The sequence below is a fragment of the Mesocricetus auratus genome, unplaced genomic scaffold, assembly GCF_017639785.1.
Source record: "Mesocricetus auratus isolate SY011 unplaced genomic scaffold, BCM_Maur_2.0 Super-Scaffold_100066, whole genome shotgun sequence".
NCBI classification, from domain to species: Eukaryota; Metazoa; Chordata; class Mammalia; order Rodentia; family Cricetidae; genus Mesocricetus; species Mesocricetus auratus.
In genome coordinates this window covers 1,062,457-1,127,918 of record NW_024429235.1, presented here as the reverse complement: position 1 = coordinate 1,127,918, position 65,462 = coordinate 1,062,457, and the positions used below count along the sequence as shown (strand labels likewise).

The window sequence follows — 65,462 nt, the reverse complement described above, 5'->3', positions numbered from 1 at the left end:
CATCATGACCACACAGGCCCACAATTTATTCATGTAAGTTCTGAGGAAATTAGTACAAGCCTACAAGAATGATCATTTCTTCATAATAACTATGGTAATTTGTGTTGCATTATTATATAATAACTGCAATAAATATTTGAGCCTATGCACTTGAATTTTCTGTTCTTAGTGTGATGGTAGTCCACAGTTCTCATGGACTTATCCCCAGTGACTCTTTCCCATACCCCTATAACCAATGGGAGCAGAAAATATGTCCAACTATGTTATTACATAATCAATGTAAAGTACTGTGGCCATGCTGGTAAGGGTGATTCAGTAAGTATACATTTGGAGAAAGATATGATGTGTGTATGACTATTGTCTTCCCTGTGTAGAAGATCTGAGCTCTAAATTTTAAGGCTCTTATTTCATCTGAATAAATTTTCCAAATTCCAAAATTATAATCCTTCTCTAAAATTTTTACGTATAGAATGTATAGAATCTGCTGTGTGAATTGTGGGTTATATAATCAAGGCGCATTTGGAGCAGTTTGAAAATATTGAAACATCAATTCAACTCAGGTTTTTCTAGTTTCCTAGATCCATATTTGTCCTCACCCTTTGAAGTGCCTGATTTAGAGATCTATTCAGACTACTTTGTATTTTCAGTTATTTATGTTTTTGTCAGCATCCTCCATAACTCTGAGGCTCAGCCATTATATTTTCAATGAGAAAATGAAGTCAGGTCCCCGTAATATCTGCAGTTTGGAAACATGAGCACTTAAAAAGATTTGTGTTGCTAAGACCTTTGTATGTCTCCTTAAAACTGTATGATTAATAATCCATGAAAATATACATATATCAATGAATGGACACAGAATCTATGAATGTGAAGTAGAGTGGAATGAGCTATATAGGGGGTTAGACAAGGTGAAATGAGCAGAAGAAATGTTACTACATTATTATTAGAAATATAAAATTAATCAAATATAAAGTAAAACCAAACTAAACCAAAACACTTCAGAAACAAAGAATGACACAGTTGTTTTGAATTATTTTTCTCTACTATTTATGTGATTGGGACATGTTATTATTAATTCTGAGACACATTAACTATCATATAACCAAGTTTTAACTAAATTTTTGTAGTTTACTCCTTATATGTGATTTCTTTGTATATTGATATCTCTTATTACCACTAACTTTCAGTTTTAGTCTAATAGGATCAAAAGAATAATTGTCACAGATGTGAAATGATCAATACATATTTTAAAGATTAATTTGCCCATTTGTCCCCTCAAAACACTGACTTTTGTGTATTTGGTTGCCTGTTAAGGAATGTGACCTAGAAATGGATCCAGATAATGTTTTTGGTGTTTGATTTCATGCCACTGACTGGGTCATCTGTGGTATTTAAGAGCTGTATTATCATAATATCCAAAAGTAATTGTACATATTCTCACCTGAATATAAAAGAATGTAGAGGCATAAAAAGAAATGCAAATTTCTTGTGTGAAGACTCACATCAGGGTTTCACATAATTCTATTGTCCAGAGTCCATTGGAAATACTTCCCAATGATCTCATTTTCTATAGTTACAGGATTTAAAATTTAGACAAATAAATACGATGCAAATTTTTTTAATTTTGCAAATGGAGACTAGTTGTTATCCTTGGTTTGTATGAGCATGTGTCAATGGAAAAAACATAAATGTTCTCTCAATTCACTGATTCCAAGTCACAGCCACTGTCTTCACTATTGAATACGAACAGAAATATATTCTACGTATGAGTGCATCTCATATTACAGTATATTGAAAGAAGTATACATAGATAGATTTCACAATTTTTGATGGCATATATTATGAGGATGTCTTTAATGGGATTCTCAGTTTTCAGGTTTTCCTACATAAATATGGAACTTAAAAACTAATGCTTGTCTATCCATGAGTCAGTGATCCAGCTAATCCCTGTGCAGATGATATGGGAAGTTCACAGACAGACTTAGGACCGCACTGCAATTCAGTAAATTCATTTTAGGGACAGCATGTGTTGTAGTACATACTAGTGAATGACTATCAAGAATTCATTAGGTTAATTTAAAATTGTTCTTTACATGTATTTCAATAGGTATTTATATAGAAATATCACTGGAAAAATATGCTCCCTGAATTCCTATTAGCCATTGAGAGAGATGAAGTAGACAATAAAATCATGGAGAACCACTACGAAGACAAAGTTCATCACCATAATTCAAATTTCTGCAATGTATTGCATCTGACATACATAATATAAAATGCTTATTAATAAGTCATGATGAGTTTCTGTTATTAGTATCATTATGTAGATAATATTATTTGAATGCATTCTAAATGTCAGAAAGTATTGTAAGCCAGTGGATACTATCCCAGGCTGAATTCATGATAATCCTCTGTTTCCAATGTACATATTCTAATTAAACTTTCTAATGAAGATCAAGATCTTATTTATCTTTTTCCACTTTATAAATTTTATTTTAGAAACAATCTTATTTTACATATCAATCCTCCCATTCCTTCACCCTTCCATCCTCCCTTGCCCCCCCAAGAGAGCCACCCAACCCAACCTTACCCAATTCCAAAGACTAGTGAAATACACACGGGGGGCCATGGAAGTCTATTATATCATTTGTGGGAGGTCCTATGCCCCCTTTCATGTCTGGACTTATATTGTATGCCTCCATAGGGAATGAACTTTTCCTTTTACATAAAAAAAAATCTCCATTTGCCCATATTTTTGCATCTCTAATATTATTTGCATTTTAAATATTTACAATTTAAGCAATTCAATGTGCTCTCACATAGAAGTAAATCTGAAATTTCCTCTGAAGCTAAAGTAAGAACATTGGCATTCATACAACAGGCCTGTCTCTCAAGTAAATCACTTTACTATTTTAGGAGGAAGAGAATGAAACTAGGCCCCAGGTCAGCTGGTTGCACTTCAGAAAATCAATAACATTTTCATCATATGAAAATCATGTTTTTATTATTATTTTTTATTTTTAAATTTAAATTTAAATTAGAAACAAGGTTGCTTCACATGTCAATGCCAGGTCCTTCTCCCTTTCCCTCCCCTCCTCCCACGTTCTCCCACCAATGGCCCCAATAAAATTTCATTTCCCCAGGGAGGATGAGGCCCTCCATGGGATGCCCATAATCTGTCATTTCATCCAGGGCAGGGCCTAGACCCTCCCCGAAGTGTCCAGGGTTACAGTGCATCTCTAATTGTGGGATGGGCATCCAAAGTACATTTGTATGCCAGGGATAAACACTGATCTACTACCCAAGGCCCAATTGATTGTCTAGGCCCACATTCAGGGGTTCTTGATAAGTCCCATGGAGGATTCCCAGTCATCAGTCTGGGTGGGATTCCAGAGCTAATTCTTGTCAGGTCAGCTGTTTCTGGGGGTTAAAGCAGCCCAGTCTTAACCACTTGGCTCATCAGTCCTCCCTCTTTGTCAATGGGTTCCTTGAGTTCAGCTCAGTGTTTAGCTGTGGCAGTATGCCTCAGTTTCCATCAGCCATTAAAAGAAGGTTTTGTTTCCCAGATTCTCTGGCCATGGGATTGTAGGCTGGCATTCTCCAGATCTATGTCTAAAATCCATATATGAGAGAGTACATGCCATGTTTCTCTTTTTGTGACTGGGTTACCTCACTCAGGATGTTTTCTTCTAGTGCCATCCATTAGCCTGCAAATTTTAGGATTTCATTGTTTTTTTCTGCTGAATATTACTCCATTGTGTAAATGTACCACATTTTCTCTATCCACTCTTCTGTTGAGGGGCATCTAGGTTGTTTCCAAGTTCTGGCTTTTACGAATAATGCTGCTATGAGCATAGTTCAACAGACATCCTTATTGTATGAATGTGCGTCTTTTGGATATGTGCCAAATAGTGGAATTGCTGAATCTTTGGTAGGCTTATTCCCATTTATCTGAGGAATCTCCATACTGATTTCCAAAGTGGCTGTATGAGTTGGCACTCCCAATAGCAGTGGAGGAATATTTGCCTTTCTCCACAACCTCTCCATCATAAACTGCCATTGGAGTTTTCGATTTTATCCATTCTGGAAGGAGTAACATGGTATCTCAGAGTTGTTTTGATTTGCGTTTCCCTGATGTCTACGGATGATGAGCAATTTTTTCAGTGCCTCTCAGCCATTTTAGACTCACCTATTGAGAATTCTCTATGTAGTTCTGTAACCCACTTTATAATTGGATCCTTTGGAGCAAGAGCCTTGCTTCTTGATTTTGTTGTAAATTTTGGAGATAAGCCCTCGGTCAGATGTGGGGTTAGTGAATACCATTTCCCTTTCTGTGGGCTGCCTTTTTGTCTTGCTGACTGTGTTTTTGTACCTGTTGAGGTTTGATATGTTCCCAAGTATGTGGTCGATTTTTAAGAAGGTTCCATGTGGTGCTGAGAAAAAGGTATATTCTTTTTTATTTGGACAAAATATTCTATAGATGTCTGTTAATCCCAATTGCGTCATAACTTTTATAGCCCCATTAGTTCTTTTATAAGTTTCTGTCTGGTATTACTGTCTAGTGGTGAGAGTGGGGTTTAGACGTCTCCCACTATAAATGTGTGGGGCTTTAAATGTGATTTGAGTTTTAGTAATGTTTCTTCTACAAACGTAAATGCCTTTGTATTTGGGGCACGGATACTCAGAATTGAAATTTCATCTTGGTGGATTTCTCATGTGATGGTATATCTTGTTTGATTGATTTTATTTGAAAGTCTATACTGTTAGATATTAGGATTGCTACACCCATTTGGTTGGGTGCCTTTCATTGGAAAATATTTTCCCAACTTGAAACTTTGAGGTAATTTCTGTCTTTGAGGCTCAGGTATGTTTCTTGTATGTAGCAGAAAGATGGGTTCTGTCTTTGAGTCCATTCTGTTAGCCTGTGTGTTTTTATGGGAGAGTGATGACCATTAATATTGAGGGATATTAATATCCATTGATTGCTCATTCTCTTTGAATTGGAATGGTTGTTATTGGTGGAATTATGTGTGGAATTACACCCCTTTTTTCTTTTGGCTGTTAGTAAGTTGAAATTATCTAATGCCTATGTTTTTCTGGTTGTAGTTAACTTTCTTGGCTTGGAGTTTTCCTTCCAGAACTTTCTGTAGGCCTGGGTTAGTGGATATGTATTGCTTGAGTCTAGTTTTGTCATGGAATATCTTGTTTTCTCCATCTATAGTGATTGAAAGATTTGCTGGGTATAGTAGTCTGGGGTGGCATCCGTGGACTCTTCGTGTTGGTAGAATACCTATCCAGGACTTTCTGGATTTCAGAGTTTCCCTGGAGAAGTCAGGTGTAATTCTGATAGGTTTACCTGTATATGGTACTTGGTCTTTTTCCTTAGCTGCTCTTAATATTCTTTGTTTATTCTGTGTATTTGTGGTCTTAATTGCTATTTGGCAAGGGGACTTTTTTGTGGTCCACTATTTTTGGTGTTCTGTAAACTTTCTTTTACTTTCATTGGCATGTATTTCTTTAGGTTGTGAAAGTTTTCTTCTATGACTTTGTTGAATATATTTTCTGCCCCCCTTTTTATCTTTTTTTAAATTTTATTATTTATTTTTAAATTTAAATTAGAAACAAGTTTTCCTCACAAGTCAGTTCTGGGTCCCTTTCTTCTCCTTTTATGTGGTTTTCTTCACCTTCTTCTATACCTATTATTCTTAGGTTTCATCTTTTCATGGTGTCCCAAGTTTACTGGATGTTTTGTGTTATGGATTTGTTGGACTTAAGATTTTCTTTGGTCAATGAATCAATTTCTCCCAGTGTATCTTCAACACCTGAGATTCTCTCTTCCATCTTTTGTATTCTGTTGGTTATGCTTGCATCTATAGTACCTGCCTGTTTGCCCAGATTTTCTATTTCCAGCCTTCCTTCAGATTATGTATTTTATTGTCTGTATTTCAGTTTTCCACCATTGCACTATTTGAATTTTTCTTGCAATTTTTGCTTTGTCTTTTCTTCCATTTGTTGCACTTTAAAAATTATTGGTTTGCTTTTTCTTCCATTTCTTTCAGGGATTTTCCTATATCCTCCTTTAGGCCTCTATCATTTTCATGAAGTTGTTTATATGGTCATTCTCTTCTGCTTCCTTTGCATTGGAATTTTGGAGTCTTACTGTTGTGTAGTATCTAGAATATGGCAGTGTCATACTTGTTTTTGTTGTTGTTGTTGTTTTTGCTGAGTTTTTGAATTGTCTCTTTCCCATCTCTTCTTCTGGTGTGTGCAGAAAGAGCCCCTTACTGGCCTTCTGGCTAGGGAACTAGAGGTCCCTTTCCATGGGTGCAAGCAAGTCCAATACTCTGATAGTTCTCCTCTTCCTGGTCCCTAGCCCTGGTCCCATGTGTGGAGAAGAATACTGGGAATCTGCGGTTGGTAGGCTCCCACTGGTGGTCTGCAGGCACTGGTACCCTGGTCCTGTTAGTATAACAGAAGCCCAGGAATCTGTGATGTGTGGCTCCTGTTGGGAGGAGAGGCTCTGTATCAGTCCCCTGGCAGTCCCCATGCACTGGAAGGTAGGCCTGTTTACAGGGCCTGGTTTAAATGGTTCTGTTTGTGGAAAAGGAAACCAGGAATCTGGGGTGCTTGGCTCCTGGTCCCCTGGTACCGTTAGTGGAAGAGAAGGCCAGGCATCTGGTATGCATGGATCCCACTGGGAAGGGAGGCTCTGTAGCAGCCCCCAGGCACTGGAAGTCAGTCTTTTTATACCAGATATTTTACTGATATTATTGGAATTGATCTCCACAAATTAGCTTTGGTGCATAAAATTTCCACCCTATTTATTGGTATTTCATTATGTTTCACATCACTGGACAACACAACAGATGTGGACAGAAATATTTTGTAAGGATGTCAATTTAACTAAAATCTATTTAGAAAATTTGAATTACACTAAAATAAGTAAGGAATATATAAACAAATGGTTTTAAAATTATAAGTAATAATTAACAAAAATTAAATTCCCCACAATGAAGAATTCTTTTTTCATTCGAAGAATAAAAAGAAACTATAGAAGATACTGTAGTCTGAAAAAAATTTTCTTTGTAGGAGTCATAAATTGTTATTTAGAGACTTGGACTTCACACTGTGAGATATATTTCAAGACAAATAAATTTGCTCCATGTTACTACAATAAGAAAAATCATACTTAAATGCTTCAAGTTTTCATTTTATTTGATTAGCAGTTTATGTGAAGTGAAACTTCTACAAAATACCTATTTTGTTTTAAAGGTATTTGATTTATTTTACTATGACTACAGGACAGCTGATTCCAGTAACTCTAGCCTCATTTTCTAGATTAATGCATTAAACATGGATCTCATAAGAGGTAACACTTGGGAAGAGAACAAAATATGGAGCAAGTATTAATGATGACAAAATAAACTTGAGAAAATCATATATTTTTGTACTTACATGATTCAAATTCTAAAGAGGTCTACATGCATTCTGTTATCATTGTTAACAACATTCTTGGTTTTCCCTCAAAAGGTGTTCAAGAAATAAAAGCCTGCAAAATGCAACAACTATACCAGAATTCCATTTCATTCAACTCTCAGAGGATCCAGATATACAGACTGTTCTCTTTGGCCTATTCTTGTCCATGTACATCTTGGCCCTGTTTGGAAATCTGCTCTTCATCTTGACGGTAATCTCTGACTGCCATCTCCACACACCCATGTACTGCTTCCTCTCCAACCTGTCCATGGTTGATATTGGTTTCATCTCCACTACTGTTCCAAGAGTGATTGTGGACATCCAAACTAACTGCCCGGCCATCTCCTATGTGGGCTGCCTGACACAGATGTCATTGTTTGTAATTTTTGGATGTATGGATGACATGCTTCTGGCTGTGATGACATATGACAGGTTTGTGGCCATCTGCCACCCTTTGTATTATCAGGTCATTATGAATATCAGTCACTGCAGTGTCTTACTTCTAGGGTCTTTTATCCTTAGCCTGGTGGAATTACTGTTGCACTATGTGGCAGTAATAACATTTTCCAACTGTGAGGATTATAATGAAATTTCTAACTTCTTCTGTGGTTCTTCTGAAGTCCTCAAACTTGCCTGTTTTGATACTGTCATCAGTAACATAGTCAGATACTGTATAGGTACCATCTTTGGGTTACTTCCTATATTAGGAATCATTTTCTCTTACTTTAAAATAGTTTCCTCCATCATGAGGTCATCATCATCAAGTGGGAATCACAAAATCTTTTCCACCTGTGGATCTCATTTGTCCATTGTTTGTATGTTTTATGGAACCGCACTAGGAGTATACTTCAGCTCTTCTCTATCACTTTCCCCAAGAAGTAATGCAGTGGCCTCAGTGATGTACACTGTGGTCACACCTATGTTGAATCCCTTCATCTACAGCCTCAGGAACAAGCATGTTAAAACTGCCTTAAGGAAGTTTCTTAGCAGAGCATTCTAATCATTGACAATCTTTATAAATTCACATTTTATGTCTGTTTATTAAATATACAGGTAAATCCCAGTTAATGTCTCAAGACATTATCATGAGATGATATTTCACAATTTTGGATGATGAAGTGATGTTTATTGAGGTTGCACATATGGTGATGGGGAGTTTAGAAATGCACAAATATTTGTAGTTGGAGAGATGAAACTTCTTGGGACGATAGATGCACATTGCTGAACAACCCCTTACAATATGAGTGTAATCAACATCTTAAATGTATCACAGGAGCCAATTTCAAGGAGCAGTTCTTCTGAACTCTGTTTTAGAAATGGCTGAATCCCTGACTTGTCACCCAGACTATCTGAACAGGATTTGCACAAGGAACACGTGAATAGACATGCTAATGTGGAAGGGGAAAGCTTAGTAGGTCTCATCCTTAGACAAAGATGGATTTTAGCCTATAAAGAATTTTTGTTGATTTAATAAGTTGTAATATGTTATATTTGCTGTGTAGTTTCTTCAGATGAATCAATTTCTTAAATTTATTTTTTTTAATTTAACTTTTGCATTCCAACCAAAGTTCTCATTCCTAACTCTCCTCCTCCTCTTTCCTTTCTACAAGCCTGCCCCAGATCCATTCCCAACAGATAAGGGCTCCTATGTGGAGTCATAAAAGATGGACACATTATGTTGGAGCAGGACCACCCCCTCAACACTGTGTTAAGGCTAAGTGTGACATACCCTCACAGGTAACAGGCTTCAACAAGCTATTCATGCACCAGGGATAGATCCTCATCCTACTGCCAGGGGTGCCTGAGATGGACCAAGCTACGCAATTGTCTCCAACACAAGAAAGTCCTAGTTTAATTCAAGAGATACTCCACTGCTGTCTGTCTAGAGTTTATGCATTTCCATGAGATTAGTTCAGCTGTCTCTGTAGATTTCTCCGTAGTGATCTTGACATCCCTGTATTCTTTTCATGTATTCCTGAAAGAGATACTGTGATAGAGAGAAAGCTACTATATGTTTAGGGAGAAACCCGATGCTAGGTAAATCCCAAAGAATCCACAAGGATGGCTCTAGTTAAGATTCATAGCACAAGTGGTGAAGGGCCTCAAACTTGCCTTCCCTGTAATAAGATTGGTGAATACCCGATGGAACCAGATGCATAAATCCTCAACCAACCACCAGGCTGAACTCTGGGAATCCAATCAAGTAAGGAATTTTGAAAGCAGGAGAAATATCATTAGTTAGAGAAAAAGGCAATGAATCCAAAGAGAGCAAGGGTGGGTACATAGGAATTAGCAAAAGAGGGAGGTGAGAGGTGCTGGATGTAAAGCATAATCTCATTTTAAAAATATTAAGCAAAATCAATTAAATTTTTAACAATACCCATAGAAGGGTGGCACGTATCACCTCCAGATAATATGTGGGATACATGGGTTTGCTTATGATATACTTAAGAATCTTACTTGATTATTTTTTTATAAATTAAGTTTTGATGTGAGCTGTCAAAGTAATTAGCCAGGTATCTGGAGTGAGAGAATTAAAGTAAATGGATAAGATTTGATATTAATTAAAATCCACTAATGATGCATGAGATTGCTGGAGTTCAAAATGGTCTTGTCCTTAGTTCTTTTGTTTACAGTGTCCACGAAACTGCAACAAGTTACAGTAGAATATGGATCAAAAGAAGAATATAAGATTGATTCCATGTGACATATTTAAGGGGAATTGATAAAACTGTAACATTAACATAAACTTTAACAAGTCAAAATTATTTTTTAATAATTTAATATTTTATATTTCTAGAAGATTCATCATTCCATAATGGCAGATTTGTGTTTAATGGTCCCAATTACTATGTAAGTTTTAATAAATATTTTTAATAAAAGCACATTTTTCATATCCTCTGCCAGTTTTGAATTGTATACAAAAAGAAATCTTCAATAACATACACACAATTTAAGATAATATTGTTTAAAACACAAACATAGACTCTCAAAAAACATGACTTACCTATAATAGGAAAGCTATTTTGGAAAATGGAACACAATGACTTTGTCATCATGAACTTTTAATTTTAATGGAACATTTAGACAATAATTTCCCTTGATATCTTATGGGGTTTTAGTTAGTCTAAGCAGAGGGGAACTGTATTATATCCTAGCAAAATAGTAGGGGAAACATAGATGCTTCCTACTTTTCTTTGACTAAAAGTAATGTTTCTTCAATGGGGAAGAATTTATTTTGAGTGGTTTTTTGAGTGGTTGTATTTCACCATGATCCTGGTCTCCTTTTACATAATGTGATTTTCTTTTAAATACTGTGACACTGAATGTCAATAACTAGGTTTGCCTAGAAACTTAAGAAATTAAACAGCAAAGAGACACTCTGCTCCTACCTGCAGTGCAACAGGAAGATAGATAGGCCTCTTATAGGCTCCCTCAGGACCACATCCATTTGTCTCAGCTTCAGTCTCCAAAAACATTTCCTGGAAATTCACTAGCTACACATTGGAGGGAATAAACTGGGTATCTTCACTCCTACCATTGTCCTTCATTTACAATATACCATCCCATTTCCCAACCCAGACTACATGTTGTGGCCTCTGTTCCCAGTGGGCCTACATTGCTAAGGATCTAGGGTGATCCTTTTGGCATACCCTGCTTTCTTACTATCTACTTGTGGACCACTGCAAATTCCCCCTTATGCCCTACAAGTAATACTAATTTTCAGCCCCCAATACCTAATATCACATTGTACCCAGTACCCCCAGTGGCCACATATGCATCTCAGAAGCATTTCCTGCCAGGCAGCCCATAACCACCACAATCTACAAAGAATCACTGACAGAAAATAAAACCAAGGAACAAATCACTCACCAACAAAGATAAGACCAAATATTAACATCCATAAAACAACATACCTATACACTAGTCTAAATACATAATCAATGACAGCCAGAAAATATACCCTCTCTATTACATAGCAAAGCAAGACAATAGACCCTGAGTAATGCAATAAAGCTGAAGCACAATACAATTACTTCAAAATAGCATTTATATACTCTTGAGGTGCTTAAAGATCATACCAATAAATGCATTTATGGTGTATAAAAATTAAACAGTGAAATAAAATAAACAGTTCAGGACATGAAAATGGAAAAATATTGATAAAGAAAACCTAAACTTGGGTCATATATGAAATGAAAATATTGGGAACTAGAAAGAACTGCAGGCATAAAGTTCACCAAATAATACAAGAGATGGAAGAGAAAATGTCAGACATTGAAGACATGATAGGAAAAAAGGGATGCCCCAGGCGAATAAATTGTTAAATAAAAAAGACAAGAAAAACATACAGGAAATCTGGGACACTGTGAAAATACCTAATGTAGGAATAATAGAAAGAGAGAAAAGATAAGAAACCCAGGTCAAGGGCATAGAAAAGATTTTCAACAAAACCATAGGAAAACATGTTCCAAACAAAAAGGAGGTTGTAGGGTCTCTGAATTGTTTGTCAGGTGATATCCACAGGTGCATCCTGTTTTCTTGTCCTGGCTTACTGCCCCTGCATGCCCCACTGACATCAACATCTAGCATGAGTAAAATATGCTCTCTTACACCTGGGGTTTTTCAACTGTGCTGTAAGCCTATATATAAGACTGTTCCCTCCTACAAGAGAAAGACCTCTTAGCACTTGCAATAAAGACACACACACATACACTCTCTCCAGGCAATAAAGGCAACACATGCATTCTCTTAATACAAACAGCTGGACGTCTTGTCTTTCTTTTCCTGATACCTTCGACTTGCTTGTAGAGATGCGTCGCACCTGCTGTGCGGCCTGCATCCGAGAATGTAGCGAGGTGGTCGGGATAGATGACACAGAGACCGGTCGGTTGCTTTAAGAAAACTTTATGCTTCCCAAGTCAGCTTAGGAGGAGACCCCAGTCTGCTTAGGAGAGCTCTCAGGAGAAGACTCAGGAGAAGTCTCAGGAGAAGTCTCTCTAAGAAAAAGGAGCTTCCCTTTTTAAGGACTTCTGCCATTCATCTACATACCATTCTTTCCTCCTGGCTGGTGGTCTAATCTCCGGCCCCAGAATCGGGGAGACACCACAGGGAAACAGGAAGAGGCATCTAGCCATAGGAGGTGTTAAAGGCATGGTATTTCAGTGAGCCAGCCCTTATCTGAGCCCTATCAAGCTTTAAAGCACTGAATTGTTTTCAGTAAACATTACATAGATGCCTGCTCCCAGGCCGAAGGGGAAGTGGGTTTCTGCTCAAGGTCTGGTGTCCCCACAATTCACCCCTTTTTATTTTTAAATGAGACACTCCTGTCTTAGGTCAAGTAGGGTCACCCTCCCTGGCCCGTCTTTGGGGGACCTTGAACCCCTGTTAGGTGGGAGTGGGTCTTCCCCACAGGTTGTCCGTCTTTGAAGTAGCCCCACCCTTAAAATCATTTGTAATAAGGCTTTATGGCTATCGGGATTGCCAAGGGCTAAGGCACTTTGAACTCAGCATGAAGCCAGAATGCCTACTGCCACTGTTACCATTCCTAGGACCCCCACTGACATAGCGTCTCTCTGTCACCTGCCCAGTCCCCGATCTGGGCCTTAGCATTCTACCACCAGCCTTTCTTTGCTACAAGGGTGATTTATAGTTACAATTTGACGGTCAAAACAGTGATAAAGTTTACAATCATTTTAAGATCTACTTAGGAAAGCATTAGAGAGTGCACTTGCACAGATACATTAGGTACAATCATTGATGTTACACATGTAGCATTATAAAAAATATGAACAAGAGGCTTGTTGCACTATTTACAGAGTACCAATTTGTTCCTGTGGTGATGTAGTCTGTCGATTTAATGTCAGTAGTATCAGCCGAACATGCAACCCGAGTCAAAGTCTTTTTGTCGCACCAGGACAAACCATATTTCTCCAGAAAAACACACTGTGATTCCAGAAACAGGAACTACCAAGTCTGATATTTCAAGTTACCATGTCCTGTTCAAATACTGAAAAAAGGCTTTTGCCACTCATCACAGTCCATACCAATGTCTAAATGTTTTAAATGGGTCCTTTTTCCCCCAAAGGGAAAAGCTGGCAAAATGAATTCTGTTGTTTTAAGGTGTATCAAAGGCTAGCTGCTAATCTTCCAGTTTTGTTGGCTTTGGGATGAAAACTCACGGGTCCAGGAGTTTGATGTAGCAAGCCTGATGAGAAACTGGAAATCTCGAACTGACTGTTTTATTTCTTTCTCGGGCTGTAGATTTGATGACATCAAGGGTCAGGAACACTGATTTAGGAGATCTCGAACTGGCTTGAGCAGGCTCCCACGGTCTCAGGTCCAGTTTTCTCTGCTCCATGCATCTCACCAGATGTTGTGACCGCTACTGAAGCTTTATTCTTTTCCTGTAAGAAAACACAAACATGCCCTCGACCCCAAATTAGGGTCTTCTCTACTGTCTAGTGTATGGATGTTTCCTTTTGGCCTGAGTAATAGTTATTTAACTTTCATTATGTCAGAATCTGTCTGAAGCAGATTCCTCACTGGCATTTATATTTTATAAATATTTAAATGAGGAGTGGATTATTTAATGAATCATGTGGAGACTGGGGACATTACTCCCTTTTATTTTTAAATTTTGTTTGAACTGTTGAAGTTGGACCATAACAGTAGAAGGATTTGTCTACCCTCCTTAGTCAACTATCTAGGTGAGTTGGGATCACTATTTAAAGTATTAGTAGATGTCCTTTAAAAGGGACATAACCATTAAGTACCTTTGAGAATCATTTAAAGATTGTAAACTATACTATGTCCCAAATAGTGTCCTTTTTTTTTTAACCTGTAGCTCTCACTAGCTGACAAGGCCTCATTTGCATCTGAGCTGACAAGGCCTAATTTGCATCTACACAGACACCTTTGGGGGTGGGGGCCTGCCAAGGCGGCAGGACAGTTCCCTGAAAAAAACCTCTCTTTCTCTCTCTCTCTCTCTCTGACTGGCTCTGAGGGCTTAACTTGAATTTTTTGTTAAAATATTAACCGACTGACTGGATGTTTCTTTTGGCTATATCTAAATCAATTTAGGTAGTTTTTAACTGTTTGAAGGGATTTAAGTATCCCTTTAATCATATCCAAGGCAGTTAGAACAGTTTCTTTTGTCAACATTCACGCATTTACATTTCACACTTCATACATACTGACATGGCCACGTCCATACACACAGACCATGCATACATATCTCTCCTTGCCTAGGTTATGATTAGTTTGTTGAACTGAAATTTCTTTAACAGAACAACTCCAGTCAATCTTTGAATTAAAACAAAAGGTTGAAAAAGTCCTGTATGTCCCTCGTCATTTCTTCATTAGAGAAGTTTTGAGCTACACTCAGGGGCTACAGCCATACCCACTCCTTGTAATTCTGTAGATGCAAAGTGGAAAGGCCAGGCTTTTGCCAAAAGTTTTTTAGAGATGACTCACAAAATTCAATAACCTACCCTATATAAATGTAACCAAACATTTTTATTTTATATACCTTTGTCTTTTTCTTTACTGAATACTAATACCTCATTTATTAACTGTTACCAGTTTATTTCATTTACCCATCTTTAATCTATCTTTCCATTGAGCATGACCCTCCAATCTACCCTCCAACTGAGGGCAACTTCTTATCTTAGGTTCCCTTTCTTTTTTGACCTTTGTTACGTGAGGTCCTAGACATTTAATCCAATCCAACTTTCAACTGAGGGTTTAATCATGGAGATATTAAATATTTTTAATAAAGCAGAGATTCCCCTTTTAGGAGGGGGAAACTCAGACTCTCGTGTTGGCAGCAGCCACTCCCAATGTATTTATTAGTGTTATAAAGGCGATGAATGGGGAGCTGCAGTGACTAACTGGCATCAAAACGGTGGGAGGGGTTTTCCTCACCAGTGCCCATACTTCCCTTACCTGAGTTTGGCAATGTTTGGATCATTTTTATCATGGTGAGCATTCCTAGTGTCGGGAGCAGAGTCGGGTCAACATGCCTGATGCCCCGTTCGGGGACCCAAATAGGCTTCTCACTTCCTGGAGGGAAAACACAAACAGCCCCTCGGACCCTAGCTAGTAGGGGAGTGGGTGGCTGCCATTTTCCTGTAATCAAATCCTTCCATCTGACCCATCCCAAAGACTGGGAGGGTTTGTTCCAATGTCTCTCCATAGCAGACAAATTATTACTGTCTATGGTCAAAAAATTTAAAATATAAAGTATGGTGGATAACTGAATATTGGGGGAGGTAACAAACTCCCCCTTTTTTATTTTCTTAAAATACTGTTTGAGAGTGGCATGGGTGCGCTCCACAATAGCCTGTCCCGTGGGGTTGTGAGGAATACCAAAAGAATGGACAATGTGATGTTCCCTGCAAAAGGCAGCAAAGCGATTGCTGGCATAGGCAGGGCCATTGTCCGTTTTTAGGGCATCTGGAACACCCATGTAGGCAAAGGCCTGCAGGCAATGAGAAATAACATCTTTAATCTTCTCTCCTGAGTGGAGAGAGGCAAAAATCAGTTTAGAATACGTATCCACCGAGACATGCATGTATTTTAATTTCCCTGCCTGCGGCAGGTGAGTGACATCCATTTGCCAGAGATGGTTGGCCCTGAGGCCCCGGGGATTTACCCTCTCATTGGGAGAATTATGATAAGGGGCACAATCAGGGCACTGAGAGGTAATCTGTGTAGCTATGGATAAGGGGCACCCAGTGTGAAATTTAATGGAGTGGGCATTTAGATGATACCACTCATGGAGCTGGTGGGCCAGCTGCTCCTGAGTAAATAAGACCCTAGGGCGGGTCAAGGAGTCAGCAATTTCATTGCCCTGGGCAAGGGGTCCTGGAAGGTTAGTATGTGCACGAATAAATCCCACATAAGCAGGGTGGATGCGCTGCCAAATAAGATGTTGGAGCTGAACTAATAAGGAACGAACCTGGGAGGTTGGAAGAACATATGGAGAAGTTTCTAAAGGTCTAACAATGTTGGCAACATAAACACTATCAGTATATAAATTAAAGGGCTCTCCCTCAAACATTTGGAAAGCCATCAAGCATGCAAACAACTCGGCGGCTTGTGCTGACATCTGCCCTATGGGTACCCTCTTCTGCACCTGAGAAGAAACCACCACCGCGAAACCCTTGGAGGAGCCGTCTGTAAAGACTGAGCGAGCTCCAACTAGAGGGTTCTCCTTTAAAATCTTGGGAAAGATCACAGGGTGTTGTTTGAAAAAAGACATCAAGGGGCTGTTGGGATATTGGTTATCAAACTGTGCGCCTGTAGATGTAATAAACAGGGTCCACCCATCATGGAAGATCTGTAGATGTTCCACCTCCTCCTTACCATAAGGAAGGATAATTTTATCAGGACTCTTTCCAAAGGTTTGAATGCTAAACTTGTGTGCCTTCCACAACAATTGTAAAATGAGATCATAGTAAGGGGTCACTACCTTCTTAGGGGAGGCTGACAAATGTACCCAATAAATAGGACCAGTCTGCCAAAATACGGCAGTGGGCGAAAAGCTAGATGAAAGTACAACCAGAACAAGGGGCTGCCCATAATCTATACGACGAAGGTGGGCTTGCTCTATACTTCTTAACAACAATTGTAGGGCTTCCCTGGCCTCTGGGGTAATCTGTCTAGGGGACGTTGGAGCAGGATCCCCAGGAACAATATCATAAAGCGCTTTAAGAGCCCCTGTTTTAATAGAAAGAGAAGGGAAAAACCATTGCACCTCTCCCAAAAATCTCTGCCAATCATGAAGTGTTTTTAAATTTGAACAATCGATCTGAAGTCTTTGTGGCCGGAGGCCAGTTTGTTGAATTTGATGACCCAAATAAGTATAAGGGGGTCTCTTTTGGATCTTTTCAGGAGCCAAAATAAATCCTCGGGCCTCCAGAAGCTCCTGTAGCTCTGCAAAGGCTATGTAACATTGTCTTTCTTCGGCCGTGGCCAAAAGAATATCATCCATGGAGTGGATAATGTAAAGGTCAGGGAACTTACGTCTGAGGGGATCTAAACAGGCAGCTACATAAATCTGGCATATAGTTGGACTATTAGCCATCCCTTGGGGGAGCACCACCCATTGGAAGCGAAGGGTAGGCTCCCTAAAGTTAATCGAAGGAAGGCTAAACACAAACCGAGGACTATTTTGAGAATGCAAGGGAATAGAAAAGAAGCAATCCTTCAAATCAATGACAATCAAATGCCAGTCTTTAGGAATGGCCACAGGCACGGGCAAGCCAGGCTGCAGAGCCCCCATAGGCTGCATGGTCGCATTCACAGCCCTCAAGTCTTGTAGTAACCTCCATTTCCCTGAAGATTTTTTATTACAAATATAGGGGTATTCCAAGGGGACGTGGAAGGAACCAAATGACCTGCCTCCAATTGTTCTTGAACTAGCTGGTGAGCCGCCCTTAGTTTCTCCGCTGGTAAGGGCCACTGTTCCACCCATACCGGATCATCTGATAGCCATGTGATGGGTATGGGGGCTGGCGGCGCAACAGTGACCCTCATCAAAAATGGCCAAAACCCTTCCTATTCCCTGGGGCCCTGGTCTCCAAAGGGAGGGATGCCACAGGGCAAACCTCTCCCTGTTTTAGTTTACCTAGTTCCCTCCCCGGGCTCCAGCCCCTCCATTGCGTCATGTGGGGGCCCCTGCTTTTGGACTTGGGTGCCTGGGTGGTGAGGACCACTCCCATTTCTTGCATGAGGTCCCATCCCCAGAGGTTAATAGGGAGGCCAGGCAAAACATATGGCTGGAAAAGCCCTGTGTGGCCCTCAGAGTCTTGCCACTTTAGGATTCTGAGGCTTTTTTGGGGCACAGCCTGTCCTATTCTCTGGAGGGTCATTGTCCCTTCCTCTTTCAGCCAAGTGGGGGGCCAGAATTTATCTGAGAGGACAGAGAAATCTGCCCCAGAATCCAAGACGCCCCTAAAGAACTTGCCTTCTATCTTTAATGTAAGCTGGGGGCGGTTCTCCATAGTGGCTACCCAAAATGCTGCTGGGCCGGTACTTCCAAAACCTTGGTTGCCCCTTTTCTCTTTAATTTTTCTAGCCTCACAAGGAGCTGTAGGGAGAAGGAGTAACTGAGCAATCCGTTCTCCTGCAGGGATGGCAACAACCCCACTGCCCACTGATGTCATTATTTTAATCTCCCCCTCACTATCCTGGTCTATAACACCAGGGTGTACCTGGATGCCTCGAAGAATAGTACTGGACCGTCCCAAGAGTAGTCCGACCGTGCCTGGGGGCAATGGCCCATGCACCCCAGTAGGGAGGGCCTGGATCCCCATTTCCGGTGTTAGGATTGCCCGGGCAGAGGGAGCGAGGTCCAATCCTGCACTCCCTGAGGTGGCTCTAAGGAGGTCTGAGATATGAAGGGGTTGCTCTGGGGGAGAAAATGAGTCCTGCCACTGCCCAGAGCAGGGGTCATTGCCCCGTACACATTGGTTTTGGGGCCCTGGGGCGGGGCCCTCCTCCCATTTCCCTGATTATTATTAGCAGAAAGGAAATTTCCCTCCCTGTCAGTTTTAGAGTAGCAGTTATTGGCCCAATGATATCCCCTTCGACAACGGGGGCATAAACCAGGTCTCTTGAGACCCGTAGTACTATTTTGAGGGCACTCTCTATGGAAGTGTCCCTCCCTACCGCAGCTGAAACATGTTTTTCTCCCTCCCAGAGTAGGTCTTTCTTTCCCCACTTGGGGCCGAATGGCAGCAGCTAACACTTGGCCCTGGATGAAGTTTCCATCAATGTCCCTACAAATCCGGATATAGTCATTTAGACTTTTATTGCGATATGGGCGAAGGGCTTCCTTACAATACTTATTTGCATTTTCAAATGCCATCTGCTTGATGACCGGCATTGCAGGCCCAATGCCCCCAAATATTCTTTCTGCTACCTGACTGAGACGGTCTACGAAGTCTTGAAAAGGTTCAGAGGGTCCTTGAATGACTTTGGACAGATGATCACCTCCTTCCTTGGAAGGCAATGCTTTCCAAGCCCCTTGGGCCGCTGCTGCCACTTGGGCATAGACTGTGATGTCATATTGCATTTGTTGCTGAATGGTGGCATATTGACCACTCCCGGTAAGCATCTCCACATTTCTCTGGGGCTGTCCGGCCTGTGCATTTCTTTGGGCTGTCTGGCTGCATCTTTCCTGAAACTCACCTCTCCAAATCAAATAATCTCCCCCTGACAGAGCTGCTCTGCAAAGCTGCTGCCAATCGCCAGGTGTCAAATTAAGAGATGCAAAAGATTCCTTTAAGGAAAGTGTAAAGGGAGCCTGTGCTCCATAATTTAAATTTGCCTCTTTAAGTTGTCTTATATCCTTAAAATTTAAAGGGTTATGATGCCGAATGACCTGTCCAGAATTGGTCGGGTCTGGAACTTCCATTACTGGGGCCACCACCGGGCAGCATTGGACCCCTCCTCTGGGTCTTCCCTCCAGGTCCGAGAAGGACTGAGTTATCTCATAGGAGGAGTCCCTTTTTTCAGAGTATGGGGAAGGGTTTCTCTCCCTGTCCTGTCTTTTTTTAATTCGAGTCCTTTTTAGTGCCTTTTTAAGGGCCAAGACCTCAGCAAGTAACCGTTCCTTCTCAGACTCTGACTCGTCAAAGTCTGGGTCTGAGCTATTTTCATTTTTTAGGTCTGACAGAGTAGGATATACCGGATTCTGACTGAAGTCCCTCCTTTTGGGTCGCGCCCCGAGATTTCTGTTAACTCTTTTGTTGTTGCTAAGAGGCTCCTCCTCATCCTCACTAACAATGGAGCCTCTAGTTTCAGTCAGGGTTTCTCTAGATGATTCACTGTCACTCTCTGCCTCAGAACTCAGGGAGGCTTGAGTCTCAATCTCTTGTAACTCTGAAAAAGCCTCTTTTGTGGCCTGGACTACCTGGCGGTGGCTAGCCTTATCTGTCAAAAGTGTGCCCTTCACTAATCTCCATAAGGAGAATGTAGATGGGGGCAGGGACTCAGGTCCCTCTTTTCGTAAAAGTTGATGAAGATCACGGCGAACCTCCTCCCAATCTGGGATATTTAAGCTCCCCCCTGTAATGAACCATGGACTGGCTCGTTCGATCGACTTTAGAAAGCCTTCTAAGGTTTTAGACTTTACTGTAGTCCCATGTCCTTCAAGTAACTTTTTAACTTGATACTGTAATTTAAGCTTCCCAGAACTATTCCCCATGGTTTCTTTTCTTTTCTTTTTCCCCAATCTGTCCCTGGCCAGAAAAAGAGATGAACCCGCTCACTTACCTCGCTTTCACGATCTCGGTGGGATCCTCCAATTGTCGCACCTGCTGCATCCGAGAATGTAGTGAGGTGGTCGCGATAGATGACACAGAGACCGGTCGGTTGCTTTAAGAAAACTTTATGCTTCCCAAGTCAGCTTAGGAGGAGACCCCAGTCCGCTTAGGAGAGCTCTCAGGAGAAGACTCAGGAGAAGTCTCAGGAGAAGTCTCTCTAAGAAAAAGGAGCTTCCCTTTTAAAGGACTTCTGCCATTCATCTACATACCATTCTTTCCTCCTGGCTGGTGGTCTAATCTCTGGCCCCAGAATCGGGGAGACACCACAGGGAAACAGGAAGAGGCATCTAGCCGTAGGAGGTGTGAAAGGCATGGTATTTCAGTGAGCCAGCCCTTATCTGAGCCCTATCAAGCTTTAAAGCACTGAATTGTTTTCAGTAAACATTACATAGATGCCTGCTCCCAGGCCAAAGGGGAAGTGGGTTTCTGCTCAAGGTCTGGTGTCTCCACAGAGATGGTGCTGCAGGAGGGTCATATCAAAGTACCTGAAGCATAACAGAACACCAAACAAACACAACAAGAAGTGAAGTTCCCCACATCAGCACTCTAAAATGCAGAAAAAAGAATATCAAAGATTTAATGAAAAAGACCAAATATCATGAATGCAGCAGAATTATTAGAATGACTCCTGACTTCTCAATGAAGACTCTAAATTCTAAAGGGAGTGGTAGAATGTTCTACAAATTCTAAGAGACCACAGATGCCATCCAGACCACTGCATTCAATTAAAATTTTAAATAAGAGTTGGATAATGACATTCCATGATGAAATCAAATTTAAGAAACAAAAATATGCCCATCCTATCTCAGCCACAGCCAGGCAGTTGGAGTCTACAACCAATTCTGGTGGAAACCCATTGCTTTGGTGTAGACCCCAGCTGCAGACCATAATCTGAGAATCCTGTGGGTAGACTACAACACCTCTGCTGCCACTTACTGGGCTATGTTCCTACAAGATCCACTCACACACCACATCATACTCCCCTTGGTCAACTGTTCACAGCAACATCAGCAGCCCATATGGGAACAAGTGACACCTATACCAGTTGGGAGTACAGCAAAGTGAATTGTCTCCCAGTCACACATATGAATAGAAGAGGAAAATAAATAATTATTTCTAACAGATGTACTGCCCCAGGGGCCCTGACTCTAGGTGTAGACCAGAATTAGTTTTCCTGCTAATTCTCAGCTTTCCCTTTCAGTCCATCTCCATTTTTTGTGACAGCTTTGATTCCCATAAACACTTTCAACTAGTAATCACACAGGGCTGGGAATCAGGGAGACCATTTTTGATATCTTTTCTGTCTGCCATTACAATTTTTCCAGTCTCACAGTCCTGTAGCTATATGCTTGCATGAGCCCTTCCTCTCACCCTACCTCCTGAGGACACCACTATTTATTTTAGTACCAGGTGGCTCTTTCCTGATGACCACCTCAGCATTTCTTCTACCCCATCTTCATTCTTTTCTCTGGAATATAAATACCCACAAACATTCTATTGTCTCCAGTAGTTGTATTGGTCTGGGTCTCAGGTAGACAGTTCTTACTGTTCTTCCTGTCCTTCATTATGCATCCTCCAGAGGTGTTTCTGCATAAGTTGCTTCTCCCAATGAAGATCTTTCAATGGCGACTCCATGTTTTGGCCCAGAACCCAGGATTCTTCTTGTCCTTTCACCCTTGTCTGTCCAGATTCATTATTTATCCTACTGAAGCATTTTTCAAGAGCCCATCCTTCTGTCATACCTACATTCCCTGGGAACTCTGTCTTTTGGTGTGGACACATCCCACTACTTTGTCACACAGTCTTCTCATCCTTTCCTTTCTGCTCATCTACATTCCTTTCTGGCAATGACCTACCTGCAGAACTACTCTGTACCAGAGACCCTAGAACACCAAACATGCCTAGGATCTAGAAATGGTAACAGCAAAGAATGAAACATCCACCTACCAAACACAAGACTAGATATCAACACCAAGAAACAACTCACACATCGTAGCTCCAATGTTTAGACCCCAGTGCTAAGATACAAATATAAACAGTCAGGACTGCAGGCCTCCAGAAAAAGCCAGTAACCCTCTTTCTGGAAGTCTTGAGGAATACAATTCAAACATAGTAATTATGAATATGTTCAAGGACCATACAGAAGATGTGAATAAAGATTTGAAAATAGGCTGCCTTCCAGTGACTGGGGAAGGCCACAGAGCTTCCCACTCCAGCGGGAGCCAAACATGCCAGGTCCCAGGTCTTCACTTCCACCAAGATGAGGGGACCAGTTGGTCCTGTGGGACCCGGTAAAACAAGTCCCGCATCCAGGCCTACATTCCAATGCCTGGGGATTTCCTGGGAACTCCACAGAGCTTCAAATCCTGGCAGGAGCCAAGTACCCCAGATTCCAGGTATTCTCTTCCAGTTATAAGACCAGGAAACCAACAGATTCAGGTAAACAAGGCCTTGCACCCCGGGCGTACCTTCCAGTAATTGGAGATGGCCACAGAGCTTCCCATCCTGGCAGGAGCAAGCCAGATCCCAAGTCTTCTCTTCTACCAAAGGGACCAGGGGACCAGGTGGGAGGCTAAGCACACCAGATTCCTGGTCTTCTCCACCCACGGGACCAGAACTAGGACAAGGAATAGAAGAAGGACCAGAGTATTGGACTTCCTTGCACCCACTGAAAGGGAACTCTGGTCCCCTAACCACCAGACCAGTAAGGGGCTCTTTCTGTACCCACTAGAAGAAGAGATAGGTAAGAGACAATACAAAAACACACTCAGCAACAGAAAAATAATTATGGCACTGCCAGATTCTAGAGACTCCACACCAGTAAAAGTCTAACATACCAGTGCAAATGGAGCAGAAGAGAATGGCCTTAGAAACAACTGCTTGAAAATGATACAGGCCCTAAAAGAGGATATAGGAAAATCACTCTAAGAAATGGAACAAAAAACAAACCAAAAAATGCAAGAAATGGAAGAAAAAAATCAAAGCAAAATTACCATAAATAGAAGGAAAAACAAACCAAAAAAGGCAGGAAAAGGAAGAAAAAACAAACCAAAAACTACAAGAAATGGAAGAAAAAAAAACAAACCAAAAAATGCAAGAAATGGAAGAAAAAACAAAGTAAAAAATTCATAAAATTCAACAAATGTATGAAAAGATAAATCAAAAATTGCAAGAAACAATTCAAACTGAAATAGACACAATAAAAATTTAAATTAGAAACAAGGTTGCTTCACGTGTCAATTCCAGGTCCCTCTCATTTTTCCTCCCCTCCTCCCATATCCTCCCACCAACCCCCGAATATCTCCTCATTTCCCAGGGATGGTGAGGCCCTCGATGGTATGGCCATAGTCTGTCATTTCATTCAGGGCAGGGCCTAGTCCCTCCCCGAAGAGTCCAGCGTTAGAGTGCATCTCTCATTTTTGGATGGGGGTCCAATGTCCATTTGTGTACCCGGGATAAATACTGATCTACTACTCAAGGCTCAATATATTTCCTAGGCCTCCTCACTGACACCCCCATTCAGGGGGTCTTGATCAGTCCCATGCTGGATTCCAGCCATCATTCTGGGATTCAAGAGCTAACCCTTGTCAGGTTAGCTGTTTCTGGGGGTTAAACCAGTCCAGTCTTGATCCCTTTGGTCATCAGTCCTCCCTCTCTGAAACTGGATTTCTTGACTTCAGCTCAGTGCTTAGCCGTGGAAGTCTGCCTCAGCTTCCATCAGCCTTTGAAAGGTTTTGTTTCCCAGACTCTCTGGCCATAGGATCATAGACTGTCACTCCCCAGATCTATGTCTAAAATCCATGTATGAGTGAGTATATACCATGTTTCTGTTTTTGTGACTGGGTTACCTCATTCAGGATGGTTTCTTCTAGTGCCATCCATTTGCCTGAAAATTTCAGGATTCCATTGTTTTTTTCTGCTGAATAGTATTCCATTTTGTAAATGTATCACATTTTCTCTCTCCACTCTTCTGTTGAGGGGCATCCAGGTTGCTTTCAAGTTCTGGCTATTGCAAATAATGCTGCTATGAACATATTGGAACAGACATCCTAGCCATTTTAGTGTCCTCTACTGATAATTCTCTATTTAGTTCTGTATCCCAAGTTTTGATTGGATCCTTTGGTGTTTTGGACACTTGCTTCTTGTGTTCTTTGTAACTTTTAGAGATCAGCCCTCTGTCAAATGTGGGATTAGTGAATATCATTTCCTAATCTGTGGGATGCCATTTTGTCTTGCTGACTGTCTTTTGCCTTACAGAAGCTTTTCAGTTTCAAGAGGTCCCATTTATTAATTGTCAGTTTTAATGTCTGTGCTACTGGAGTTATGTTCAGGAAGCAGGCTCCTGTACCAATTCGTTCAAGGGTACCTCCCACTTTGTCCTCTAACAGATTTAGTGTTGCTGGATTTATGTTGAGGTCTTTGGTCAATTTGGATTTAAGGTTTGTGCATGGCAATAGACATGGATCTATTTGCAGTCTTCTACATGTCAACCTCCAATTATGCAAGCACCATTTGTTAAAGATGCTTTCTTTTTTTCCATTGTATATCTTTAGCTTCTTTTTCAAAAATCAGGTGTTCATATGTGTATGGGTTAATGTCTGGTGGGTTCAGTTAGATTATGTTGATAAATCTGTCTATTTTTGTGCCAATACCAAGCTATATTCAGTACTATAGCTTTGTAATACTGCTTTAATTCAGGGATGGTGATGCCTCTGGATGTTTCCTTCTTGAACAGAGTTTTTTGGATATCCTGCGTCTCTTCTTTTTCCATATAAAGTTGAGAATAGTTCTTTCAAGGTCTGTGAATAATTATGCTGGGATTTTAATGGGGATTGCATTAAATCTGTATATTGTTTTTGGCAAGATTGCCATTTTCACTTTGTTGATCATTTGTATGCAAGAGCATGGGAGATCTATCTCTTTTCTGTTCTTCTTTAATTTCTTTCTTTAAAGACTCAAAGTTCTTGAGAATCAGGTCTTTCACCTGTTTGGTCAACGCTATCCCAAGGTATTTTATGTTTTTTGTGGCTATTTTAAAGGGACATGTTTCTGTGATTTCTATATCAGTCCTTTAATCATCAGTATGTAGTAGGGCTGCAGGTTTTCATGAGTTGATCTTGTATCCTACCACATTGCTGAAGGTATTTATCAGCTGTAAGAGTTCCCTGGTAGAGTTTTTTGGGTCACTTATATAAACTAACATATCATCTGCAAATAATGAAAGCTTGATCTCTTACTTTCCATTGTTTTTTGCCATTGATCTCGTTTTGTTGTCCTGATGCTCTAGCTAAAACTTCAAAAACAATATTGAAAGGATATGGAGAGATTGACCAGCCTTCCCTTGTTCATGATTTTACAGCAATTTTTTGAGTTTCTGTCCATTTAGTTTGATGTTGGCTGTTCATATGCTGTATATAGCTTTTTAGTATGTTAACATAAGTTCCTGTTATCCTGGATCTCTCCAAGTTTTTTATCATGAAGGGGTGTTGGATTTAGTCAAAGGCTTTTTCAGCATCTATTGAGATGATCATGTGATTTTTCTTTCTTAGCTTGTTTATATGGTGGATTACATTGATGTATTTTCATATGTTGAAGCCCCCTGCATCAAAACCATGAGAACTAGTTGATAATGTGTTCTTGGATCTGATTTGCCAGTATTTTATTGAGTATTATTGCATCAATATTGGTCTGAAGTTCTCTTTCTTAGTTGTATCTTTGTGTGGCTTGGGTATCAAGGTTATTGAAGTCTTATAGAAAGAGATTGGCAAGACCCTTCTCCTTCTATTGCATGGAATACTTTGAGAAGTATTGGTATAAACTGTTCTTTGAATTTCTGGTAGAATTCTCCACTGAGGCCATCTAGCCCTGGGATTTTTTTGCTTTGGAGAGTTTTAATGACTCGTCTAATTCCATAGGGGTTATAGATTTATTTATATTGCTTTTCTGTTCTTGATTTAATTTTTGTCAAGTTATATCCAGAAAATTGTTCATTTCATTTAGATTTTCAAATTCTGTGCAGTAGAGTTTTTCAAAGTATGACCTGATATTTCTCTGGATTTCCTCAGTGCCCAATGTTGTCCCACTTTTCATTTCTGATTTTGTTAATTTGTATGTTCACACTCTTCTGTTTGGTTAGTGTTATGAAGGTTTTCCTATCTTGTTGATTTTCTCAAAAACAACTATTTGTTACATTGATTCTTTGTATTGTTTTCCTAGTTTCTACTTTATTGATTTCAGCCTTCATTTGATTATTTCTCAGCTTTTACTCCTCCTGGGTGAGTTTGGTTCTTTGGGTTTTATTCTTGTCAGTTGTACTGATAATTCTCTTGTGTGACTATTCTCCAGTTGCATCTTGTAGGCCCTTAGTGCTATGAACTTCCCACATAGCTCTATTTCCAAATGTCCCATAATTTTTAGTATGTTTTGTCCTATTGAATTGTAGGCAGTCTTTAATTTCTTTACTTATTTTTTCTTTTACCCAGGAATGGTGCAATTGCTCATGATTCAATTTCCATGAGTTTGTAGGGTTTCTGCAATTTGTGTTGTTTTTTTAATTCTAATTTTAATGCATGGTGCTCTGATGAGGAGAATAGAGTTATTCCAATATTTTTGTACCTGTTGAGGTTTGATATGTTTTCAAGTATGTGGTCGATTTTTGAGATGGTTTCAGGTATTGCTGAGAAGAAGGTATATTTTTTTTATTTGGGTGAAAATTTCTATAGTTTTCTGTTAATCCCAATTGGTTCATAACTTCAATTATTTCCTGTGATTCTTTTTTAAGTTTCTGTCTGGTAGTCCTGAAGAGTGGTGAGAGTTGGGTGTTGAAATCTCCCACTATAAATGTGTGGTGCCTTATATGTTTTTTTGATGTTTAAATTTAGATTAGAAACAAGGTTGCTTCCCTAGTCAGATCCAGGTCCCTCTCCATTTCCCTTCCCTCCTCCTGTGTCTTCCCCAATCCACCCCATTTTCCACTCATTTACCCAGAGAGGGTGAGGCCTTCCATGGGGGTGTCCATAGTCTGTCATTTCATCCATTGCAGAGCCTAGACCCTCCCCCAAGAGGTCAGGGTGAGAGTAAATCTCACATTGTTGGATGGGAGTCCTAAGTCCATGTGTATATGCGGGATAAATACTGATCTCAATAGATTACCTAGGCCTCCTCACTGACAGCCACATTCAGGGGGTCTTGATCAGTCCCATGTTGGATTCCCAGGCATCAGTCTGTGAATCAAGAGTTAAACCTTGTCAGGTCAGCTGTTTCTGGGGGTTAAACCAGCACAGTCTTAATCCCTTTGGTCATCAGTCTTCCCTCTCTGTTACTGGCTTTCTTGAGTTCAGCTCAGTGCTTAGCAGTGAGACACTTCCTCTTCTTTCATCAGCCACTGAATGAAGGTTCTGTTTCCTAGACTCTCTGGCCATGGGATTGTAGGCTGGCACTGCCCAGATCTATGAGTAAAATCCATATATGAGAGAGTACATGTCATGTTTCTCTTTTTGTGACTGGGTTACCTCACTCAGGATGTTTCTTCTAGTGTCATCCTATTGCCTGCAAATCTCAGGATTCCATTGTATAAATGTACCCCATTTTCTCTATCCACTCTTCGGTTGAGAGGCATCTAGGTTGCTTACAAGTTCTGGCTATTACAAATAATGATGCTATGAACAAAGTGGAACAGACATCCATGTTGTAGGAATGGGCATCTTTTGTATATATGCCTAAGAATGGAGTTGCTCGGTCTTCTGGCAGGTTTATTCCATTTTTCTGAGCAATCTCAATACTGATTTCCAAAGTGGCTGAAAAAGTTGGCAATCCCTCTAGCAATGGAGGAGTATTCCCTTTTTACCAGATCCTCTCCAGCATAAATTTTCGTTGGTGTTTTTGATTTTAGCCATTCTGACAGGAGTGAGATGGTATCTCAGAGTTGTTTTGGTTTTCATTTCCCGGATGGCTAAGGATGTTGAGCACATTATCAATTGCTTCTCAGTCATTTTAGACGCCTCTATTGAAAATTTTCTATTCAGTTCTGCAACCCACTTTTTAATTGGATCCTTTGGTGTTTTGGAGACTAACTTCTTGAGTTCTTTGCCAATTTTGGAGATCAACCCTCTGTCAGATGTGGGGTTAGTGAATATTTTTTCCCATTCTGTGGGCTGCCTTTTTGTCTTGCTTACTGTGTCCTTTCCCTTACAGAAGCTTCTCAGTTTCAGGAGGTCCCATTTATTTATTGTGGATCTCACTGTCTGTGCTACTGGTGTTATGTTCAAGAAGGTGTCTCCTGTACCAATTCGTTCAAGGGTACCACCCACTTTCTCTTCTAAGAGGTTCAGTGTGGCTGGATTTATGTTGACGTCTTCGACGCATTTGGACTTAAGTTTTCTACATGGTGATAAACATGGATTGATCCACATTCTTTTACATGCCAGCCTCCAGTTATGCCAGCTCCATTTGTTGAAGATGCTTTCTTTATTCCATTCTATATTTTTAGCTTCTTCTTCAAAGATCAGATGTTCATATGTGTGTGGGTTAATATCAGGGTTTTCAATTCGATTTCATTGGTCTACCTGTCTATTTTTGTGCCAATACCAAGCTGTTGTCAGGATTATAGCTCTATAATAGAGCTTGAAGTCAGGGATGGTGATGCCTCTGGACGTTGCCTTGTTGAACAGGGTTGTATTGGCTATCCTGGGTCTTTTGTTTTTCCATCCAAAATTGACTATTGTTCTTTCGAGTTCTGTGAAGAATTGTGCTGGGAATTTAATGGGGATTGCATTGAATCTGTAGATTGCTTTTGGCAGGATTTCAATTTTTACTATATTGATCCTACCTATCCAAGAGCACGAGAGATCTTTCCATTTTCTGAGGGCTTCTTTAATTTCTTTCTTTAAAGATTCAAAGTTCATGTGATTCAAGTCTTTCACTTGTTTGGTTAGCTTTACTCCAAGGTATTTTATGTTGATTGTGACAATTGTAATGGGTGATATTTCTTTGATGTCTTTCTCAGCCCTTTTATCATCTGTATAAAGTAGGGCTACTGATTTTCTTTAGTTGATCTTGTAGCCTGCCACTTTGCTGAAGGTATTAATCAGCTGTAAGAGTTCCCTGGTAGAATTCCTTGGGTCATTTATGAAAACTATCATATCATTTGCAAACAGTGAAAGTTTGACACCTTCCTTCCCAATTTGCATTCCCTTGATCCCCTTTTGTCATATGTCAATGGCTAGAACTTCAAGTACAATGTTGAAAGGTATAGAGATTGTGGACAGCCTTGTCTTTCTCCTGATTTTAGAGGAATTGCATTGAATTTCTGTCCATTTAGTTTGATGTTGGCTGTTTGTTTACTGTATATAGCTTTTATTACGTTTAAGTATGTTCCTGTTATCCCAGATCTCTTCAAGACCCTTATCATGAAGGGGTGTTGGATTTTGTCAAAGGCTTTTTCAGCATCTAGTGAGATGATCATGTGATTTTTTTCAGCTTGTTTATATGGTGGATTACATTGATAGATTTTTGTATGTTGAACCATCCCTGCATCCATGGGATGAAACCTACTTGATTGTGGTGAATGATTGCTTTGATGTGTTCTTGGATCAGATATGCCAGTATTTTATTGCGTATTTTTGCATCAATGTTCATGAGGGATATTGGCCTGAAGTTTCTTTTCTTAGTTGTGTCTTTGTGTGGCTTGGTGATCAAGGTTATTGAAGCCTCATAGGAAGAGTTTGGCAAAGACCCTTCTGCTTCTATTGTGTGGAATAATTTGAGAATAATTGGTATAATCTGTTCTTTAATTTCTGGTATAATTCTGCACTGAAGCCATCTTGATCTGGGCTTTTTTGGTTGGGAGAATTTTGATGAATGGTTCTATTTCCATAGGGCTTATAGGTAAATTTAAATTGCTTATCTGTTCTTGATTTAATTTTGGCAAGTGATAGCTATCCAGGAAGTTGTCCATTTCCTTTAAATTTTCGAATTTGTGGAGTACAGGTTTTCAAAGTATGACTTGATGATTCTCTGAATTTCCTGAGAGTCTGTTGTTATGTCCCCATTTTCATTTCTGATTTTGTTAATTTGTATGTTCACTCTGCTGTTTTGTAAGTTTGGAAAAAGGTTTGTCTATCTTGTTGATTTTCTCAAAGAACCAAGTCTTCGTTGCATTGATTTTTGTATTGTTTTCCTAGTTTCTACTTTATTGATTTCTGCCCTCAATTTGATTGTTTCCTGGCATTTACTCCTCCTGGGGAGTTTGCTTCTTTGTGTTCTAGAGCTTTCAGTTGTGCTGTTAATTCTCTAGTATGACTATTCTCCAGTTTCTTCATGTGGGCACTTAGTGCTATGAACTTCCCCCGTAGCACTGCTTTCAAAGTGTCCCATATGTTTGGGTATGTTGTGCCTTCATTCTCATTGAATTCTAGGAAGTGTTTAATTTCTTTTTTCATTTCTTCTTTGACTTTGTAATGGTGTAGTTGTGCATTATTAAATTTCTATGAGTTTGTATGTTTTCTCCAATTTGTGTTGTTGTTGAATTCTAATTTTAAAGTATGGTGGTCTGATAAGATGCATGGAGTTATTCCATTTTTTTGAAGCTGCTGAGGTTGGATATGTTGCCAAGTATGTGGTCGATTTTTGAGAAGGTTCCATATGATGGTAAGAAGAAGGTATATTCTTTTTTATGTCGATGGAATATTCTATATATGTCTGTTCATACCAATTGGTTATAACTTCTATTAGACCCTTTGTTTCTTTGCTAATTTTCTGTCTGGTATTAATGTCTAGTTTGAGAGTGCGGTGTTGAAGTCTCCCACTCTAAGTGTGTGGGTCTTTATATGTGATTTAAGTTTTAGTAATGTTTCTTTTATGAATGTTGATGCCTTTGTATTCGGGGCATAGAAGTTCATGATAGACACTTCATCTTGGTGGATTTTGCCTGTGATGAGTATATGATGACCTCCTTCATCTCTTTTGATTGATTTTATTTTAAAGTCTAATTTGTTAGATATTTGGATTGCTACCCCTTCATGTTTCTTGGGTCCATTTGATTGGAAAATTTTTTCCTAACCTTTAACTCTCAGGTAATGTCTGTCTTTGAAGGTGAGGTGTGTTTCTTGTATGCAGCAGAAGAATGGGTTCTGTCTTCAAATCCATTCTGCTAGCCTGTGTCTTTTCATGGGTGAGTTAAGGCCATTAATGTTGAGGGATATTAATGACCATTGATTGCTCATCCTTCTTCGATTTGCAATGGTTGTTGTTGGTGGAATTATGTGTGTAATTTCACCCCTTTGTTCTTTTGGCTGTTGGTAGAGAGGGATTCTCTAATGCCTATCTTTCTCTGTTTGTAGTTAACTTCCTTTGGTTGGAGTTTTCCTTCCAAAACTTTCTGTAGTACGGGGTTAGTGGATACTGTTGCTTGAATCTAGTTTTGTCCTGGAATATCTTGTTTTCTCCATCTATAGTGATTGAGAGCTTTGCTGGGTATAGTAGTCTGGGCTGGCATCCGTGGTCTCTTAGTGTTGGTAGAATATCTATCCAGGACCTTCTGGCTTTCAGAGTTTCCATTGAGAAGTCAGGTGTAATTCGGATAGGTCTGGGTTTATATGTTACTTGGCCTTTTTTCCTTAGCTGCTCTTAATATTCTTTCTTTATTCTGTATATTTGGGGTCTTGATTATTATGTGGCGAGGGGACTTTTTTGTGATCCCCTCCATTTGGTGTTCTGTAAGCTTCTTGTACCTTTATTGGCATGTCCTTCTTAAGGTTGGGAAAGTTTTCTTCTATGATTTTGTTGCATATGTTTTCTGCCCCTTTGAGGTGGTTTTCTTCTGCTTCTTCTACACCTATTATTCTTAGGTTTGGTCTTTTCATGGTGTCCCATATTTCCTGGATGTTTAGTGTTAAGGTTTAGTTGGACTTAAGAGTTTCTTTGGTTGATGAATCATTTCTCCTAGTGTATCTTCAACACCTGAGATTCTCTCTTCCATCTCTTGTATTCTGTTGGTAATGCTTGTGTCAGTAGTACCTGACCATTTGCTTGTCTTTTCTATTTCCTGCCTTCCTTCAGATTGTGTTTTTTTTTTTTTTTTTTGCTTTTACGAGACAGGGTTTCTCTGTATTGTTTTGGAGGCTGTCGGTCCAGCCTGGCCTTGAACTCACAGAGATCCACCTGCCTCTGCCTCCCAAGTGCTAGGATTAAAGGCTTGTGCTACCACCACCCGGCTTTAGATTGTGTTTTTTTCATTGTCTCTATTTCAGTTTTCAAACTTGCACTGTTTGCATTGTTACTTGCAATTTTTTTATTTGTTTCTTTTTCCATTTTTTGCATTTTTTGCTTTGTTTTTTCTTCCATTTCTTGCACTTTTTGCTTTGTTTCTTCTTCCATTTCCTGCCTTATTTGGTTTGTTTATCTTCCATTTCTTGCACTTTTTGCTTTGTTTCTTCTTCCATTTCCTGCCTTATTTGGTTTGTTTTTTCTTCCATTTCTTGCACTTTTTGCTTTGTTTCTTCTTCCACTTTCTGCCTTTTTTGGTTTGTTTCTTCTTCCATTTCTTTGAGGGATTTTCCTATATCCTGTTTTAGGGCATCTATCATTTTCATGAAAGTGGTTTTAAGGCCATTCTCTTCTGCTTCATTTGCATTGGAATGTTGTAGTCTTGCTGGTGTGGAGTCTCTAGAATCTGGTGGTGTCATATTTGTTTTTCTGTTGCTGAGTGTGTTTTTGTATTGTCTCTTTCCCATCTCCTCTTCCAGTGGGTGCAGAAAGAGCCCCTTTCTGCTCTGGTGGTTAGGGTACCAGAGTTCCCTTTTGGTGGGTGCCAGCAATTCCAATAATCTAATATTCTATTCCTTGTCCTAGATCTGGTCCTGTGGGTGAAGAATAAGACCAGGAATGGGTTGCTTAACCTCCTACCTTGTCCCCTGTTCCCTTTGCTTGATCTGCTCATTTCCTGATCTTGTTAGTGGGAGAGAAGACCTGGAGTCAGGGGTGTTTGGCTCCTGCCGGTATTGGAAGCTCTGTGCAGATCCCAGGTGATCCCCAGGCACTGGAACACAGGCCCCGATGCAGGGCCTGTTGTACCTGGTCCCACCAGAACAGCTGGTCTGGTGCTTTATATGTGATTTGAGTTTTAGCAATGTCTCTTCTATGAACATGGATGACTTTTTATTTGGCAGATGTTCAGAACTGAATCTTCTTCTTGGTGCATTTCTCCTGTGATGTGTATGAAATGACCTCCTTCATCTCTTTTGACTGATTTTATTTTAAAATCTAATCTTTTAGATATTAGGATTGCTACTCCCACTTGTTTCTTGAGTGAATTTGATTGGAAAAACTTTTTCCATCCCTTCACTCTAGGGAAATGTCTGTCTTTGAGGGTGAGATGTGTTTCTTGTATTCCGCAGAAGGATGGGTTCTGTGTTTGTATCCATTCTGTTAGCCTGTGTCTTTTTATGGGAGAGTTAAGACCATTAATATTGAGGGATATTAGTGACTATTGTTTGCTTATTCTTGTTTTTATTAGAATGGTTGATGTTGGTGGAATTTTTGGCAGATTTTCACCTCTTCTTTTCTTTTGGCTGTTGGTAAGATGGGATTATCTACTGCCTAAGTTTTTCTGCTTGTAGTTAATATCCTTGGGTTGCGGTTATCCTTCAGAAATTTCTGGAGACCTGGGTTAATGGATACATATTATTTAAATATGGTTTTGTTTCAGAATATCTTATTTTCTCCATCTACAGTGATTGAAAGCTTTTCTGGGTATATCAGTCTGGGCTGGCATTCATGGTCTCTTAGTGTTAGTAGAATATCTATCTAGGACCTTCTGTCTTTCAGAGTTTCCACGGAGAAATCAGGTGTGATTCTGATTTCTTTGTATGTTACTTGAACTTCTACTTTTGCAGCTCTTAATATACATTCTTTAATCTGTATGTTCAGGGTTTTTACTATTATGTGACTTGGGGACTTCCTTTTGTGGTTCACTCTATTTGGTGTTCTGTAGGCTTCTTGTACTTTCATTGGCATGTCTTTCTTTAGGTTGGAATGTTTACTTCTATGATTTTGTTGAATATGTTGTCTGACCCTTAGAGGTGATTTTCTTTTTTATTTTCTTTTTAAATTTAAATTAGAAACAAGATTGCTTCACATGCCAATCCCAAGTCCCTCTGCCTCTCCCTTCCTTCCTCCCACACCCTCCCACCAGACCCCCCAATATTCCCTCCTTTCCCTAGGGAGGGTAAGGCCCTCCCTGGGGAAAGACTTTCTAAAATTCAAGGAAAATGAAGACACAACATACCCAAACTTATGGGACACCTTGGAACCAGTACTACAAGTGACTTTCATAGCAATAAATGCCCACATTAAGAAACTGGAGAATATTGACACCTGAGAGTTAAAACAGCACAGCTGAAAGCTCTATAACACAAAGAAGCAAACACACCCAGGAGGAGTAGACACCAGGAAATAATCAAACTGAGGGCTGAAATCAATAAACTAGAAACTAGGAAAACAATACAAGGAATCAATGAAATGAAGAGTTGGTTCCTTGAGAAAATCAGCAGATAGACAAACCTTTATCCATCCAAACTTACCAAATGGCAGAGTGTGATCATGCAAATTGACAAAATCAGAAATGAAAAAGGGGGCAAAACAAGGAACACTGAGGAAACCCAGAGAATCATCAGGTCATACTTTGAATATATGTATTCCACAAATTTTGAATATTTAAATGAGGTGGTTTTCTTTACCTTCTTCTATACTTATTATTCTTAGTTTAGGTCTTTTCTCAGTGTCCCATATTTCCTGGATATTTTTTGTTTGGGCTTTATTAGACTTGAGATTTTCTTTGGTAGATGAAGCAATTTCCCAAGTGTATCTTCAACACCTGAAATTATCTCTTCCATGTCTTTTATTCTGTTGGTTATGTTTGCATCTGTAATGCTTGACCATTTTGGCAGCTTTTCTACTTCCAGCTTTCCTTAAGAGTGTGTTTTTTTATTGTCTCTATTTCTGCTTTCAACCCTTGCACTATTTGAATTGTTTCTTGAATTTTTGCTTTATCTTTTCCTCTGTTTCTTGCATTTGTTGGATTTTTTATTTGTTTTTTTCCTCCAGTTCTTTAAGGGATTTTCTCTTATCCTCTAAGAGTCTCTGGCTGTGTCATATTGGTTTTTCTGTTGCTGGGTATATTTTTATATTTTCTCCTTCCCATCATTTCTTCTTGTGGATGTAGAAAGAATCTCTTCCTCTCCTCGTGAGTATGTGACATGGTTTCATTATAGTGGGTGGGAGCAGGTCCAGTACCCTGGTGGCTTTCCTTTTGTATGGATGGAGGCCATCCTAATATCAGGGCCGTGGCCATCTATGGGTAGGCTGGATAGTTGCCTGTCCCGTGGATGGAAAAATGGAACTTGGACTCTGACAGTCTCTGGGTTGGCTGGCTCCTGCCAGGATGGGATCTGTAATATGCAGTCCACTGACATTGGCTAGTTGTGAACAGCTCACCAGAAGCCAGGATGTAAACAGGCTCAGACCTTTCTAGACCTGTAACTGGAGAAAGGGACTATGGTGCTGGCAGTATCTGGGAATCTGAATTCCATTGGGAAGGGATCTGTTTTACACAGTCCACAGGTCTCTGGCGGTTCTGCTTAGGCCATTGAAGATCAGGCTGGAGACAGTCTCATGCTTACCTTGCCTGCCCCATGGGTGGAGAATGGGACTTGCAAGCTGGAAGTCTCTGGGCAGGCTGAATCCAGTAAGGCTGGGTTCTGCCCTTCACAGTCTTCAGGTCTCTGGTGGTTCTTGCTGTGATGGATTCTATTGAATGAGCAACAAGTAATTATTAGGCTAATTTAAAATGGCTCTTTATATGTACTTTAATAGGCATTTACAAAAATTGCACTGGAAAAACTTGACCCCCAAGTTTCTATCAGCCATTGAGATAGATGAAGTAGACAATAAAATCATGCAGAACCACTAAGAAGTCAAAGTTCATTAATCATAATTCATATGATTCTGTAAAATATCACATCTGAAATGCATAATATAAAATGCTTATGATTTAATCCCGATGAGTTTCTCTTAAAAGTATTATTACTTAGATGGTGTTAACTGAATACTTTCTAAATACCAGAAAACATTCTACGTCAGTCTGTTCTTTTTTTAATTATTTAAAGTATTAACAATCTTTATTTGCATATAAATTCCAGTTACCTCTCTCTTCTATCCTCCCTTACCCCCCACAGACTCCCCAACCCAACTCCAAAGCACTCCCCATGTGAGGCCTTCCATGGGGGAATAATCAAAGTCTGTCACATCATTTGGGGCATGGCCTATGCCCTGCCTTCCACTCACCTCCCTCCCTATGTATCTAGGTTGAGAGACTATTCCTGTATAGGGAAATGGGCTCCCAAAGTCCACTTATGCCCTAGGGAAAAATACTGGTACCACTGCCAGAAGCCCCATAGAGTTCCCAGGCCTCCTAACTGTCACCCAAGTTCAGGTGGCCTGGATATGTCCTAGGCTGGTTCCCAACTGTCTGGCTTGTGTCAGTGAGTTCCCACTTGCTCAGTTCAGCTGTTTCTGTTGGTTTGCCCAGCATGGTCTTCAACCCTTTGCTCATCACTGCTTGCTCTCTACAACTGCATTCCAGGAGCTGAGTTCAGTACTTAGCTGTGGATCTCTGCTTCTGCTTCCATCAGCAACTGCATGAAGGTTATAGAATGGCATTTAGGGTAGTCATCAATCTCATTATAGGGGAAGAGCATTTAAAGTAGCCTGTCCCCTACTGCTTAGATTCTTAGTTGGGGCAATCCTTATGGATCTCTGTAGATTTCCCTAGTGTCAGATTTGTCTTTAAACCTGTAATGGTTCCCTCTATTAAGGTCCCTTTTCTTGCTCTCATCTATTCTTCCCCTGCTAAGAGATTCATAATCAGGATTTAAGTAAGTTTATTCTATCATTTTCCATGTAAATATTCTAATTATATAGTCTTATGAAGTTCAGGATCTGTATTACCAGGTCATTCTGAATCTGAGTCAATGCTGTGTCATGTTTCCATGGTCTTTTCTCCTTAACCTTCTGGAATTACTGTTGTACTATGTGGCAGTATTTAATTATTCCAACTATGAGGAACATATTAAGAATTCCAACTACTTCTGTGCCCCTTCTGAACTATTTAAACTTGCCAGTTTTGATACTTTCACCAATAACATGGTTAGATTCTGTATAGGCACTCTCTTTGGGTTACTTCCTATTTCAAGAATAATTTTCTCTTACTTTAAAATAGTTTCCTCCATCATGTGATCATCATCATCAAGTGGGAAGTACAAAACCTTATCCACATGTGGGTCTTAGTTTTCCATTGTTAGGCTGTTTTTTAGGACTAGGGTTATACTTTACCTCCTGTCTGTCACATTCTCCAAGAAGTAATGCAATGGCCTCAGTGATATACACTGTGGTCACACCAATGATGAATCTCTTCATCTACAGCCTTAAGAACAAGGAACAAGAAAGATTCTTAGCAAAGTATTATAATAAACACAGTTTTTATTATTTCACCTTATATTCATATATTAACTGTACATGTAAATACCAGTTAATGTCTCACATTATCACTAACTGAAACTTCACAATATTGCATGATGCTTTGTGATCATTGAGTTTGCACACATAGTGAATGTATAGTGTGGTGGTTTGTAAGAAAATGGCCCTCTAAAAGAGTTGGAGGAAGTGTGTGACTGTAAGGGTGACCTTTGAGGTCGGTTTTGCTCAAGCCTCCATCAATGTGACTTTCAGTCCACTTTCTGTTGCCTGCAAGGAGTTCTGATCACATAATTCTGACTTTAGAGCTAAAGATAGATGAAACAGGTTATGAAGTTTACCTCTGTACCTAAAGAAAACTTTTGTGGCCTGGCATGTGTATGGGGTATACCTGTATGGTGGCCTAGTAGAGAGGCTGTTGAATGATGCTTAGAAACTGATGCCTGGATTGCCTTGGTGTGTCACTAAGAGGCAGCCTTTGAGATCTCTTCTGCTCAAGCTTCCCTCAGTGTGTTAGCCAACTGACTTCCTGTTATGTGAAAGATAATATTGGACTGAACCCTGAAAGGGTAAGCAAGTCACCCTAATTAAATGTTTTTTATTAGAGTTTTCATGGTCATGTTATCTCTTCATAGCATTAGAAAATTCTAACCAATACAGGTAGTTCTAAAAATGCATAAAAGTTTTGAGTGGGAGAAATAGAATTTTTCAAAGGATGAATGATGCACATTGTTGAACAACACCTTGTTATGGTCTTTCCTTTACACTGTGTAAATATGCATCAATATGGTTGGTCTTATAAAGCACTGAGTGGCCATTAAATAGGCTGGAAGAGGTTAGGTGTGACTTCTAGGGACAGAGAGCTCTGGGAAGAAGAAGGAGGAGGAGTCTATAGTAAGACAGAGAGGAAACAGAATGGGAACAATGAAGATGAGGTGATAATTATGTCAAAGAATGAAGATTAAAAATATGGGTTAATTTATGTTAGAAGTGCTAGTTGGAAAAAATCTTAAGCTATTGGTCAAGCTTTCAGTTTTTTAGAGATTTTTTATTAATTAATTAATTTATTTTTTACATTCCAATGCCATTTCTCCCTCCCTTCACCCTGCCCATCTCCCCATTTTCTTCCTTATTACTTATTTTCCTCTCTGGGGAGAGTAAGACCTACCCAGGAAGTCTAGGAAATCTGTCACATTATTTTTTTGAGGCAGGACCAAGGCACCTCTCCATCCCTCACTGCTGTGTCTAGGCTGGGCAAAGTATTCCTCCATATAGAATGATCCCCACTAAGTAAATTTGTGCATTAATGTTAGATCTTGGACCCACTTCGAGTGGCCTCATATATTGTTCTACTTGTACCATTGTCACCTATATTAAGAGAGTCTAGTTCAGTCTCATGCAGGTTCCTCATGGGTCAGACTGGAGTTCATAATCTTTCATTATCTCAAGTCAGCAGATTCTGTGGGTTTCCCATCATGGTCTTGACTTCTTTGTTAATATTATCACTCCTTCCTCATTTCCATTGTACTCCAGGAGCTTGGCTCATTGGTTAGTTGTGGATTTCTGCATCTGTTTCCATATATTTATGGGAAAGGGTTCTAGCTTCTCTGGGGTTGTGGATTGTAGACTGGGTATCTTTTGCTTTATGTCTGATATCCACTTATGAGTGAGTACATACTAAATTTGTCTTTCTGGGTTTGGGTTACTGCACTCAGGATATTTTTTCTAGTTCTGTCCATTTTCCTGCAAATTTTAAGATGTATTGTTTCTTACCACTGAGTAGTACTCCACTGTGCAAATTTACCACATTTTCTTTATCAATTCTTCAGTTGGGGGGAGTCTAGGTTATTTCTAAGATCTGGCTCTTATGAATAATGCTGCTGTGAACATAGTTGAGCAAATGTCCTTGTGGTGTGAATGTACCTCCTTTGGGTATATGCCCAACAGTGGCATTTCAGGATCTTGAGGCAGATTGATCCCTAATTTTCTGAGAAATCAACATACTGATTTCCACAGCTCCTATAGTAGTTTGCACTCCCACCAGCAGTGGAGGAGTGTTTCCCTTTCTCCACATCCTCTAAAGCATAAGCTGTCATTGGTGTTTTTGATCTTAGCCATTCTTATCAATGTAAGATGGAACCTCAGAGTGGTTTTGATTTGCATTTTCCTGATGGCTAGGGATGTTGAGCATTTCCTTAAGTGGCTTTTCTCTATTTGAGACAAGCTTTCATAATTAATAACATGTCTCTGTCATGTTGGGGAGCTAATAGTCCTCATAAAGCTATCAAGTCCCTTATAAGTCCTTGTAATTTGAATGCAATCAATACCTAAAAGCATAGGAGCCCTTGATAAGTGTCAGTCCACTGAGATTGAGTTTTAGAAATGTCAGAGAACAAGATTTGCCAAGTAAGCTGCCTGAACAGGACCTGAAGAGGGAAGATAGGAACAGACATGCTATTGTGGCAGGGGAAAGCTCAGTAGGCCTCATCCTCAGACAAAGAGCTACTGGTAAAGAAGGAATTCTGAAAGAAGGAGAAATATCAACAATTAAAGGAAAAGGCAACAAATTTGAAGGAGAGCAAGGGTGGGTACATGTGAAGTAGGGAGGGTGATGGGAACTGTTGTATTTGCTTTATGATCTCATTTTAAGCAAAATCAATTTAATTTATAACGATACCAATAGATTATTTTCATTTATCACCCCCAGAAGTGAGAGAATTAAAGCTCATGCATAAAGGTTGTCATGAACTAAAATCTACTATGAAGCATGAGATGGTTCAGACTCAAAATCCTCTTGGCCTTCTTAGTTCTGAAGTCCTCACAGGTCAATAGGATATTGTGTTCACAGAGTCCATGAAACCACATCAACAGGCCACTGTAGAATGTAAAACAGTGGGAAGAATATAAGAGTGATTCTATGTGACTCATTTGAGGGAGGATTGATAGAATTGAATATATACAAATCTGAACTTAACAAATTCAAAACTATTGCTTTATAATCCAAAATCTTATGTTTTCTGAAAATGCATTGTCCAATAAGGACACACTTGTGTTTAATGGTTCCATTTACTGTGTTGTTTTAACAAATGTTCTTAATAAAAAGCACTTTAATTATATCTACTATCAGTTTTGACTTGTGTACTGAAATGAAATTTTTTTTAGTTTTTTTTTTTATTTTAAATAGCTTGTTTTACATGTCAATCCCAGTTCCCTCTCCCTCCCCTCCTCCCGCACTCCCCTTCCACCCTCCCTCCCACCCTATTGCCACATACTTCCACATAGGGGATGTCTAGAGTCTATCATTTTACTCTTGGTAGGGTCAAGGCACTCCCCTAAGAGTCCAGGCTGAGAGAGCATCTCTCTTTGTGCTATAGGCACATGAAGACAGATTGTATACCAGGAATAGACACTGATCCACAGCTCAGAGCCCCATAGGTTGTCCAGGCCTTCTCACTGACACTCACATTTGGGGGGTCCAGATCAGTCCCATTCTGGCCTCCCCACTGTCGGTCTGGGGTCCAAGAGCACTCCCCTGTTCAGATCAGCTGTCTCTGCTGGTTTTGCCAGCCCATTCTTTGCCAATTTGCTCATCATTCCTCTCTCTCTGTCACTGGGGTCCTTGGGTTCAGTTCAGTGCTTAGATGTGTGTTTGCCTCTGCTTCCATCAGTCCCAGGATGAAGGCTCCCGGATAGTTATAGACATCAAGTTCATTATCAGGGATGGGCATTCCAGGTGGTCCTTCCACTATTGCTTAGCTTGCCAATTGATGTTATACCTTTAGATCACTCGAGGTCACTCTGGTGCCTGATCTGTCTTCGATCCTATGATTCCCTCTTCCCCCTATTCTACCCCCACCCCCTCAACTTCCTGTTCCCCCATGACCAACTCCCTTCCTCTTTACCCCCTCTATTCTTCCCAGGTCCCAATACCCCCACTCGCCCTGTTCCCCATCCATTCAGAGGATCTTGTCTCCATCCTCTTCTCTTGGGTACTATGTATATATGCATATCTTTTAGGTTCTTTCCTGTTTCCCAGATTCTCTATCTGTGGAAGTGCAGACTGGCCCTATCCTGATCCATATCTAAAATCCATATATGAGTGAGTACATACCATGTTTGTCTTTTTGCGACTGGGTTACCTCACTCAGGATGGTTTCTTCCAGTGCTATCCATTTCCCTGCGAATTTCAAGATTCCATTGTTTTTTTCTGCTGAGTAATACTCCATTGTGTAAATGTACCACATTTTCTCTATCCACTCTTCAGTTGAGGGGCATCTAGGTTGCTTCCAGGTTCTGGCTATTACAAACAATGCTGCTATGAACATAGTGGAGCAGATGCCCTTGTTGTATGAACCTGCCTCATTTGGATAAATGCCTAAGAGTGGAATTGCTGGGTCTAGTGGTAGATTAATTCCCATTTTCCTGAGGAATCTCCATACTGATTTCCAAAGAGGCTGTATGAGTTGGCATTCCCACCAGCAGTGGAGGAGTGTTCCTCTCTCTCCACATCCCCTCCAGCATAAATTGTCTTCGGTGTTTTTGATTCTAGCCATTCTGACAGGAGTAAGATGGTATCTCAGAGTTGTTTTGATTTGCATTTCCCTGATGGCTAAGGATGTTGAGCACTTTCTTAAGTGTCTCTTGGCCATTTTAGCCTCCTCTACTGAGAATTCTCTATTTAGCTCTGTACCCCACCTTTCAAGTGGATCCTTTGGTGTTTTGGAGACTTGTTTCTTGAGTTCTTTGTAAATTTTGGAGATTAGCCCTCTGTCAGATGTAGGGTTAGTGAATATCTTTTCCCATTCTGTGGCCTGCCTTTTTGTCTTTTTGATTGTGTCCTTTGCCTTACAGAAGCTTTTTAGTTTCAGAAGGTCCCATTTGTTAATTGTTGATCTCAGTGCCTGTGCCACTGGTGTTATGTTTAGGAAGTGGTCTCCTGTACCAACTCGTTGAAGAGTATCTCCCACTTTCTCTTCTAAAAGTTTCAGTGTGGCTGGATTTATGTTGAGATCTTTGATCCATTTGGACTTAAGTTTTGTACAAGGCGATACACCTGCGTTTATCTGCAGTCTTCTGCATACCAGTACCCAGTTATGCCAGCACCATTTGTTGAAGATGCTTTCTTTTTAATATTGTACAGTTTTAGCTTCTTTGTCAAAAATCAAGTGCTCATGGATGTGTGGGTTAAAATTAGGGCTTTGATTCTGTTCCATTGGTCTACCTGCCTATTTTTGTGCCAATACCAAGCTGTTTTCAGGACTACAGCTCTATAATAGAACTTGAAGTCAGGTATGGTGATGCCTCCTGAAGTTCCTTTATTGTATAGGGATGTTTTGGCTATCCTGGGCCTTTTGTTTTTCCATATAAAGTTGATTAATGTTCTTTCCAGGTCCTTGAAGAATTGTGATGGAATTTTGATAGGGATTGCATTGAATCTGTAGACTGCTTTTGGCAAGATTGCCATTTTTATTATGTTGATCCTACCAATCCAAGAGCATGGGAGATCTTTCCATTTTCTGGTATCTTCTTTGATTTCTTTCTTTAAAGACACAAAGTTCTTGATATACAGGTCTTTCACTTCCTTGGTTAATATTATCCCCAGATATTTGATGCTGTTTTTGGCTATTGTAAAAGGTGATGTTTCTCTGATTTCTTTCTCAGTCACTTCACCATCTGTATATAATAGGGCCACTGATTTTTTTGAGTTTACCTTGTTTCCTGCCACATTGCTGAAGATGTTTATCAGCTCTAGGAGTGACCTTGCATAGTTTTTTGGGTCACTTATGTAAACTATCATATCATCTGCAAATAGTGAAAGTTTGACTTCTCCTTTTCCTATTTGTATCTCCTTTATCTTCTTTTGTTGTCTTATTGCTGTAGCTAGAAATTCAAGTACAATATTGAAGAGATATGGAGAGAGTGGACAGCCTTGTCTTGTTCCTGATTTTAGAGGAATTGCTTTGAGTTTCTCTCCATTTATTTTGATGTTAGCTGTTGGTTTACTGTATATTGCTTTTATTATATTCAGGTACGTTCCTGTTATCCCTGATCTCTCTAGGACCTTTATCATGAAGGCGTGCTGGATTTTGTCAAAGGCTTTTTCAGCATCTAGTGAGATGATCATGTGGTTTTTCTTTCGCAGATTGTTAATATGGTGGATTACATTGATAGATTTTCTAATGTTGAACCATCCCTGCATTCCTGGAATGAAGCCTACTTGATCATGGTGGATGATTTTTCTGATGTGTTCTTGAATCCGGTTTGCAAGTATTTTATTGAGTATTTTTGCATCAATGTTCATGAGGGAAATTGGTCTATAGTTCTCTTTCTTAGTTGTGTCTTTGTGTGGCTTGGGTATCAAGGTAATTGTAGCCTCGTAGAAAGAGTTTGGCAGTGAGCCTCCTGCTTCTATAGTGTGGAATACTTTGACGAGTATTGGAATGAGCTCTTCTTTGAATTTCTGGTAGAATTCTGCACTGAAGCCATCTGGGCCTGGGCTTTTTTTGTTTGGGAGACTTTTGATGACTGCTTCTATTTCATTAGGGGTTATAGGTCTGTTTAGATTATTTATCTGTTCTTGATTTAGTTTTGGCAAGTGATATCTATCCAAGAAATTGTCCATTTCCTTTAAATTTTCAAATTTTGTGGAGTACAGATTTTCAAAGTATGCCCTGATGATTCTCTTGATTTCCTCAGAGTCCGTTGTTATGTCCCCCTTCTCATCCCTGATTTTGTTAATTAGTATGTTCTCTCTCTGTCTTTTGGTTAGTTTGGACAGAGGTTTGTCTATTTTGTTGATTTTCTCAAAGAACCAACTCTTTGTTTCATTGATTCTTCTCAATGTTTTCCTGGTTTCTACTTGATTGATTTCAGCCCTCAATTTGATTATTTCCTGGCGTCTGCTCCTCCTGGGGGAATTTGCTTCTTTTTGTTCTAGAACATTCAGCTGTGCTATTAATTCTCTAGTATGACTGTTCTCCAGTTTTTTCATGTGGGCACTTAGTGCTATAAACTTTCCTCTCAGCACTGCTTTCAAAGTGTCCCATAAGTTTGTGTATGTTGTATCTTCATTGTCATTGAAATCGAGGAAGTCTTTAATTTCTTTTTTTATTTGTTCCTTTACCCAGGGATGGTGCAATTGTGCATTGTTCAATCTCCATGAGTTTGTAGGGTTTCTGCGATTTGTGTTATTGTTGAATTCTAATGTTAATGCATGGTGGTCTGATAAGATGCAGGGGGTTACTCCAATTTTTTTGTATCTGTGGAGATTTGCTATGTTTCCTATTATGTGGTCAATTTTAGAGAAGGTTCCATGTGGTGCCGAGAAGAAGGTATATCCCTTTGTATTTGGGTGGAGTGTTCTATAGATGTCTGTTAAACCCAGTTGGGTCATAACTTCTATTAATTCTTTTGTTTCTTTGTTAAGTTTCTGTCTGGAGGTCCTATCTAGCGGTGAGAGCGGAGTGTTGAAGTCTGAAATTTTAATAACATAAACACAATTTAAGTCAATATTTGTTTAAGATAATATTAGTTAACAAAGACATGGTGCTATGAAACAGCATGACATTCTAATAACACAAAAACTACTTGGGAAAATGGAACACAATGACTTTGCCATCATGAACTATTATTTTAAATTTGATATTTAGACAATTCAGATCTAGGACGTTTATGTTGCTTTAGTTAATCTCAACAGAGGGAAACTATATTATAGTCTTGCAACATGTTAGGGTAAACTTAAATGCTTCCTACTTTTCTTTGACTAAAAAGAGTTTTTCCTAAATTGGGAAGGATTTATTTCAGCATCTTTTCTTTAATAATGTGATCATATTTCACTATGATTCTGTTTCTTGCGTATAATATGATTTTCTTTTAAATACTGTGATAGTGAATGGCAATAATTAGTTTTGCATGAAAACATGAGAAATTAAACAGCAAAGATATTCTTTGCTCCTACCTCCAGTGGAACATGCAGATAGATCTTTTATAGCCTCCTTTAGGACCACATCCCCTTGTTTCAGCTTCAGTCTCCAAAAACATTCCCTGAAAATCTACCAGCCGCACAGTTCATGGAATCAGATGGACATCTTCACTCTTACACTTGTCTTTCAATTACAATCTAGCATCCCATTCCCCATCCCTGTATCAGGCTAACTGATGTAGCCTCTGATCCCTTCCTGCCTACATTTCCAAGAGTCTAGGCAGACCCTTTGATACAACCTGCATTCCTCCTACTTGTGGATTCCTGCAAACTCTCCCTTCTGCCCCATACCTATTCCTAATTATGAGTTTCCAATGCCTAAAATCACATTCTACCTGGAACTCTCAGTGACCACACATGGCAGTATGTCAGAAGCATTTCCTGCCAGGCAACCCACAGTCACCAGACTACTAAGAACCAGAGGAGGAAACTGAAACCAAAGAACAAAACACTTGTAGTGAGTTATCCACCCTGCCTGCATCTGCAGAGCAGATGAGGACCATTTTGGGAGTGAGTTTAGGTTTGGGGTCAGGGTCCTCTCTTTCCTCTGGTCAGGTCGCAGGGAGCAGCTTGTGGGGATCCTTAGTCAGAAACCTGTGGCAGACATCTGCTTCTTGTGTAAGTGACTTCTCCCCAAAATGAAATATATTTGAATGTAATCCCATGAATCATTATCCTTTGCGTCTGCAAACACTCACCCAACAAAGGCAAAACCAGACATCAGCATCTAAAGTGACAATCATCCTAAACCAACACCTATACACCAGTGCAAATATATGATCAGTAACGGACAGAACAAAGTGTACTCTCTAATAAATAGCAAAGCAGAATAACAGGACCTGAGTAATGGAATATAACTGAAGCCCAAGGCAAGGACTCCATATAGCATTTATATATACTTGAGGAGCTTAAAGAGGGTACAAATGAATGTATTCATGAAATATAAAAAAGGGGAAATAAGGAGGAAAAAGTTCAAGACATGAAAATGCAAATAGTATCGATAAAGAAAACCTGAGGTAAGATATGAAATGAAAAATTTAGGAACTAGGCCCACTATCGTAGGTCCATGGATCTGAGGGCCAGCTTGAACAAGCAGTGTGCAGGCATGCAGGTGGCAAGTTCGGGTCCATTCCATGATGATAAGCCCTCTTTCCAGGGTCTCTGCGAGCAGAGGATGGAGTGACAACTAGAGTTGACGCTGCTCCTCCTCTCGACTTGTGATGAAGAATGTCAGCCACTAGCATGGATCAGAGACCTAGAGGGCAAGAAAAAAAAAGTTTCAGTACAAAATGGTTCCATTCATCATTGGTAATGCTGAGTTCTCTACATGGGGGACAAGTGGATTTCAAGAACAATCAATGCAAAATTCTGCTTATAGTAGTAATTATGGCTATCCTCCTAGTTCTCTTGGGAGAGGTATTACTGATGGACAGGCTGGAATTGGAAATGATACTTTGGGTAAGGTACCTGGCATTAGTATTATTGAGCAAAGCATGACTGAACTGAAAATTGACCTGTCAGCTGCAGTGGCTAAATTTTTGTCGTTTGATTCTGTGTTATGAACTTTTTGGTCATTTAGTTGTATCAAATAGCTGCACTATTGGGTTATTAAAAATAGTTGTATGTATTATCACATGAAGATAAAAGAATATACATACTTAAAAAGTTGTGTGCATTTTGTGAAAACACACTTTACACTTTCACATAATTCTATCATCCAGTACCCTTTGGAAATACTCTCTAATAAACTTGTGTTTTGTATATTTATAAGATTTTTAATTTGGACAAGTAAATACAATGCAACTTTAATCATTTTCCAAATGTAGATAGGTTGCTATCTTGTTGTATGTATGAACATATGGCTATGGAAAAAGAAATAAATGTTCTCTTGATTCATTGATTCCTAACAATACCCACTGTCTTCACCATTGGAGAGAAATAGAAATATATTGAACATGTGAGTGCACCCCATAATGTATTATATTGGAAGAAGTGTAACTAGGTAGATTTCACAATTTTAATGGCACATATTAGGAGGATGTCTTTCATGGGTAAGGAGGGAAAAATCATCATGCTGAGTAGATGACACTTATATGTGATATCATAATTCCAACAGTTCATAGTATAAAATATAATCCATTTAGAATTCATTAGAGTATTGCCCATGTTCTGGTATCACAAATATTTCTGCATTTTAAATGTTTTACAATTTGAGCAATTCAGTGTTCTCTGATCTAAATGTGAGCCTAGAATTTCCACTCTAGCTGAGGTAAGAACATGGTCATCTGCGCAGCAAGCCTGACTCACATGGGAATTACTTTACTATCTGAGGAAGAGGGTACTGAATCTAAGGGTCTGGTAAAATCTGGCTGTGCTTCAGAAAATCAGTGGCATTGCATAGCATTGGAATATTATGTTCTTATACAAATATTTTACTGCAATTATGTGGACATGATCTCCCCAAATTAGCTTTGCAGCATAAAATTTCAATTGTATTTAATGACATTTCATTAGTTTTCACATCACGGGATATCTTAGCAGTTGTGAACAGAGAAGTTTCTGATGTTGTGAATCTTGTAGTAGTTGAGAAGCCCTGGCAATAGGAACACGTTTCAAACCTAGTATATAAGTGAGCTTGTTGGAGCCCATTCCTTAGGATGGGAGGCCATGTTCGGTGAAAGTAGGACCACAATATTATCCTGGTACATGGGTTAGCTTGTAGGAGCTTCTCCCCGTGTTTGGATACCATGCTCAGCCTTAAAGAATGGAAGAGGGGCCTGGCCCTACCATAACCTATTTTGGCAGACTATGTTGGCTCCTGATGAGAGCTTTTACCTGTGAGGAGGAGTGGACCTGGGGTGCACCAGGGTTGAGGTGAAAGGAATAGGAGGAGTAGTGGGAGGGAGAATTGTGGTTGGAATGCAGAATGAAATCAAAGCATACAAAAAACAGAAAAAAAGTTTTCTGTGATAATGTTTATTCAACTAACACACTCTTACAAAAATTTGAAATATACTAAGTGAAATAAAGAATATGTATATTAATTGATATAAAAATCTAAATAAGTTTTAACAAAGGCTTACTTAAATCCCCAAACAAAAAATGGGGAAAATATTTTTAAGTGAAAGAAAAAAACTGAATTGTTCCATGTTATGTAATAAAATGACCCATGTTTAAGTGCTTCAAGTTTTCATTTTTTGTCAGTTTTTCTAAAGTAAGGCTTCTATAAAATACCTGATTGTCTTAAAGTTGTTTGCTGTATTTTACTGTGACTGTAGACTTGTTATTTACAGTAATTCTGGTCTCACATCATCTAGATTACTGTATTCAGCATGGTTCTCAGAAGAAGTAGGACATGAGGTATGAAAAAATGAGTATTTGAAGAATGACAACTACCACAACTGAGTAATTATTAATGATGTCACAATAAGCTTGAGAAAATATCATTATTTATACTTACTTGACTCAAATTGTAAAGAATATCTACATAAAAGCTGGTACCATTGTTATCAACAGTTTTGGTTTCCTTCAAAAGATGTGCAAGAAATAAAAACATATGGAACACAACATTTTTTATGCGAATTTCACTTCATTCAAGTATCAGAGGATCCAGACCTACAGACTGTTCTCTTGGCCTATTCTTCTCCATGTACATCTTGGCCCTTTTTGGAAATCTCCTCATCATCCTGATAGTCAGCTCTGATGCCCATCTCCACACACCCATGTACTTCTTCCTCTCCAACCTGTCTTTGGTTGATATTGGTTTCATCTCCACCACTCTTCCAAGGATGACTGTGGACATCTAAACTCACTGCCCGGTCATCTCCTATATGGAATGCCTGACACAGATATTACTGTTTGTAATTCCTTTCATGTATGGATGACATGCTTCTTACTGTAATGGCATATGACAGGTTTGTGGCCATTTGACACCCCCTGTATTACCATGTCACTATAAATACCAGTCACTGTGGTGTCTTACTTCTAAGGTTTTTTCTCCTTAGCCTTGTGGAATTGCTATTACATTATGTGGCAGTATTGCGTTTTTGAAATTTCCAACTTCTTCTGTCTCCCTTCTGAACTATTCAAATTTGCCTGTTTTGATACTTTCACCAATAACATATTTTGATACTGTATAAGTGCTCTCTTTGGGTTACTTCCTATTTCAGGAATCCTTTTTCCTTACCTCCTCTCTATCGTATTCTCCAAGAAGTAATGCAGTGGCCTGAGTGATGTACTCTTTGGCCACACCTTTGTTGAATCCCTTTATTTACAGCCTGAAGAACAAGGACAGATCCATTTAGCACACCATGCTTTCTTCCTACCTGTGAACCCCTGCAAACTCCCCTATATAGTCCATATGTAATCCTAATAGTCAAATCTCAATACATAACATCACATTGTACCCAGAACTACCGGTGGCCACACATGCATCACAGAAGCGTTTCCTGCCAGACAACCCACAGCCACCACAGGCTACTAAGAACCCCTTAAAGAACCTGAAACAAAAGATCAAAACACTCATCCAACAAAGACAAGAACAGATGTTAACATCTAAAATGACAATCATCACAAGTCAAGTTTCTTACACACCAGTGTAAATATCTAATCAATGACAGAACAATATGTAGTGTCTAGTATTCAACAAAGCAATACAATAGTCCCTGAGTAAGGCAATAGAGCTGAAGTACAAGATAAGTACTTCTAAATAGCATTAATATACATTTGAGGTGCTTAAAGAATATACAAATGAATTTATTCATGGAATATAAAAAATAAACAGTGAAATAAACTAAACAGTTCAAGACATGAAAAGGGAAAAAGTATTGAAAAATCAAACCCCACATGAGCTGAGATGTGAAATGAAAAATTTAGGAACTAAGAAAAGAATTAAAGGTACAAGCTTAAACAAGAGAATACAAGAGATGGAAGAGAAAATGTCAAACATTGAAGATATGTTAGGAGAAAAGGCATACCCCAGTCAAAGAAAATGCTAAATGTAAAAAAAAAACAGAAATAAAACACACAGGAAATCTTGGAAACTTAAAAATATCTAATCTAGGAATAACAGGAATAGAGAAAAAAGAAGAAACTAAGGTAAGGCACAGAAAATATTTTAAACAATACCATAAGAGAAAATTTCCAAAACATAAAGGAGTATGTTCATACCAAAATACTAGAAGCACATCAGACCACCAAATAGACATAACCAGAAATGAAGTTCCACAGAAACCCTATAATAAAAACATTGAAAATGTAAATAAAAAAGAATATTAAAGCTGCAAGGAAAAAGGCCATGTATCTTGAAGACAGCAGACCTATTACAATAACACCTAGCTTCTCAATGAAGACTCTAAATCCCTAAGGGACTGGTAGAATGCTCCAGAAACTCTAAGAGGCTACAGGTGCCACCCAGATTAGGGGCCCTGGGTAGTGGATCAGTGTTTATCCCTGGCATACAAATGGACTTCATGTGTCCATAACACAAAGAGGAATGCTCCCTCAGCCTGGACTCTTAGGGGAGTTCCTGGACAATGCCCTGAGTAAAATAGAGACTCTAGATATCCCCTATGTGGAAGGAAGTAGAGATAGGGTGGGAGGCTGGGGAGAATGGCGGGGGTGCTGGAGGAGATGAGGGAACTGGGATTGACATGTGCAGCAAGCTATTTAAAATTAAAATAATAAAAAATCTGTAATTTTTTAAAATAAGAGATGGAGAAAGACATTCCATGATGAAATCAAATTTAAATAGTATAAAACTCCCTGTCATATCTCTGCCACAGCAAGGCAGCTGAAAACTGCCCTCATCTCTCATAGAATCCCATTGCTATGGTGCAGAACACAGCAGCAGGCAAGCATCATATAGACCTCTGGGTAGAGTGCACCACCACTGATACCACCCATTGGACTCTATTATAAGAACCACTCAGTCACACACTCACACTACCACATCATCCTCTCCTTGGCCAAACATGCCCAGCAACATCAGCAACCCCTATAGGCACAGGCATCGCCTATATCAGTTGGAAGAGCAGACAAGAGACTGGACTCCCTGTCACTCATAAAAGGCCAAAACAATTATTTGTATGAGATGTACCACCATGTATACTCTGACTCTTAGTATAGACCAGGTTTAGCTTTCCTGCCAGCTCTCTTAGTCCATCTGAAAGCCTTCTGTTTCAGTCCATCTCCATTCTTTTGTGTCAGCTTTGATCCCCACAAACATTTTCTACCAGTGACCACACAGGGCTGGGACTCAGGTGGTCATTACTCACTCTTTCTTGTCTCCTTTTACCATTTTCCCAGTCTCACAGTTCTGTAGAAGTCTTCTTGAAGGAGCCCTTCCTCTTACCCTACTTTCTGGGGACTCTTCTACTTGCTGCAGACAAAGCTAGGTCTTTCCTACTTACCCTGCCATCCTTTCCTTTACTCCATATTCATTGCTTTCTGTGAGACATCAATTTCCACAAACACATTCAGCCATGGATGTCCAGTGGTTACAGTGGTTTGGATTCAGCTATGCTTTCCCCAGACTTTATTCCTAGTCCTGTAGCAGCCTTTTGCCGGAGGCCCTTGTCTGAATCAAACTGCATTTACCTGCCATTCCACATTTTGTTACATAACCCAGGTTCCCCATACCCATTCATCCTGTCTCTTCAGACTTATTCATATCACTGCAGCTTCAATGCAGGAGCCCCTCTTTCTACCACATGTACATTCCCTGTGGCCTCTGCCTCCCCGTAGTTCCTCCCACAGTTTTCTCAGTCTTTCAGCATAGCCTATCTCCATTTCTTTCCGCCAATAACCTATCTTCAGAAGCACCCTTTATCAGAGATCCCAAATGCATAGGGTGCAGACAGGGTAACAGAAACCAAAGAATAGAACACCCACTACTAATGACAGACCAGATACCAACACCAAGTAATACCTCACACATCATATTTCCAGACGCTTACACCCCACTGGAAAGACAGAAACATGAATAACCAAAAAAATAAACCCAACAACAACAACATGCTTCTATCAGAAGCTGGTGACCCTCTTTTGTAGACCTTGAGGAATACAATATAGCTTAACCACAATACAAAGACTTTTAAATTTGGAAGTATGAGTATGTTCAAGTATTTAACAAGGACATGAGTAAAAAAGATACTAAAATGCAGACCATGAAAACAAAACCTTTAGAATCAAATAATGAAAAATTCCACATGTGAAAGTAAAATTCATTAATTTATTATCTTATTTTGGGGTCACTGAGGTTTTATTTGGCCTGTAGAACCACTGAGGTGGGTTCTTCCATCTAGACACTTTAGAAATTACACTCTAGTTAGGAGTGTTCCAGACATTAGCTGTGAATTGAGGTGCCAGAAACAATGATTTTTGACAAATCACATTGTTACACAGTTGGGGTTTCCAGAAAGGCTCCAGGGGGCAGATGTAATGAGAGATATACATACCTGTAGTGCTGACCACACATGCTTGGGTGAGGTCACAGTTGAGTATATGAGGGGAGGCTTAGATTTAGATGAGGAAAGACAAATCCAACTCAATGCCATCATTGGTTTGAGTAAATTGGTACTGAAAGGGTGCTAGGAAGTAAGGAGAAATCGATTTTGTATAGAAATACTTCCGTAGTTTACCACATGTCAGATTGTCAATTGTTTGATGGTTCCTTTTGAACAGCTATTCTCTCTTCTTACAAATCTATATGTTCAGTGTCTTTTTGCTGTTTGGAGAAGGATTTTCCTGTTAAGGCAAGAACAAAACACCCCCTTTCCTTTGTGAGGTCTTTATACAACTCATGGGATATACTATGGTGAATAACCTATCATTTCTCCTCATCAACACGCTTCTCCTGTTCAATCTGGATCTTGATCAACTTTGATAGTAGTCAAAGTTTTTATTCTCCTGTAGAAACAAAGGTGAACCCTCTACCCCAATGTCACATATATCGTTGTTTCCATGCTGAGGTCAATACAGCCATGAAGTACAATTGGCTGATTTAGTGCAGACGTTTTTTTCTATTATCCAGTGTCTTTCTATAACTGGTTTTTCTTTCACATTAGCATTAAGAAAGTTTAAAGTTAATGAGGCTTTATGTAATCTGTGCATGGGAGACTTTGTTCCCCTGCCTTTTTATAGGGCATTTCTTTTTTTATATATTTATTTTTTATTTCTAAATTTAACTTAAATTTAAATTAGAAACAAGGTTGCTTTACATGTCAACTCCAGGTCATACTCCCTTTTCCTACCCTTCTCCCGTACCCTTGCACCAGCCACCCCAATATCCCCTCATTTCCCCAGGGAGGGTAAGGCCTTCCATGGGGGTGTGCATAGTCTGTCATTCCACCCAGGGCAGGGCCTCGACGCCCCTAAGAGTCCAGGGTGTGAGTGCACCCCTCATTGTTGGATAGAAGCCCAAAGTCCATTTGTATACCCGGGATAAATAATGATCTACTACCCAAGGCTCAAAAGATTACCTAGGTCTCCTCACTAACACCCAAATTAAGGGAATCTTGATCATTCCGATGCTAGATTCCCAGCCATCACTGTGAGATTCCAGAGCTAACCCTTGTCAGGTCAGCTGTTTCTGGGGGTTAAACCAGCCCAGTCTTAACCAATTTCGTCATCAGTCCTCCCTCTCTGAAACTGGGTTTCTTGAGTTCAGCTCAGTGCTTAGTCGTGGGAGTCTGCCTCTGCTTCCATCAGCCACTGAATGTAGGTTCTGTTTCCCAGACTCTCTGGCCATGGGATGGTAGGCTGGTACTCACCAGATCTATGTCTAAAATCCATATATGAGAGAGTACATGCCATGTTTCCCTTTTTGTGACTGGGTTACCTCACTCAGGATGGTTTCTTCTAGTACCATCCATTTGCCAACAAATTCCAGGATTCCATTTTTTTTCTGCTGAATAGTACTCCATTGTATAAATGTACCATATTTTCTCTATCCACTATTCAGTTGAGGGTAATCTAGGTTGCTTCCAAGTTCTGGCAATCACAAATAAAGCTGCTATGAACAAAGAAGAACAGATATCCTTGTTGTATGAAGAGGGATCTTTGGATATGTGCCTAAGAGTGGAATTGCTGGGTCTGGTGGTAGGTTTATTCCCATTATTCTGAGGAATCGCCATACTGATTTCCAAAGTGGCTTTACAAGTTGGCACTGCCCCCAGCAGTGGACAAGTGTTCACTTCTCACCACAACCTCTCCAGCATAAATTGTCATTGGTGTTTTTGATTTTAGCCATTCTGACATAAGTGAGATGATATCTCAGAGCTGTTTTGATTTGAATTTCTTGGATGGCTAAGGATGTTGAGCAATTTCTCAAGTGCCTCTCAGCCATTTTAGACTCCTCTATTGAGAATTTTCTATTTAGTTCTGTAGCCCACTTTTTAATTGGATCTTTTGGTGTTTTGGAGACTTGCTTCTTGAGTTCATTGTAAATTTTGGAGATCAGACCTCTGTCAGACGTGGGGTTAGTGAACAAATTTTCCCATTCTGTGGGCTGCTGTTCTGTCTTGCTGACAGTGTCCTTTGCCTAACAGAAGCTTCTCAATTTCAGGAGGTCCCATTTATTAATTGATGATCTCACTGTCTGTGCTACTAGTATTATATTCAGGAAGCAGTATGCTGTACCAATTCGTTCAAAGGTACCACCCACTTTCTCTTCTTAGAGTTTCAGTGTGGCTAGATTTATGTTGAGGTCTTGGATCCATTTGGACTTAAGTTTTGTGCATGGCAATAGACATGGATCTATCCACATTCTTCTACATCCCAGCATCCAGTTATGCCACCACCATTTGGTGAAGATGCATTCTTTTGGCATCGTATATTTTTAGCTTTGTTTCGAAGATCAGATGTTCAAACATGTATGTGTTAATATCAGAGTGTTAAGTATGATTCCATTGGTCTACCTGTCTATTTTTTGCCAATACCAAACTTTTTTCGAAGATACAGCTCTATAATAGAGCTTGATGTGTTGGGATGGTGTTGCCTCCTGATGTTGTTTTGTTGAGTAAGGTAGTTTTATTTATCCTGGGTCTTTTGTTTTTCCACAGAAATTTTTTTATTTTAATTTTAAATAGCTTGTTTTACATGCCAATCCCAGTTCCCTCTCCCTCCCCTCCTCCCGCACTCCCCTTCTCCCCTCCCTCCCACCCTATTGCCAAATCTTTCCCCATAGGGGATATCCAGAGTCTGTCATTTTACACTTGGTAGGGTCCAGGCACTCCCCTAAGAGTCCAGGCTGAGAGAGCATCTCTCTTTGTGCTATAGGCACACGAAGACAGTTTGTATACCAGGGATAGACACTGATCTATGGGCCCCATAGGCTTCCCAGGCCTTCTCACTGACACTCACATTTGGGGGGTCCAGATCAGTCCCATGCTGGCCTCCCCACTGTCACTCTGGGGTCCAAGAGCTCTCCCCTGTTCAGATCAGCTGTCTCTGCTGGTTTTGCCAGCCCATTCTTTGCCAATTTGCTCATCACTCCTCTCTCTCTGTCACTGGGTTCCTTGGGTTCAGTTCAGTGATTAATTGTGTGTTTGCCTCTGCTTCCATCAGTAACAGGATGAAGGCTCCCGGATGGTTATAGACATCAAGTTCATTATCAGGGATGGGCATTCGAGGTGGTCCCTCCACTATTGCTTAGCTTGCCAATTGGTGTTATCCCTTTAGATCACTCGAGGTCACTCTGGTGCCTGATCTGTCTTCGAACCTATGATTCACTCTTCCCCCTATTCTACCCCCACCCCCTCAACTTCCTGTTCCCCCATGACCAACTCCCTTCCTCTTCACCCCCTCTCTTCTTCCCAGGTCCCACTCCCCCCACCCCTTGCTGTGTTCCCCATCCATTCAGAGGATCTTGTCTCCATCCTCTTCTCTTGGGTACTATGCATATATGCATATCTTTTAGGTTCTTTCCTGTTTCCCAGACTCTCTATCTGTGGAAGTGTAGACTGGCACTATCCTGATCCATGTCTAAAATCCATATATGAGTGAGTACATACCATGTTTGTCTTTTTGCGACTGGGTTACCTCACTCAGGATGGTTTCTTCCAGTGCTATTCATTTCCCTGAGAATTTCAAGATTCCATTGTTTTTTTTCTGCTGAGTAATACTCCATGGTGTAAATGTACCACATTTTCTATATCCACTCTTCAGTTGAGGGGCATCTAGGTTGCTTCCAGGTTCTGGCTATTACAAACAATGCTGCTATGAACATAGTGGAGCAGATGCCCTGGTTGTATGAGCCTGCCTCATTTGGATAAATGCCTAAGAGTGGAATAGCTGCGTCTAGTGGTAGATTAATTCCCATTTTCCTGAGGAATCTCCATACTGATTTCCAAAGAGGCTGTATGAGTCGGCACTCCCACCAGCAGTGGAGGAGTGTTCCTCTCTCTCCACATCCTCTCCAGCATAAATTGTCTTCGGTGTTTTTGATTCTAGCCATTCTGACAGGAGTAAGATGGTATCTCAGAGTTGTTTTGATTTGCATTTCCCTGATGGCTAAGAATGTTGAGCACTTTCTTAAGTGTCTCTTGGCCATTTTAGCCTCCTCTGCTGAGAATTCTCTATTTAGCTCTGTACCCCACCTTTCAAGTGGATCCTTTGGTGTTTTTGGAGACTTGTTTCTTGAGTTCTTTGTAAATTTTGGAGATTAGCCCTCTGTCAGATGTAGGGTTAGTGAATATCTTTTCCCATTCTGTGGCCTGCCTTTTTGTCTTTTTGACTGTGTCCTTTGCCTTACAGAAGCTTTTTAGTTTCAGAAGGTCCCATTTGTTAGTTGTCGATCTCAGTGCCTGTGCCACTGATGTTATGTTTAGGAAGTGGTTTCCTGTACCAACTCGTTGAAGAGTATCTCCCACTTTCTCTTCTAAAAGTTTCAGTGTGGCTGGATTTATGTTGAGATCTTTGATCCATTTGGACTTAAGTTTTATACAAGGCGATACACCTGCGTTTATCTGCAGTCTTCTGCATACCAGTACCCAGTTATGCCAGCACCATTTGTTGAAGATGCTTTCTTTTTAATATTGTACAGTTTTAGCTTCTTTGTCAAAAATCAAGTGCTCATAGATGTGTGGGTTAAAATTAGGGCTTTGATTCTGTTCCATTGGTCTACCTGCCTATTTTTGTGCCAATACCAAGCTGTTTTCAGGACTACAGCTCTATAATAGAACTTGAAGTCAGGTATGGTGATGCCTCCTGAAGTTCCTTTATTGTATAGGGATGTTTTGGCTATCCTGGGCCTTTTGTTTTTCCATATAAAGTTGATTAATGTTCTTTCCAGGTCCTTGAAGAATTGTGATGGAATTTTGATAGGGATTGCATTGAATCTATAGACTGATTTTGGCAAGATTGCCATTTTTATTATGTTGATCCTACCAATCCAAGAGCATGGGAGATCTTTCCATTTTCTGGTATCTTCTTTGATTTCTTTCTTTAAAGACACAAAGTTCTTGATATACAGGTCTTTCACTTCCTTAGTTAATATTATCCCCAGATATTTGATGCTGTTTTTGGCTATTGTAAAAGGTGATGTTTCTCTGATTTCTTTCTCAGTCACTTCACCATCTGTATATAATAGGGCCACTGATTTTTTTGAGTTTACCTTGTTTCCTGCCACATTGCTGAAGATGTTTATCAGCTCTAGGAGTAACCTTGCATAGTTTTTTGGGTCACTTATGTAAACTATCATATCATCTGCAAATAGTGAAAATTTGACTTCTCCTTTTCCTATTTGTATCTCCTTTATCTTCTTTTGTTGTCTTATTGCTGTAGCTAGAAATTCAAGTACAATATTGAAGAGATATGGAGAAAGTGGACAGCCTTGTCTTGTTCCTGATTTTAGAGGAATTGCTTTGAGTTTCTCTCCATTTATTTTGATGTTAGCTGTTGGTTTACTGTATATTGCTTTCATTATATTCAAGTACGTTCCTGTTATCCCTGATCTCCCTAGGACCTTTAGGGAGGTCAGGGTGCTGGATTTTGTCAAAGGCTTTTTCAGCATCTAGTGAGATGATCATGTGGTTTTTCTTTCACAGATTGTTAATATGGTGGATTACATTGATAGATTTTCTAATGTTGAACCATCCCTGCATTCCTGGAATGAAGCCTACTTTATCATGGTGGACGATTTTTCTGATGTGTTCTTGAATCCGGTTTGCGAGTATGTTATTGAGTATTTTTGCATCAATGTTCATGAGGGAAATTGGTCTATAGTTCTCTTTCTTAGATGTGTCTTTGTGTGGCTTGGGTATCAAGGTAATTGTAGCCTCGTAGAAAGAGTTTGGCAGTAAGTCTCCTGCTTCTATTGTGTGGAATACTTTGAAGGGTATTGGAATTAACTCTTCTTTGAATTTCTGGTAGAATTCTGCACTGAAGCCATCTGGGCCTGGGCTTTTTTTGTTTGGGAGACTTTTGATGACTGCTTCTATATCATTAGGGTTTATAGGTCTGTTTAGATTGTCTATCTGTTCTTGATTTAGTTTTGGCATGTGATATCTATCCAGGAAATTGTCCATTTCCTTTAAATTTTCAAATTTTGTGGAGTATAGATTTTCAAAGTATGCCCTGATGATTCTCTTGATTTCCTCAGATTCTGTTGTTATGTCCCCTTTTTCATCCCAGATTTTGTTAATTAGCATGCTCTCCCTCTGTCTTTTGGTTAGTTTGGACAGAGGTTTGTCTATTTTGTTGATTTTCTCAAAGAACCAACTCTTTGTTTCATTGATTCTTCTCAGTGTTTTCCTGGTTTCTACTTGGTTGATTTCAGCCCTCAATTTGATTATTTCCCGGCGTCTGCTCCTCCTGGGGGAGTTTGCTTCTTTTTGTTCTAGAACATTCAGCTGTGCTATTAATTCTCTAGTATGATTGTTCTCCAGGTTTTTCATGTGGGCACTTAGTGCTATAAACTTTCCTCTCAGCACTGCTTTCAAAGTGTCCCATAAGTTTGTGTATGTTGTGTCTTCATTCTCATTGAAATCGAGGAAGTCTTTAATTTCTTTTTTTATTTGTTCCTTTACACAGCGATGGTGCAATTATGCATTGTTCAATCTCCAGGAGTTTGTAGGGTTTCTGCGATTTGTGTTATTGTTGAATTCTAATGTTAAGGCATGGTGGTCTGATAAGATGCAGGGGTTTATTCCAATTTTTTTGTATCTGTGGCGATTTGCTATGTTTCCTATTATGTGGTCAATTTTAGAGAAGGTTCCATGTGGTGCCGAGAAGAAGGTATATCCCTTTGTATTTGGGTGGAATGTTCTATAGATGTCTGTTAAACCCAGTTGTGTCATAACTTCTATTAGTTCTTTTGTTTCGTTGTTAAGTTTCTGTCTGGAGGTCCTGTCTAGCGGTGAGAGCGGAGTGTTGAAGTCTCCTACTATTAGTGTGTGAGATTTTATGTGCATTTTGAGCTTTAGTAATGTTTCTTTCACGAATGTAGGTGCCTTTGTATTTGGGGCGTTGATGTTTAAAATTGAGACTTCGTCTTGATGTATTTTTCCTTTGATGAATATGAAGTGTCCTTCTTCATCTCTTTTGAATGATTTTAATTTGAAGTCTAATTTGTTAGATATTAGGATTGCTACACCCGCTTGTTTCTTGGGACCGTTTGATTGGAAGATCTTTTCCCAACCCTTTACTCTGAGATAACGTCTGTCTTTGATGTTGAGATGTTTTTCTTGTATGCAGCAGAAGGAAGGGTTCTGTCTTCGTATCCGTTCTGCTAGTCTGTGTCTTTTTATACACAAGTTGAGGCCGTTGACATTGAGGGATATTAATGACCATTGAATGGTGATCCTTGTTTGTGATTGATTTATTGTTAGTGAAGTTATTTTGTGTAGTTTCTCCTCCCTTTTTCTTTTGGTGTTTTGTAAAGTGTGATTTTATATTGCCTGTGTCTTTTTGAATGTAGTTATTTTCCTTGGCTCTAGGTTTTCCTTCTAGCATTTTCTGTAGAGCTGGATTCATGGATACGTATTGTTTAAATCTGGCTTTGTCGTGGAATGTTTTGTTTTCTCCATCTATGGTAATTGAGAGCTTTGCTGGATATAGTAGTCTGGGCTGGCATCCTTGTTCCCTTAGCGGTTGTAGGACATCTGTCCAGGATCTTCTGGCTTTCATCGTTTCCATTGAGAAGTCAGGTGTAATTTGGATACGTCTGCCTTTGTATGTTACTTGGCTTTTTTTTAGCTGCTCTTAATATTTTCTCTTTACTCTGAAGGTTTGATGTTTTGATTATTATATGGCGAGGTGACTTCTTTTTCTGGTCGAGCCTATTTGGTGTTCTGTAAGATTCTTGTACTTTCATAGGCATATCTTTCTTTAGGTTAGGGAAGTTTTCTTCTATGATTTTGTTGAATATGTTGTCTGTACCTTTAAGTTGAATTTCTTCACCTTCTTCTATACCTATTATTCTCAGGTTTGGCTTCTTCACGGTGTCCCATATTTCCTGGATATTTTGTGTTAAGGATTTGTTGGTTTTGAGATTTTCTTTGGTTGACGACTCTATATCCTCTAATGAGTCTTCAACACCTGAGATTCTCTCTTCTATCTCTTGTATTCTATTGGTGATACTTGCATCTGTAGTTCCAGATTGTTTACCGAGCTTTTCTATTTCCAGCATCCCTTCATTCTGTGTTTTCTTTATCATTTCTATTTCAGCTTTCAATCCTTCAACTGTTTGAGCTGTTTCCTTAATTTTTTTGGTTGTTTTTTCTTGGTGCTCTTTAGATTCTTTGAGAGATTTGTTTATTTCTTGAATTTGTCCACCATTTCATGGATTTTTTGTTTGTTTTTTCTTCTATTTCTTTAAGGGATTTCCTCGTTTCTTCTTTGAGGGTCTCCATCGTCTTCATGAAATAATTTTTAAGGTCTGTCTCCTCTTCTTCGTCTATGTAGTGCTTTTCAGGTCTTGCTGGTGTTGGATCCCTGGATTCTGGTGGGGTCATGTTGGTCTTTCTATTGCTGAGTGATCTCTTTTTCTGTCTTCTTCCTATCTCTTCTTCCAGTGGGTGCTGGTGGGGTCTTTCCGTCTCCACTGGTCTCCTTCCTTCCTGCAGCTGAAGCTGGACTCGCTGGGGTTGGGGTCTTGGAGGGGCTGATGTCTTTCCTGTGTGGGTGGGTCTTCTGGATGCCGGGAGCGGCCCCAAAGATCGAGGGGGATGGGTGATGGGCAGGCGGTCCCCGCAGGAGACCCAATCTCACCTGAAGCTGGACTCGCTGGGGTTCGGGTCTTGGAGGGGCTGATGTCTTTCCTGTGTGGGTGGGTCTTCTGGATGCCGGGAGCGGCCCCAAAGTTCGAGGGGGATGGGTGATGGGCAAGCGGTCCCCGCCTGAGACCCAATCTCACCTGAAGCTGGACTCGCTGGGTGTGGGGTCTTGGATGGGCTGATGTCTTTCCTGTGTGGGCGGGTCTTCTGGATGCTGGGAGCAGCCCCATAGATCGAGGGGGATGGGTGATGGGCGGGTTTCTCTTCAGTTCGTATAAATCTTTCGCCTTTTCCACAGAAAATTAATTATTATTCTTTCAGGGTCTGTGAAGAATTGTACTGGTATTTTAATGGGCATTGCATTGAATCTGTAGATTGTTTTTGGCAGGATTGCCATTTTTATTACATTGATCCTACCTATCCAAGAGCATGGGAGATCTTTCCATTTTCCAAGGGCTTCTTTAATTTCTTTCTTTAAAGACTCAAAGTTATTCCACTTGATTTGTTAGCTTTACCCCAAGGCATTTGCTGTTGTTTGTGGCAATTGTAAAGGGGGATGTTTCTCTGGTTTCTTTCTCAGCCCTTTTATCATTTGTATACAGTAGGGCTAGTGATTTTCTTGAGGTGATCATGTAGAATGACACTTTGTTGAAGGTGTTAATCAGCTGTAAGTGTTACCTGGTAGAGTTCTTTGGGTCATTTATGTAAACTATCATATCATCTGCAAATAGTGAACATTTGTCCTCTTCCTTTCCAAATTGTATCACCTTGATCTCCTGTTGCTATCATATGGCTCTGGCTAGAACTTCAAGTACAATATTGAAAAGGTATGGAGAGAGTGGAAAGCCTAGTATTGTTCCTGAATATAGAGGAATTGTGTTGAGTTTTTGTCCATTTAGTTTGATGTTGGCTGTTGGTTTGCTGAATATAGCTCTTATTATGTTTATGTATGTGCCTGTTATCCCAGATCTCTCCAAGACCTTTATCATGAAGGGGTGTTGGATTTTGTCAAAGTATTTTTCTTCATCTAGTGAGATGATCATGTGATTTTTGTTTTTCAGCTGGTTTATATGGTGGATTACATTCATGGACTTTTGTATGTTAACCCATTCCTGCATCCCAGGGATGAAACCTACTTGATCTTGGTGAATGATTGTTTTGATGTGTTCTTGTATCCGGTTTGCCAGTATTTTATTGAGTATTTTTGCATCAATGTTCATGAGGGATATTGGTCTGAAGTTCTCTTTCTTAGTTGTGTCTTTGTGTGGCTTGAGGATCAAGGTTATTGAACCCTGGTACAAAGAGTTTGGCAAAGACCCTTCTGATTGTATTTTTTTTGGTTTTTATGAGACAGGGTTTCTCTGTATTGTTTTGGAGGCTGTCGGTCCAGCCCAGCCTCGAACTCACAGAGATCTGCCTGCCTCTGCCTCCCGAGTGCTGGGATTAAAGGCGTGCGCCACCACCGGCTGGCCTGATTGTATTTTATGGAATAATTTGACAAGAATTGGTATAAGCTGTTCTTTGAATTTCTGGTAGAATTCTGCACTGTGGCCATCTCGTCCTGGGCTTTTTTTTGTTTGGGTTATAGGTCTATTTAAATTGCTCATCTCTTCTTGATTTAATTTTGGGAAGTTATAGTTATCAAGGAAGTCATCCATTTCCTTTTAAATTTTGAATTTTGTGGAGTTCAGGTTTTCAAAGTATGGCCTGATGATTCTCTGAATTTCCACAGAGTCCATTGTTATGTCCCCCTTTTCATTTTCGATTTTGTTAATTTTCATGTTCACACACTGATGTTTTGTAAGTTTGGACAAAGGTTTGCCTATCTTGTTGATTTTCTCAAAGAACCAACTTTTCATTGTGTTGATTCTTTGTATTGTTTTGCCAGTTTCAGCTTTATTAATTTCAGCCCTCAGTTTGATTATTTCCTTGCATCTACTTCTCCCAGGAAATTTTGCTTCTTTGTGTTCTAGAGCTTTCAGCTGTGCTGTTAACTCTCTAGTATAACTATTCTCCAGTTTCTACATGTGTACACTTAGTGCTATGAACTTCCCCGGTAACACTGCTTTCATAGTGACCCATAGGTTTCATTATGTAGTGTCTTCATTCTCACTGAATTCTAGGGAGTCTTTAATTTCTTTTTTATGACTTCTTTTTCCCAGGAATGGTGCAGTTGTGCATCATTCAATTTCCATGAGTTTGAAGGGTTTCTGCAATTTGTGTTCTTGTTGTATTCTAATTTTAATGCATGGTGGTATGACAAGATGCATGGAGTTATTCCAATTTTTTGTAGCTGCTGAGGTTTGATATGTTACCAAGTATGCGTTCAATTTTTTAGATGGTTCCATGTGGTGGTGAGAAGAATGTATATCCTTTTTTATGTGGACGGAATTTTCTAAAGGTGTCTGTTAATCCCAATTGTGTCATAACTTCTACTAGATCCTTTGCTTCTTTGTTAAGTTTCTGTCTGTTATTCCTGTCTATTTGAGAGAGTGGCGTCTTGAATTCTCCCACTATAAGTGTGTGGGATTTTATATGTGATTTGAGTTTTAGTAATGTTTCTTTTATGAACATGAATGTCTTTGTATTTTGGGGCATAGATGTTTAGAATAGAAACTTCATATTGGTGGATGTCTCCTGTGATGAGTATGTAATCACCTCCTTCATCTTTTTTTGATTGATTTTGTTTTAAAGTCTAATTTGTTAGATACTAGGATTGCTAACCCCACTTCTTTCTTGGGTCCGTTTGATTGGAAAATCTTTTCCCAACCTTTATCTCTCAGGTAATGTCTGTCTTTGAGGGTGAGGTGTGTTTCTCTTATGCAGCAGAATGATGGGTTCTGTCTTTGAATCCATTCTGTTAGCCTATGTCTTTTTATGGGTGAATTAAGGCCATTAGTACTGAGGGATATTAATGACCATTGATTACTC

General features: G+C 39.7%; 1 protein-coding gene and 1 pseudogene across 1 annotated transcript; both read left to right on the top strand.

Annotated features, from left to right (window-relative positions):
* The first annotated feature begins 6,582 nt into the window (after positions 1–6,582).
* Positions 6,583–8,473, top strand: LOC121136342 (olfactory receptor 18-like). The gene is made up of 2 exons (XM_040736669.1): positions 6,583–6,647; positions 7,528–8,473. The coding sequence occupies exons 1-2, from the start codon at positions 6,583–6,585 to the stop codon at positions 8,471–8,473; spliced, it is 1,011 nt and encodes a 336-aa protein (XP_040592603.1).
* A 40,121-nt stretch (positions 8,474–48,594) lies between these two features.
* On the top strand, positions 48,595–50,446 carry LOC101824772 (annotated as a pseudogene).
* The last annotated feature ends 15,016 nt before the right edge of the window (positions 50,447–65,462 follow it).

What these genes read in the sequence shown, in the direction of transcription:
- LOC121136342 (XM_040736669.1), top strand. Translation starts at nt 6,583, where the DNA reads ATGGTTCTGTTTGTGGAAAAGGAAACCAGGAATCTGGGGTGCTTGGCT. An exon ending in GCTCCTGGTCCCCTGGTACC is followed by an intron (nt 6,648 to 7,527) that starts GTTAGTGGAAGA and finishes TTCCCTCAAAAG; the next exon opens with GTGTTCAAGAAATAAAAGCC.